The sequence below is a fragment of the Castor canadensis genome, chromosome 8 (assembly GCF_047511655.1).
Source record: "Castor canadensis chromosome 8, mCasCan1.hap1v2, whole genome shotgun sequence".
Lineage (NCBI taxonomy): Eukaryota > Metazoa > Chordata > Mammalia > Rodentia > Castoridae > Castor > Castor canadensis.
The window spans coordinates 98916064-98988152 of NC_133393.1; the positions used below are offsets into that span (position 1 = coordinate 98916064).

The 72089-nt window shown below is 41.4% G+C and overlaps 1 protein-coding gene and 1 long non-coding RNA gene across 8 annotated transcripts; one reads left to right on the top strand and one right to left on the bottom strand.

Annotated features, from left to right (window-relative positions):
* Positions 1 to 15399: 15399 nt before the first annotated feature.
* LOC141425785 (uncharacterized) lies at positions 15400 to 40329 on the bottom strand. The gene is made up of 3 exons (XR_012450879.1): positions 40207 to 40329; positions 36798 to 37373; positions 15400 to 16433 (listed from the first exon to the last, which is right to left on the bottom strand). It is a non-coding gene; the product is annotated as an uncharacterized lncRNA (long non-coding RNA).
* Atp23 (ATP23 metallopeptidase and ATP synthase assembly factor homolog) lies at positions 39600 to 53472 on the top strand. Of its 7 annotated transcripts, none has more exons than XM_074083772.1 (6): positions 40249 to 40462; positions 43154 to 43199; positions 43864 to 43945; positions 47789 to 47926; positions 49965 to 50048; positions 53013 to 53472. In XM_074083772.1, exons 1-6 carry the CDS (start codon positions 40249 to 40251, stop codon positions 53214 to 53216), a joined length of 768 nt encoding a protein of 255 aa, XP_073939873.1. In that variant the 3' UTR covers positions 53217 to 53472. The 7 variants fall into 7 exon arrangements, 6 of the variants coding, with proteins under 6 accessions (XP_073939873.1, XP_020018768.1, XP_020018762.1 ...); XM_020163179.2 differs by having other exon boundaries at positions 40249 to 40426; XM_020163173.2 differs by having other exon boundaries at positions 40397 to 40535.
* The last annotated feature ends 18617 nt before the right edge of the window (positions 53473 to 72089 follow it).

Here is a 72089-nt window from a genome sequence, read left to right on the forward strand (position 1 = left end):
CCAGGGTTGTCTTTCAACCCCAATCCTCCTAATTTCTGCCTTCTTAGTAGATAGGATTTCAGGAGTGAGCAACAGTGCCTGGCTTGTTGAAGTCATTTTAAGAAGGGGAGTAGGGGAAGAGGGAGAGTAATGAGGAATAAATCAAACTGGGGGACAATATATGTATATATGGAAATGTCACAATGAACCCCCCTGTGAAACTATCATATACTAATAAAAACGTTTAAAAGAAAGCAGAGAAGTGAATAGGAAAACAATAGCAACAAAAACAAAATATGAAAAAACGAAAACCTCCAGAACATCAGAGATCTGTAGGAAAACTTCATATGACCCAATGTTTATATAACTGGAGTCTCAGAAAAAATACATGAATACATAATTGCCAAATATATTCCAAATGTGATGAAAACTATAAGCCCACAAATCCAAGCAGCTCAATGAACCACAAGCACAAGAAACTTAAGAACCATACCAAGACACATAGTAATTGTATTTATGATTGCTCATATTGCTCATTCTAAATAGAATATCCTAAAAGTAGATGCAGGAAAAAAGGACACAATATGTATAAAAGTTAAAAATGACAACAGAGTTGCTCATGGTGGCATGCACCTGTAATCCTAGCACTTGAAAGGATGAGGCAAGAATTTTCAGTTTGAGACCAGCCTGGTATACACAGAGACCCTGTCCCAAAACAAAAAACAAAACAAACAAACAAATAGACAGCAGACTTCTTTTTTAAAACAATGAAAGCCAGAAGGAAATGGAGCAACATCTTTTAAAGTTCTGAAAGAAAACAATTGTCATCCTATAGTTGTACACCTAACAAAAATAGTTTTTAAAATAAAGGTAAGGACTGGTGAAGTGGACCAAGTGGTAGAGTGCTTGCCTAGCAAGTATGAGACCCTGAGTTCAAATCCCAGTACTGGAAAAAAAAAGTGAAATAAAAGCTTTCTTAGACGTGCAAAATGTGAAGGAACTCATCACCAGAAAACTTGCATTTTAAGCAATGTTGACAGAAGTATTTCAAGCCGAAGGAAAATTATGCTAAAAACAAGTCTGGATCCATACAAAGCACTGGAAATGGGGTATTCCATCCAATAAAGGAAGAGGGAATGACTGAATAGCATATCACAGTTTTGAAACCCCTCATAATGGATCTAGGCAATGGTCAATAATGACAGCAAACAAAAAGAGACAACTAGATATTATATACCCTGATAGATGCACATTGCATCACTTATGTGAAGTAATATTATATATAAAAAAGTAACAGCCAGGCATCCTGGCCCACACCTGTAATTCCAGCACTCAGGAGACGAAGGCAGGAAGATCAAGAGGTCAAGGTCAGCTGCTATATAATGAGACTGTTCAAAACAAAACAAAACAAAAAAAAACAACAACAAAAGACATAGTAATCAAACTTGAATATGGTCTGTGAGTGTAACTATCAGTTTATAGTCTACACAAGGGTTAGAGAAGCTGGTTCAATGACCGTATTTAATTTTCTTTTTTCTTTTTTTTCCATCATTGGGGCTTGAACTCTGGGTCTCACACTTGTTAGGCAGGCACTCTACCACTTGTGTCACTCCATCAGCCCTGTTTTGTGTTGGTTATTTTTTAGATAGAGTCTCTCAAACTATTTGCCTGGGCTGAGGTGTGAACCATGGGTTCCTGGCCTGTATTTTTTTTTTTTAATCCAGATTTGGGAAATTCTGTAGGATAAACAACTTTTTTTTTTTCATTAAAAAAGTGCAAGGAGAGAGAGAGAGAGAGAGAGAGAGAAAGAGAGAAGAGAAGAGAAAGATACTGAGATTTACTTGGGAGGGGAAATTATTATACATTACAGATGACTCCAGAGATTTACCCATCAATCACAATGTATAGATTTCTTTCTCTCTGCTCTTTTTTTTTTTTGCAGTACTGGGGCTTGAATTCAGGGCCTACACCTTGAGCCACTCCACCAGCCCTTTTTATGTTAGATATTTTTGAGATAGGGCCTTGTGAACTTATTTCTCCAGGCTGGCTTCAAACCGTGATCCTCCTGATCTCTGCTCCCTCAGTAGCTAGGATTATAGGCATCAGCCACCTACACCTGGCTATAGATTTCTTTAGATTATTTTTTTTCTTCTTTTGTGTTTAGATGCTTAATTTAAACAAATATTCTTTTTTTTAAAGGGGAAAATATAAGACATTCAGGGAAATGTGAATACAGACAGGTATTTTGTAATACTAAAGAATATTGGTGAAAATAAAGTCACCCTGACCAAGAGAGGAGGAGGATCGCTGCAGGGCTTAGGACAACCCTGGCCAGGACAGGTGTAATGAAGATGACAGCTTGACAGTGGCAGGGAAAGGCTCTTTTACATAGACATTCCTGGCTTCCCCTCTGGGCCAGGGCTGCTGTGCAGCTCCGGGTCCTGACATGGAGGCTGTTTGGATTCATCAATTCTGGCATCCCTGAGAGGAGGGCCACCTAGGGTGTGGGGAGGAGTCTTGCTGGGGGTTAGGGGGAGAGGACCTAACTAGGAAAGGAGGCAGAGGCTCCCAGCTCTGCACTGGGATCAGAAGGCAAGGAAGCAGGAGAGGCTTAGCATGAAGAAGAGGAAAGAGGGAAGCAGAATCAGAGGGAAAGAGTGGGAGAAGAGTGGGAGAAGAGGGAGAGAGAAAAGGAGACCGAAGTTGGATCTCAGGTGTGGCCGCTTGCTGTCAAGTTCCTGGTGACTTAGGCTCCTAGACAGCAGGTAGGAGGCTGCCCTCTTCCCTCCCCCTGCTTGCTGTCAGCTTAGAGGCCAAATGGGAGGGTAAGAAGAGACAAAGGACACAGATCAAGGCCTTTGCTCAGGGCCAACAGGCCAAGCCAGGGGACCTGGTCCCTAGCTTATCCATGACCACCCAAGGTTGACCACATATGCCTAGTCCCTTTCTCCTGCGGTGTCCTGTGGTACCAAGATGCCCAATGAGAAATGACAGTAATCTTATTATTGAGTACTTACTGTACCAGGCCCTATTCTAAATGCTTTGCATATTAATTTACTTCATCTTCTCAACAGCCCTATTGTTATTAAGCCCATCTAGTAGGCAACTGAGCTCAGAGAGGTTAAATAACTATTTTGCTTTTCAAGGTACTAGGGATTGAACTCAGGGCCTGGTGCTTACTAGGCAAGTGCTCTACAGCCCTAAATAAATTTCTTAGGGTTGCACAGATATTAAGCAGCCTAGCTGTAATTGAACATAATCCTCACAACTATGCAGAATGGTGGTAGTGACCTGGACCAAATTTGGTGACCTCAGCCCCTCTCCCAGACAGAATCTTATAAAACTCTCTGCTTCCCACAGCATTAGGGGCCCAGGGCTGGAATAGAGCTTTCCCAGAGCTGGAAGAGACCCCCTGAGCCTACTAGAAAAAAAAAAAAACCACCCTGTGCATGAAAGGCTTGGGGCCCCAAGGCTGAAGAAGAGTTTGCCAAAAACAACTGTGTGCCTGTCCTAAACTGTTCTTGGGCTGCACAGCCTGGACGCCAGGCAGGTCTGTCCATGATTCTTATCAGCTGTTCAAAGAATGGACTCTGCAGAGCCAGCACTCAAACCTCAGGATGAGCTGAAGGAAGCAGGGAAGGTGGCGTCCAATGTGGGTAGGCCTGTATGTGAGTCCCAGCCTGGCTCTTGGTGGGCAGCTGGATCCCCTCCCCAGGTTCTGGCAGAACTCCCTTGAACAATTTAGCCTGAAATAGCATAAGAACTTCTTTCCTATTTTTTTCCAGGCTTTTGGATGAAATTATATTCTACAAATGACTCATTATTATATTTATAGCTTCTTTCCAAATGATTCAAATTGTGGTTTGTCGCCTCCCTGTCTCTCGGCTCCCCCCAGCTCGACAGGAAGAAGGGCTGTTTACTGTATGGCCAGGTGTGGCTGCTGAGAGTGGCTTTGCCTCTCCCTATAATTACGTTTGCTTAAGCCCTGACAAGCGCCCCGGCACATTTAGTCATGCACAGCCTTTGTTCCAGCTTGTTGTTGGGAGATGGGATCCGACATTAGCTCGCTCGGAATCTGTTCCTGTAGGAAGCACATGGGGGGGGGGGCGGGGGTGGAGGAGCGTGGGGAGCCTGGGAGGAGGCCTGTTCTCCAGGAGGCTGTGACAGAGGGGCCTTTGTGAGGGCAGAGGAGGGAGCTGTGGTTCTTCAAAGCCCCCTGTGAGGAGGCTGGGGTGGGCTGTCACCAGCTAGGACTTCTGAGGGGACAATTCTTCACTGGGAAGCTGAAAGGGCAGCTGGCAAAAGAGGTGGTGGCCCCTACATTCCAGGGTGCACTAGCATCTTGCTGTGGACCCTTTGCTATTCCTTGTGAGGAACTACGCAGGCCCGGTCAGGAAAGGGAAACTCTTGAACTCCCTCCCCCTTCCAGGGTGTTCCTAGCCAGAGGACTGTTCAGCTCCCCTACCCTGCCCTCCCACCACAGCTCCTCCCTGTCTCTCCAGGTGTGGAAAGGTTGTGTGAGAGGAACTTGCTTTCAAACAAGCCACCTTTGAAGGAAGGGTGGAGAGGAGGCCCTGGTGAGGCCCATTCACAGGAACAGTTAATTCCACCAGGTGCCCAAAAGATCAAAGTCCTCTTGGTCCACCCTGTCTGGGTGCTAAGAAAACGGAAAATCCCACAAAATGGGAAAGAAGAACATTCTGGAACTCATTGTGAGAGTCTCAGAGCCCCAAAACAACTCTCTTCCTCTTGGGGTCTTCAAACCTGGGATGTGGCAATCTGCAGATACTCCCATTTGGCTGTGGTTGGAGGACTGTGGAGCCACAGCAAGTGTCCTAGGGCCGTGAAAGAGACGGGAAACAGGCCATATAGCTGGGTGGATGGTGTCACAGGAAACCTCTCCATAGCCCTTTCTTGGCTTTAAGTGAAAAACTGTCTCCTTTATGTTACAGATTTTGCAGCTGGGGTGAGGCAGCAGCTTGGGGAGGCTGTGCTGGACCAGGTGGGAACCTAAAGTTGTCTGTGGTCCAATCCTTGGGCCCTGGTTGTGTCTCCAGATCCCCTGCCAGGTTCCTTCAGGTCTGCTTCCATTTTCACTTCTTGGCACAGGCTGCATGAGTGGGAAGGGGACTCGGAAGGAGGTGATGTGGGAATGGGTGTGGACAAGCATAACGTAATTATTGGTGAAGTCAGTATGAACCCTTAACCAGATGACTTCCATCTGGGCTGAGTTGAGGCCCCAGTGAGGGTGGCAGACAGTCCTGAGTGTGGCAGGGGCCAGAGACCTCTCCCTGGGGGTTCCCTGGAGGTGGAGAGGGGCCATTGACCAGTCTCCTCCCAAGGAGATGGGAAGGCTGAGAAAAGGACCACAGTGGGTCGTGGTGAGACAGGGGTGGCCAGAAGGAGGAAAGGTATGGACTTACCTGGTCCATGGTCCTCTGAACTTGTTTCTTAGGCCAGAGGGATAGAGGGCCTCTTATTGGAGAGAAATGCTGCCTCCTACATCCTTTGGAACTAGAGCCAGGGCAGCAAATCCAGCTGGTGGTCAGACTGAGGAGCAGCCAACACCGCCAACATGGAGCCACCTCTGGACTACCTTTCTGTGAGGTTTGTGTTCTTGTAGCCTCCCAGCAGTCTGCTGGCACCTTTTCGTTAGTCTTGACAGTGACACGTCAGAGTGCTTTGATGCTTTGAACGTTATTAGAAGGTGCCTTTTTTTGTGTGGGTATACTGTTAAGAGGTTTGAACTTAGGGCCTTGAGTTTGTTAGACAGGCACTCTACCACTTGAGACACACCCCCAGCCCTTTTTTGCTTTAGATATTTTTTGGGTAGGGTCTCACATTCCGCTCCCCCAGCCCCCCGCCAGCCAACCTCAGATCTCCATCCTCCTACCTTCACCTCCTGTGTAGCTGGAATCACAGGTACATACCACCATACCTGGCTTGTTTGTTGAGAGGAGGTCTCTCTAACTCTTTGTCCAGGCTGGCCTCAAACAATGATCTTATTGCTGCCTGAGTAGCTGGGATTACAGGCATGAGCCACTGCACCTGGCCCTAGAAGGTGCCATTTTTGAATATGAGCTCATGGGACATGATTCTTCTGTCTGCCTGCTCCCATACTCCATGCCCAACTCTGCTCCTGCTGGGAACCCCACTCCATGCCTCATGAGGGCAATACCGTGGGCAAAGCTGGCTAGTAGCTCTGAATAAAAACTAATCATGGAGAAACTAAGTGTCTCGACAAATTGGGGGTTTCCTGGTACAGATCAGACTGAGAAGGGCCTTGCTTCATTCTGCTTTTGATGAGGATATGATTTAGGATGTTGGCCCAAAATCAGAGGATTATTATTAGCTTATATTTACTAAGCGATTTGCTGACTGTCTCTTTATTTTCAGGTAGCAGCTTCCTTTTTATGTTTGAGATGTTTCTTATTTGGCAAAGTGAAATAAGAGATGACAAAACCAACTTGTACACTCTTCTCAAAGTGTGTTCACATATACCATCTCCCTGGGGACTGGCTATTATCTTCCTTATTTTCTTTATAAGGATTTTGAGATAGAGAGATAAATAGGACTTACCCAATGTCACACAGCTAGCTAATGATGGATCTAGGTTTAGAACCAAATTTGAAGTCTCCTTTCCCAGTGGCAACTGCTCTGTGGTTCTTGAGTTTTCCATCAGTTTGGAAAAGGAGCACATGCCTGTAGCATATGACCATGGGCAGGGTCAGTGGACAGGTGACTGATCATCAAGTCTGAGAGCAGGGTGATCTCTTGAACTTGGTATCTCTGCACAGATATTCATGGGTGTGCCGTGAAACAATATGGCTGAAGGAAAAGTCCCCCTTTGTTGAATTAACTGCAAAATCCTCTTAGAGTCAGAGTGAATCCTGCTGGCTTACTATTTTTTATTTTGGTGAAGTATACTTAATATAAAACTTACCATGTTAACCATTGTAAGTGCATATAGTTCAGCAATATTAAGTATATTCGTATTGTCGTGTATCTGTCACCACCATATTCCTTTTTCATCATCCCAAACTGCAATTCCATTCCCATTAGATAATAACTTCTCCATCTCCTCTCATCCTAGCCTCTGGCAATTACCACTCAACTTTCTCTGTGAATTTGACTCCTCTAAGAACCTCATATAAAGGCAATCATTTATTATTTGTCCTTTAGTGTCTATATTATGTTGTTTTATTTTTAATTGGGCTTTTTTTTTTTCTTTGGTGTTACTGGGGGTTAAATTTAGGGCCTTACGCTTGCTAGGTAGGCATTCTACCACTTGAGCTAGGCCTCCAGCCTGGACCTCCATTTTCAACCATAACAGGGATGCTGATGAGCAGTGTTCCATGCCCTTAAAGTTGCTGGAAAAAAAAGGAAGAAATGAGCAATTTGGGGTGGATTTCTTGACTGCCAGGGGTACCAGATGTAAGGGGTGGTGGTGGTGGAGGGCTGATAGGAAGAAAGTGTTACATAGAAAACAAAATGCTGTGCTTGATCATTCCAGGGGAGGGGCAAGCATCTATCCTGGAGGTAGATGCCTTTTTTTTGGGGATTATGCTGTGTGAAACCTAGTGAGGAAGGCTCTGGTGAGAACAATGAAACCCTCTGGGCATGCTGAAGGCGAGACAAATTGTTCTGCAGGAGAAATCCACAGAACTGAGGGCACAGAAGGGTCTGGAAGAGCAGAGAGAGGAGACAATGACATAAGTTGGAACTTAGGGAACAGTGAGAAGTCTTTCAAGTGGGGAATTATTTATTTATTTATTTTGGTGAGTCTGGGGTTTGAACTCAAGGCTTCATGCTTACAAAGCAGGAGCTCTACAGCCTGAGCCATGCCTTCAGTTCCTTTTGCTCTTGGTATTTTGGAGATGGGGACTCATGAACTACTTGCCCAGGAATGGCCTCAAACCGTGATCCTCCTGATCTCAGCCTCCCAAGGAGCTAGGATTATAGTGTGAGCCTGATGGATTTTTTAGGAGCATAACGTCTACTAGCAGATTCTCATTTGCCTGGTGTGATGCCCCTCTATGACCCCAAATATGGAGTAAAAGCCCACTGCTGCGTGAATGGCGGGGTAGTTCGGAGAATGCTGGAAGGAAGCGGAGCCCTGGTAGATGAGGTGCTGGGAGGGGACAGGAGGGGACAGCAGCTCTGAAGGTGAGGTGTGGTGAAGGCTGGGGAGGTGAGAAGCAGGAAATCCTAGTCAGAGATCGCCAATGGGAGCATAAACCCTCTGACAGTCTTGGGCATTGTGCCCACTGGGGGGATGGTGGTGATGCAAGATTTGGGAGGGACTGTGAAGTTGGGGGGACAAATGGATGGGGTTCCTACAGCAAGGACTCCATGTGCTGGAGTATTATGTAGCACACAGAACAGGTACTGAGGAAGGAATGGATGGGTCTTCTCTTCCTGTAGACCTTCTGGTAAAATCTGGACAAGGCACAGCCTGGGTAATTTAGGAGGCCCTTCAGCTGAGCTCACTTTCTCCAGGATTTCCACACACACAGTGAAGAGCACTGGATTTTGGGACAGAGATGGAACTAGAACCAAAGCCAAGCCCAAAACATGTCTTGAGCTCTCAAAACAACATTTCTTTAAAATCATCTGTTGGCAGAGCTATAAAGACATATGCTCTTTTGGATTTCTTACGTACAGCAGGAACCCACTGAAAGGGTCCACCCTGGCTGTTCCCACCCTGTGACCCCAGAGGAGCCTGGCACGGAAAGTGAGCTGGGATTTGTGTTGCTGGGAATGCTTGGTGATTCCAGGGCCAGGTCCTGGGCTGAGTGTGGGCTCGGGATAGAGTCCTGCCTGGAATCACTGGTTGTCCCGATTCACCTGTGTGGTGGTGGAGACTGCTGTGAGGCCGGCTGAGGACACTTCCTTCTGGTCCTCTCCAGCCTTGGCCTAGAAAACCAAGGCTCTGGGCTTGTCTGGCTGGATCCCATTTTTGTCCCAGCTCTGCATCCCTTCTTTAGTTCGTTCCTGGGGAAAACGGCCTGACTTGGCTCATACCCTTGGAGATTGCCAAAAGTGTTAGTTGCCACTAAAAGCTTGTAAATTGGGTTGCAGGATGCTGGGGTCTGGGCTGTCCAGAGGATGTGCTGTTTAGAAGTTCCAGAAGTTCCCTGCCGGCTGGGAGGGAGGAATGTCCCTGCAGTCAGAGGCGAGCCTGAACTGGGGCCTGGGCCAGCTTTCCCTCTTGTGGGCCCCTCTGCTCTGGGGGAGCTGCATGTTCCCTTCCACTCAGGCAGCTCGGAAAAGACCAGAGGCCCTTTCAGGGAAAGGAGAAAGTGGGGGAAGCCGGTTGAATCACTCTTGAAAGCTCAAAGCCGAGCTTCAGCTGCAGCCCCAGGCATGGAGCAAGAATGCATTTTCTACTCAGTTTTGAGCACATGGAGCTTTCTAAAAGGTTGTTTAGGGGAAATGTACAGCCTCAGTGCTTTGCTGCTAAGGAGACATTAAGGACCAGTTAGTACTGCCCCTCATTTTACTGGAAGACTAATTTGAAACAGAGTGGGATTTGGCAGGGGCTGAGATGAATACTTTTTCTTCTGAGGCCCCATTTCCTGAAAGAGACAGTGTCCCCTGTCAGCTGATTTCACCAATTCACCATTGCTCTTTATGGTGCATTAAAAAAAACCAAAAAATACAAAAACAAAAAAACAAACAAAAGCCCCCAAATCCTCAGAGGTCCAGATCTGGGTTCTTTTAAAGGTAAGAGTTCATGGCTTCCAGGGTGTTTTCAGTTTGGGGCCATAATTTCTGTTCATTTAAAATCTTTGCCCATAGCCAGGAACTGGTGGCTCATACCTGTAATCCTAGCTACTTGGGAGGCTGAGATCTGGAGGGCCAGGCCCCGGCCCAGGCAAATAGTTCTTTAGACCCCATCCTCAAAATAATCAGAGCAAAATGAACTGGAGGTGTGGCTCAAGTGGTAGAGTGACTGCTTTGCAAGTGGGAAACCCTGAGTTCAAACCCCAGCCCCACCAAATAATAATAATAATGACATTTTTAAAAAAATAAAATCTTTGCTTACCACATTCTTATGATCAGACCCTCCTTTGCACACTAGCAGGCTGAGGAGGCTAGAAATAGGAGAAATCTGGAAAAATACCAGGACTCACATTCAGAACAGGCAGGTGCTGGTATAGTCTAAGATGGTTGGTAGGTGGAGGTCGACAGGCTTGTGGATGTTTGTATATATTCAATGAGGAGGAGACCAAGAGACCTCGGGTTGGCACCTATACAGGGCTGAGGAGCTCATGACTCCAGGGAGGGCTCTGAGATGAGCAGGACCCTTGCACAGGAGGCTGAGGTAAGAGGAGCCCTGCATGGTACAGCCAGGCGAATCAGAAAGATAATAATAATAATAATAATAATAATAATAATAATAATAATAAAGAAAACAGGTGTCACAGAGTGAAGCGGAGCTTGAACTAAATTATAATTCTTGTTGGCTGTATCCTTTCTGGGAGAGGTCCAGGAGGCTTCCAACTTTGATCTCATTTTCTGGGCAGACTTTTAGGTTACTTCTTATATCCATCCCCTAATCTCCAGAGAGTTAGTGCTTGGCTGGAGGTAGGGGCAACACTTGCAAGGGATGGGCTGGGGAGAGGACAAACGGGCTGGTGGAGAAGGAAGTCTTTCAGAGCTTCCTATCCTGGGAGGCAGTGGTGGGGCAGTGTCAGAGCTCAGGGAAGGGTCACATCTGTCTTATTCACATTGAACTCCAGTACCCAACTCAGCACCTAAATAATTGAGTCACTAAATAACTGAATAAATGACGTCGGTATCTGAATGCATAGTATGATCCTCTTGAATCCCTGTTAATTTACTGCATTTTTCAAGGATTTAAAGAATAACCAAGTTGGATGCCAGTGACTCACACCTGTAATCCTAGCTACTTGGGAGGCTGGGATTTGGCTTGCAGCTCCAGGTCAGCCTGGGCAAATAATTCCAGAGACCCCATCTCCAAAATAACCAGAGCAAAATGGACTGGAGGTGTGGCTCAAATGGTAGAGCACTTGCTTTGCAAACAGGAAGCCCTGAGTTCAAAGCCCAGTCCCCCCCCCCCCAAAAAAAAAAAAGAACTGAGAATATTTGCCAACTTAAGCTTTCTCCTCCAGGAAGGTGTGACAGGGCACTGAAGCATTGCTTCTGAAATGAGCTCAGCATGAAGACCCTAGGTTGGGTGAGGGAAGGGCCAGGAGGAGGGGCCAACTGACTGTGCCGGTTGCAGAGCTGGGACCCAGGCTGATGGCAAAGGTCATGGTGAGAGGATACATTAGCAACTTGGTCAGTTGCATCCTATCTTTCCTCCATGTGACAGCACGGCGCTTATGCCTCATCATCAGATGGCCAAGGGAGGAAAATCAAGTGGAGTTGAGATGTTATCTGGACCAGCTTTAACGCCCCCCCCCCCCGGAACTGGTTTCTCTGAGAATCCATGCTTCCTTTGTGGGACACTTTCAGAGCCTATCCTTGTAGCCATAGCTTTACGGAAAGGGCGAGACGCCGAGAGAGACTTTGTCTCTCCTTCCATCCCTTGAGAAGACCCCAACTTCTCCGGGGCTGGGTTTTGGAAGAGCTTGTCATTCCTCTCCCCCTGTAAGTACATTCCTCTTGCGACAGGGGGATGGCTGAGATGACCCTTTCAGGGCTTGCCACTGAAAGGGTTTCCTGGGAAACCACCCGTTTCCCAGGAGGATGGTAGCACTTCCCCTTCCTTCCCTCGGGAGCTGTCACCCCGAGCGTGTGGGCGCTGGCTGAGCGGAGCTACCCCAGCCTCCCTCTAATATTCACAAGATCTGGGCTGGATCTCCAGGCTCCCAACACTCATTTCCTCCTTGGCTCTGTCTGAAAAGGCCACATCAGTGTTTTTCCCGAAAACTGGGTCCTCTAAGCTAAACACGATCACCTTCGAGCTAGGAAAATGGCCCTGCCCTCCTGCTGGGTGTTGGGGACCTAGAAGCCAGGGCGCGGGGCCCCGCGTTCCTCTCCCTAAGAAGTTGGGAGAAACCCCCCCGCCCCCCGGCTTTGTGCGGCCTCGCGGCCCGCTGGCAGGGAAGCGCTGGGGACCTCGGGGCTCGGGGCAGCGCCACCGCTGGGCTGTCGGGCTGTTTCCAGTCCCAGGCTGGGAGGAGCGCGGGGGACCCGAGCGCGGCTCAGTGCCCGGCGCCCCGCCCGCCCGCAGCCGAGTCCGCGCCCGGCCCCTCGGGGAAGGGCTTGGAGGCGACGGCGGGCGGGGCCGGAGGAGGGAGCGTTCCTGCAAATCACATGATTTTCCCGCTTATATAAATCACAGCTTGTTTTTCTCAACTGGCTGCAGACTTAAAGGTGCAGTGTCTTCTTTCTATCCCAAGGGCAGGGATACCCTGGGTGTTTTTGATGCCCCGGAGCTGGGCTGGAGTGGTTTCACCAGGGAACATGTCAGGGTTCTGGGTTGAAGCACACCACCCCCTCCCGATACCCGGGATGTTTCCTTGGGCTGGAGACCAGGGAAAGGCACAGAAAGACTGTCACCAAACCAGCAACCACAGCCCACTGGGGGCGGCCTCTCAGGATGTCTATATTGGATCCTGAACTGGGTCCATGGACAAATTGGCTCGTGGAAGATTTGTGGTAACCAGGTCAGGATGGTGCTTGCTATTTTGACCAGTCCTGGTTTATTTGAGTCTAGCTTATGTGGGAAGAGAAACAAAATCAACACAAATATCCAGCACCCACGATCTACCTACTAGGCAAGACCCATTAGACAGCCTTCACCTTCAAGTGGTTTAAACTGTTTGGGGTGGTGAGATATATAGAAAGAGATAGAGACAGAGATACACAGATTAAATAGCAGTAGTCAGTTTCAGTGCCTGCTACAGGCTAAACAGAAGAGAGTTACAAGGCAGTGCATAATTACTGGGCGATGAACACTGCAGATAATGAGTCCTGCAGGCTTTGGGAGGAAGGCTCTGGAGGCCCTGACTGCAGGTGGGCAAGATGCAGAAGCGGCCTGCTGGGAGAACAGGATGCCACAGTGGGTGGGGGGGGAAGGGCATGGTGCTGGTGATTTTCTTGCCACACATGAATTGGGAAATGGTGGCTGAGACTGGAAAGCCATGGGGAGACCATACACAGAGGCCTTGAGTTCAGGTTGAGCATGAACTTGATCCCATGAAGGCTGTGAGCCACCCATCCAGCAGAGTGGGAGGGCAGGTCCTTCCTGGGATGAAGGTGTTGCTAAGGACAACCCATCTGACAGCAGTGTGCAGGATGCCTGGGAGGCACTGAGGGAGACCAGTGGAGGCTTCTGCAGACATCAGGTCACAGTGCCAGAGTGTTCAGAGAAAAAATAGGAACCAACAACGATGGGTAAGAGATTTTTTTTAACTCAGGGTTTTCCACTTGCAAAGTAGGCACTCTTACCGCTTAAGCCACACCACCAGTCCATTTTGCTTGGGTTATTTTGGAGATGGGGTCTCAAACTATTTGCTGGATTGGCCTTGAACCAGTCCAGATCTCAGCCTTCCAAGTAGTTAGGATTATAGGCGTGAGACACTGCACCTGGTATAAGAGATGTATTGAAGAAAGACTTGACAGAATTCAGTGGTCATGTATATGGGAAGGGGAGAAATCACCAAAAGTGATGCTAATGATTGTTATATGTGGGAGGCAGGGAAAAGGGGATAGTCCCCAAGAAGGAGGGATGGGAGGATGAGAGGGGAGGTGCTCCTTTTAAAGATGGTGTTGGTAAGGACAGTGAGCTCTCAACAGGGACAGTCTAGGGGGCTGGAATCCAGGGAAGAGGATTAGTACAGAGAAAGGTGGCCAAGGGATGAATGGGAGATACTGCATCTTTTTTTTTTTTTTGTGGTACTGGGGCTTGAACTCAGGGCCTACACTTTGAGCCACTTCCTAGCTTTTTTTTGTGATGGGTTTTTTTCAAGATAGGGTCTCATGAACTATTTGCCTGGGCTGGCTTTCAACCATGATCCTTCTGATCTCTGTCTCCTGAGTAGCTAGGATCTCAAGTTCTAAGCCAGCCTGGGCTACATAGTGAAACCTTGTCACAAATAAGTAAGTAAACTGAAAAATGAAAATAAGTTAAGAGCCAAATCCTTCCCTAATTAAGACTAACCAGGGACTGGGGAGCGAGTAGTACCAAAGTTGAGTTCCAGCTTGGCCACTTATAATCATGTGACCTGGAACAAGTCTATTTTATTTTGTTTTGTTTTGTTTGTGGGACTGGAGTTCGAGCTGAGGGCTTGCCACTTGCAAAACAGACACTCTACCACTTGAGCCACATCTCTAGTCCATTTTGCTCTGGTTTATTTTGGAGATGGGATTTTGGGAAGTATTTGCTCAGACTGGCTTCAAACTTCGATCCTCCTGATCTCTGCCTCAGCAGTAGCTAGCATTATGGTGTGAGCCACCAGCCCTTGGCTTCAAGTCAGCTTTCTTGAGCCTCTATTTTCCAGCCTAATAATGACTCCCCTCAGGCCTGTGTGTCTGGCACATACAGGACATTTGGAATGGTTCAATTCCCCTCCTATCACAACAAGCCAAGGGTAAGCAAGCTACCCAGGACATCTCAGACTTACCCACCCAGGTAACATTTTTAAGAAATGAGAAGGCAGACCACGTCCCCATTGGCCCAACCCCAACTTTTTCTCCAGTCTCACGTGTGTATAGTCTTCGATGAAGATGGTCGCCCACGGTGTGCACACACTACTGACACAGAACTGCCCTGCTGATACCCACAGAGTCTTCAGTTAGAGCTTTTACTTCGTTGTTCAATGTGGCCAAGGGCTCAAGAGCCAAGGAGGGTAGAAGTGTATGGAAGCTAAGGTTTTCCTAATCCCAGCACTAGTGGGCTGCAGGTAAACATTCACATACATCACAGCCACACATAGAAGCTTTTATAAATCAGTTAAGGAAGCCAGGCTCCAGTGATTCACACCTGTAATCCTAGCTACTCAGGAGGCAAGATCAGAAGGATCCTGGTTTAAAGCCAGCCTGGACAAATAGTTTCTGAGACTCTATTTCAAAAAAACCCATCACAAAAAAGGGCTGGTGGAGTGGTTTAAGGTGTAGGCCCTGAGTTCAAACTCCAGTACTGCAAAAAAAAAAAAAAGGGAAACCAGCTGGGTGCTGTAATCCTAGCTACTCAGGAGGCAGAGATCAGGGAGATGGCGGTTCAAAACCAGCTCAAGCAAATAGTTCTCAAAACCCTATCTCAAGAATACTCAGCACAAAACAGGACTGGCAGAGTGGCTCAAGTGGTAGAGCACCTGCCCAGCAAGTGTGAGGCCCTGAGTTCAAACTTCAATTCCACCCCCCCAAAAAAATCCTTGCATGAGAAAGATAAGTGCCAAATTCAGGATCCAGGGGTCCTGGGAGTGGCCAGAAGGGATAGCTGTCAGGGTTGTCAGAGGACCATGTGGTTGTGTTGACCATGTGGTTTTTCAAGCTGTTTTTATTCTTTAGTCTTTTCATACATCTTAATTAGTTGAAAATAGCTTTTTTTTTTTTAATGTACATGTAAGTTTGGCACAGTGGTACTCAACTGTTGTCCCAGCTACTGAAGAGGCTGAGTTCGGAGGATTATGTTAGCTTAGGAGTTCAGGGCCAGCGTGGACAGCAGAGTGAGACAGTAATTCATTAATACATAAACAAACAAACAAACAAATATATATATCTTGGGGATGGGGGGTAGAGCTCTGTGATAGAGTGCATGCTTAGCATGCATAAGGCCCTGAGTTTAATCCTGTGCATGAAAGGAAAAAAGAAAGAAGGAAGGGAGGAAAGAAGAAAGGAAGGAGAGAGAGAGAGAGAGAGAGAGAGAGATGTACATATACATTTACCTAATTCTACCTGCTAAGAATTTATCTTACGTATGATATAGTACATAGTTGATATAGTACAGAGTTGATAACTCAACTCTGTGGAGCATTTTACCAACACTGGCTTCATTCCAAATCATTGTTCAAGAAGCTATAACTTTTCCTTTTTTTTTCCTCAGTGCTGGGAATCAAACCTAGGGTCTCAAGCATGCTAAGCAAGCTCTCTGTCATTGAGCTACATCTTCAGCCCAGACAAACTTTTTCACCTAAAAAGTTTATTTTTAGGAAACTCATTCAAATGGGAAATTAGGACCCAAAGCCCATCCACAGAGTGGGCTAACATGGGCCAGCCAGGATGGTTACTGGGTCCTGGTGACATTAGGCCTGCTGTTCATTCTGCCTGACCAGAGACAGCATGCTTGGCTTTCTGCCTGGCACTGCCAGCCCTGCTCAGCTGGTTTGCTCCCCTCAGGGCTGAAATCTGGGAAAGCTGAGCTACTGGCACCGTGGCCCAGAGCCAACACTTGGCTCCTGCAGTGGGCACGCCCAGGGGTTGGTGAAGCCTTCTTGGGCTGGGGCCCAATCTTCACAGCAGGGTCAAGAAGTTTGTGGCTGAAAAAAAAGGAAGAAAACAAAGCTGAGTGTAGAGACAGAGGTGCTGGGTGTGAGTAAAGCCAAAAGCAAAGCCCATTTCTCTATCTGGTCAGGATGGGAGCAGAGCCATGCAGTTTCAACCAAGAAGCTTCTCACTCCACTGATTACAGAACTGTATCTGTTGTATTTGACTACTGAGCAAAATTTATTTTCAAAAATAAAGGGGTACAAACAGAAGTTTGGAAACCTTTGAGCTGGAGAGGACTGATAGATGTGGGGTTCTCAAACAGATTGATAAAACTTTCTGCAACCATTCTTCCTTTTTTTCAGCTGTGGAAAAAAAGGCCTGATGATACCTGCCCTCAGAACCTTACAGGGCTGGATCAAATGAGGTAATAGCCATCTTCAGTTAAATGGCCCTTGGGAAACAAATTTATTATTTCCTTCCTTTATAACGGAGGGCATTTCCAGTTCAAATAATTAGTCATGCAAACAAGACTGTGTGCTTCTCCTAGAGGGAGAAGGAGGAGGAGATGAAAAGGAGGAGGGGTTAAGAAGAAAAGCAACAATAGCGCAGACACAATTTAAGAAGATATGAACTGTGTTCCAGTGCCCGCCACTAAGGGAACATAGGGTAAGGATGGAAGGGGTGTGGAGGGAGAGGACACCTGTATCAAGCTCTACCTCCATGTACCTACCAAGCACTATGGCAGCATGTGAGATGCAGGTGTTACTCCCATTCTACAGATGAGAACAATAAGGCTCTAAGAGAAGAAACAATGTGGCCAAGGTTAAGCAGAGGCCCTACTGGCCCAGATGGCCTGTTCCAGGGTGCACATAGGCCTTCCATGGCCTTGCCATCATGGGTTCCCTGGCCTCTCTCCCTTTCTGTTAGCTTCCTTTAAGATGCAGTATCACTGAGTGCTGGTGGCTTAGCTCAGGGAATAACATGGGAATTGATTTTAGAGGGGGCAGTCAAGGAAGGTCATATATGTTTTGTGGATGATTTACTACTAACATTTACTTTTTGGTTAAAAATACTTCCTATGATCAGCCTCCATATAAACAGCTTTTAGTGCAGGAGAAGCACTATCAGTATGTGAAGAAAAGCAGCACATGGAGGGTTTTTTGTTTTTTTTTTTTTGAGATAGGTTTGCTGTGTATCTCAGGCTGGCCTGGAATTCACTATAATTATGTAACCCAGGCTGGTCTTGAACTCAGGATCCTCTGCCTCAGCCTCCCGAGTGCTGGGATGACAACTGTGCACCATCATATCCTCTTCGAATTATTTCTTCTGAGGGTTACACAAAATAACCATGAGGCTCTGAAACTGCTTTCTTTAGTTATGCATGAAAACACCGGGTACCCCTAGTGCAGTCTTTTCATACACTCTGAGTGTGAGTCATTGTTTTGGATGGAAATTTCTTTCTTGAGTAATTGATCATCAACCACCTGTAATGGGAGGAACTAAAGCATCTAAGCAGAATAAAATCTCAGAGGTTGGTCCAGAACCAGCACAAAAAAATCTCCGTTCTGAGTTTGTAGCCCTTCTAAGCACAGCAACTCCCTTTGAACAGGTGTGGAGACTGCTTTCTACATCTGGCCCCGCCTCCTTCCACCTGCCAGCCCTGAAGGCCTGGTAACAGCACAGGCCTAAACTTTCTCAGCCAGCAAAACTGTCTCTTAGAGAAGTTTCTTCAGCTCACAAATGCGTCTCATTTTGCTTGATTGAGACATGGAAGCCAGGCTTTTGGGAACACAGTTTCATGATCGTGGCTGGGATTCACTATGACCCCATGGGCTGTCTAGAGGGTTCTTATTTGGATATGTATGCTTTTTATTTTTCAAGCCAAAACACTGTTAACAGATCTTAAAAGTTAACAACAATTCCAGAGTGTCATATAAATTCTTAGGTTCAAATTTTTGGTTTTTATACTTGGGCTTTAAAAGGACCTCTTTCTCTAACCAATTAAAAAAAGTTTTTAGTGTTGCTTTCCCCTTTTTCTTCCCGATTTTCCTCTTCCTAAGCAACGTAACACCACTGTAGACGACTGACAGGTATTCGATAGGGAATAAAGTAACACTGATGCTGAAGATCTAGTAGATCTAATGGAATCCTTGCGTTCATTAAATTGGTATTTGGGTCCATCTGGTGGCTGGAAGGGCTTTAACACAAACCAGGCTTCCTTGTTTCCCTCTCGTGGCAAGAGATGGTATGACACTCTGGGAATCCTTTTCCCTGTCTTTAGGATTACAGAAATAAAGACAGATCAGGAAGGAAGAGAATTAGCAGTATTTACTTAACTCCCATAAAGCAGATGGGGCTCAGAGGTAAGCTAGAACAATGCCAAAGCAGGCATGATATCTGCAAGTGCCACCTGCTGGTCACAGGATATTTAAGAAAACCCCAAATATGAAAATTCAAATTTGGAATTTTGGGTAGAGTGGGACAGGTTATATGAATATTTCCAATTAAAAAATTTATCAGGGATGGGGTATAGCTCAAGTGTTAAGAGTGCCTGAGGCCCTGGGTTAAATCCCCAGAAATAAAAAAGAAAAAAAAAACCAACATGGCCTGGTACGGTGGCTCATAGCTATGATCCCAGCTACTTGGGAGTTGGAGGTAGGAGGATCATGGTCCGAATAAAAAGCAGAGGGGAGAAAAGCCTGGGAAAAAGCAGAGACCCTATATGAAAAATAACTAAAGCAAAAAGGGTTGGGGACGTGACTCAAGTGGTAGAGCACTAGGGTAAGGCCCTGAGTTAAAACCCCCAGTCCTGCCAAAATTTTGTGTTGGTCCTGAATCACAGAATTTTGGAGATGGAAAACATCTTAGAAATTAGTCAAGAAAATTTTATTGACTTTTTACAGTATATTACATGTTGTTAGGGACCTGAGGATGAATTAGATATGTATGAACAGGGGTCCTCAAGCAATTAAAGTATAAGGGAGACCTGAAGCAATGACTCACTCCTGTATCCCCAGCTATTCAGGAGGTGAAGATTGGGAGGATCTTGGTTCCAGACCAGCCCAGGCAAAAGTAATAGAGACACTATCTCCCAGCAACAAAAAGCTGGGTGTGGTGGTACATACTGTAATACCAGCTAAGGAGGGGGTGTAAGTAGGAGGACTGTGAACCAGGCTGGCCCAGGCAAAAATAACTAAATAACTAAAGCAAAAAAAAAAAAAAAAAAAAAGGGAAAAGACAGACAAGCAAATGCTGTGTAGGTGCAGTGACAATGAAAATGAGGACAGAAATGCAGACTGGTCACCATCAAGGGGTCAAGATAGCAACTGTTCCATCTCAAAGAATAGGGAGTTTTCCAGGGAGGAGGGTAAGAGGGCAAATAAGAGAGGGAGGCCCATGCAGCTGGAAAGCACATACAGGCTACCTTGCATCCATGGCAGAGGCATACGGTGTGAGGTGCAGAGCAGATGCTCTGTGAGTGATGAACAGTGATGGTTTGAGAGGCGGCTGGAGAGGTTATGTGGAGCCAGATGAGAATACTAAGGAACTTGACTATTGTGCTGGAAGAGGTGGGGTACATGGAGGTGCAGGGCCATTGATAAGGAGAAGCAGCAGTTACAGGATCAGGTTTATATTTTTAAAATAATGTTAGTACCAGTAAGGAGGAGGCAGAGAACTAATTATATTATAGCAGGCTACTGTTTTTTTATTTAAAGATACTTGAACGGTGATAGAGTCCTGAAGCAGTGAAATGGGAACACTGAGGAAAGAAGGAGCTGAGAACTATTGAGAATTCAGAACTGGTAGAGGCAAGGAGAGAGTGAGGAAGCTGGGCTGGCTGCCACCCAGGGTTCTGGCGTGGGGAGAGAGGACAATAGGAGCATGGTGGAGCCTGTGGGTACTCTGGTGCATGTCAGGCAGGCATCTGAATATGTGGGTCTGGGCTTAGGATCCTAAGATTGAGTGAAAAGACCCCAGTGTATGGGGTAGAGGGCTGAGAACAAACTGTGGGGAGCAAAGGCTTGGGTGGGGGGAGTCGGGAACAGAAAAGAAGCTAGGATAGAAATGTTTTAAAAATGACTCCTGTGTTTTCTGCACAATGCATTTGCTTATTTATCCAGTTGCTTGTCTCCATATTTAGAAAAAGGTTTTTCTTCCCAGAGCACCACTTCCAAGGCTGCAGCTGAAGTGGGCTCCCCAACTCCAGCCTCTCCCTTCCAGTCCCCCTTACCTCTGCTTCCCCCTCACAATTAATTGTTTCTTCTCTGTTTCTTCACTTCCTTTTCCCGGGGCTCCCCACTGCCTATGTAATAACTCTTTATACTGGAATTCAGAACCCCTAAAATCAACTTGTCTTTCCAGCTTTATGTCTCAGAACTTCTCTACTCCTTTCCACCAAGTTAGACCCTCTACACCCTGGAGCATATTTCCCTTCCTCTAGATTATAGACACTGAAATCCTTTTCATCCTGTGAAGTCATGATCTAATAGTCCTTCATTCAACCTTCCGTTTCTTACAACCCAACTTTTTTTTTACTTTTCTGAACTTTTTTCTTCACTTACCATATAATCTAATCTTGTGCAGTAATTTTTGAATTCATTTTATTTTCCTTAAGCCTGTGAAGATATAAAGATCTTGTCTTACTTCTTGTTTTCTCTCAAGTGCCTAACCACATGTGTAAGAACACGTGGTGCCAGGGAATATTAGAAAATAATTGCTTACAGAGAAATACTTAGGAATTAGCTTAAATGGTGAAAGTTTTCCAGGCTAGAGAGGTCAAAGCAGAAGCAATGTTAGGAAGTAGGGAGCATGAAGCAGTCTTTTGAGGCAGAGTGTGGGTGCCCACAGAAAGGGACAAGATCCATCTGCAGACTACCATAGGGGAAGACCCCAGGGTGGGCCTGAAGATAGTCCCCGTGAGTGAATTATTTTGTACATCCCTCCTAGACAGTGACAGAGAAAGTGTACTGTTATTTTAAAAGACGAGGTGTGGTAGAGAGAGAGGGGTCAGCCTGGCCTGAGGAGCAGGAGTGTTTTCATCGCTGTAATAGAGTACCTGCGAGAAACAACTGAAAGGGAGGAAGGACTTACTTTGGCTCACAGTGTCAAAGGGTTCAGTCTATCATGGCCAGGAGGATGTGGCAGAGCAGGTCATCTCGAGCTGGCCAGGAGGGAGAGAGAGGGAGAAAAGAGGGAGAAAAAGGAAAAGAGAGGGAAAGAAGAGAAAGAGGGAGGAGAGAGGGAGAGGAGAGAGGAAGAGGAGAGGGAGAGAGAGTGTTTGTTAGTGGGCTTTCTCCTTTTCCCACTTTTATTCCATCAGAGGCTGCCCACAGTCAGGGTGGGCCTCTCCCCTTAGTTAATCCTCTCTGGCAATGCCCTCACAGACACACTCAGAAGTGTGCTTTACTAATCTGCTAGGCTCTTCTCAATCCACTCAAGTTGACAATCAAGATTAACATTAACTGGCATAGAGGGTGCTACTGGAGTACTTCAGTGATTAGCAACCAAAAGAAGAGAAAGCTGTTGAGGACAAACATTGCCTTACCCTGCAAGGAGGCTACCTATTATCCTCACTTTCTCTGGCCTTGGAATGGAGTGAAAGGCACAAACATGGGTAGGGGGGTGTGGCAGGCAGAATAGCTTCCATACCCTAACCCCTGGGATCTGCAAATATGCTCACTTGCACTGTAGAGAAGATTTTGCAGAGGGAATTAAGATTATGAACTTTCAAAACAGGGAGATTACCCTGGATTATCCAGATGGCCTAATGTAATCATATGGGCCTTTAAAAGCAGGGAGCAAAGACAGAGAAAAAGTCAAGGAGGTGAGACTGAGACAGAGGCAGGAGGGACTCGAAGCATGAGATGGACTTGAAGCCTGGTTTTGAAGATGGAGAAAGGCAGACCTGAGCTCAGAAACATGATAACCTCTAGAAGCTAGGAAGAGTTGATAAGAGAGAGCCAGCAAGGAAATGGGGACCTCAGTCCTATAAGAAAGAAGTAAGTTCTTCCAACAACCTGAAAGAGCAAGCAACCAGATTCTCTAGGGCCTCCAGAGAGGAATGCAGCCCTGTGGCTGACACCCTGATTTTAGCCTGATGAGACCTACAGAACTGTGAGATAACTAATTTGTTTAAGTTGCTGAATTTGTGGTACTTTGTTACTGCAGCAATAAGAAAACTGATACTTAATTCCACTACTACTTAATACAAAAGGCTGACACTAATTCCTTATACTCTAGTCCTTCAATGAGAACCTGATGAAAGCTGTGGGTCTTCCATCTAGAATTCACAACTTTGAATACAAATTTAAGTTTTATAAGCCTACCAGAGCACATCTCATGAACCTCTGTAGGTGGTAAAAGGCAGAAAGTAGTATTCAGAGGAGACAAGTGGGTAAGAGGAGCCCTCTTAGTTATCCCCCACTAAGGGCTGTCACAGCACCCAGAACACTTAGCTAGGTTACATTGAACTCATTCAATTTTAATGAAATGAATTTCCTGGACACTGGAACTGAAAGGCTCAGCACCATAATACTGAGAGGCTCCTTGGAATGATGCCATATTGTTGATGTGACAGTCTTTATCAGATAGCCACTGATATCTCGTGATTTGAGAATTACTATGGAAAACTAAAACCACTAAAAGGGGTATTGATTTTTATTTCCCAGAGACTATGCATAGAAAAAACAAAATATCATAGCTGTTTTTCCTTAGTAAATTAACTTTAATAAATTTTTTTGGTAGGAACTGTTTTGTCAGTGACCCCCCCCCCCATAATCTACTACTTAGGAGGCTGAGATTGGGAGGATTTCAGTTTGAGGCCAGCCCAGGCAAAAATTTAGTGAGACCCCATTTCAATGGAAAAAAGCTGGGCATCGTGGTACCAGCCTGTCATCTCAGCTGAGATGTTGGAAGCCTAAAATAGAAAGGTGCAGTCCAGGCCAAACTATGCAAAAAATAATGAGACCCTATCTCTAAAATAACCAGAGTAAAAGTGCTGTTGGTGAGGCTCAAGTGGTAGAGCATCTGCCTAGGAAGCAAGAACCCCTGAGTACCACCAATTAAAAAAACCCCAGTACCACCAATTAAAAACCCCAGTACCACCAATTAAAAAAAAACAAACAAAACTTTTTTGGATATTACCTAATATTATACAGACTTTTTTTCCTTTTCTTTCTTTTCTTTTCTTTTTTTTTTGGCAGAACTGAGGGTTTGAACTCAGGGTCTCGTGCTTGTTAGCAAACTTTTAAAAATTTTTTTGCAGTGCTAGGGATGTACATTTTTTTGTTTGCATATTTCTGAAAAAAAATAGTATTTTTTAAAAAAGTAAAAAGAAGTTAAATTCATTTTAGTAATATGTTTCATTTAGTCTGATCTATCTAAAATAGTGTCATTTAAACATGTAATTAATATAAAATATCAGAGATATGGTTAATTCTTTTTAAAAATTTAGCAATTCCTTTATTTTTTATTTATTTTTAATTTTTAAGTTTTTTTCATTTGTTCACATGTGCATACATTGTTTGGGTCATTTCTCCACCCTGTCCCTCCTCCTCCACCTTTCCCCCTGCACCTAGCAGTTCCTTTATTTTTAAACATCTAAACTTTCAATTTTCTCTACTAACCAAAGCTCATAGTGATCTTTTTTAAAATTATTTTTTATTAATGTATATTAATTATACTACATAATGGGTTTCATTATGGCACTTTCACAAAGTGCACATATGTACTTTGATCATATTCAAAGGGTAGTGGGAATCGCCCTCTCTTCTCCCCCTCCCACTGGTCCCTTTTCTCTTCCCTTTCTACTTAAATGTTTGTTTCTTTTTAAAGCTAAATTCCACATAGGAGAGAAAACATGCAATATTTGTCTCACTGAGTCTGGCTTATTTTTCTTAGTGTGTTGATCTCCAGTTCCATCCATTTCCTTGCAAATGACATAATTTCATTCTTTATGGCTGAATAATACTCCATTGTGTGTATATACCACATTTCATCATCAGTTGATGGGCACTTAAGCTGATTCCATAACTTAGCTGTTGTGCATTGTGCTGCAGTAAACATGAGTATGCAGGTGTCTCTATTATATGCTGACTTTGATTTTTCTTTGTGTTATACTAGGGTTTGAACTCCATACCCCAGTGCCTTGAGCTTGCTAGGCAAGAACTCTACCACTTAAGTCATACCTCTAGCCCCTGATTTTGATTCTTTGGGGTACATACCAAGGACTGGTATAGTTGGGTCATATGGTAATTCTATTTTTTAGTTTTTTAAGGATCCTCCATAATGATTTCCATAGTGGCTGCACTAATTTATATTCCTACCAATAGTGGTTAAGGGTTCCTTTCACTATCTGTATTTGCAGATGGTATGATCTTATACTTAAAAGATCCTACAGACTCCTCCGGATAACTCCACCAGATATGATAAACACTTTAAGCAAAGTAGCAGGGTACAAAATTAACATACAACAAAAAAGTAGCTTTTTTATATACCAATAACAAACATACTGAGAAGAAAATGGAAAACAATCCCATTCACAGTAGCCTCAAAACTAAACAAAAAAGCCCTAGGAATAAATCTAACCAAGGAGGTGAAAGACCTCTACAATAAAAACTATAAAGCACTGAAGAAAGAAACTGAAGACATCAGAAGATGGAAAAACCTTCATGTTTATGTATGGAAAGAATTAATATTATGAAAATGGCTACATTACAGAAAGCAATTTATAGATTCAATGCAATCCCCAACAAAATTCTTTTTTTTTTTTTTCCAGTACTGGGGCTTGAACTCGGGGCCTTCACCTTAAGCCACTCCACCAGTCCTGTTTTTTGTAAAGGGTTTTTTCGAGATAGGGTCTCGTGGAACTATTTGCCAGGGCTGGCTTGGAACCGAGATCCTTCGGATCTCTACCTCCTGCGTAGCTAGGTTTACAGGCATGAGCCACTTGTGCCCGCACAAAGACATTCTTCACAGAGCTACAATCACTTTGTTTTTCAAGCGAAGTTTTTGGTAATTGGTGTATAGTTTATGCGCACAGCATACCTCAGTTCTGACCAGCCATACTTCAAGTGTTTAGAAGCCATACATAGCTAATGGTGACTGTTTTAAACCGTGTAGGTTTAAAAAGCAATGGAGTATTCAAAAGAAATTTTGGAGAGATAAAAGTTATTTAATAGTCTGGGTGCTGGTGACTCATGCCTGTAACCCTAGCTACTCAAGAGGCAGAGATTAGGAGAATCATGGTTTGAAGCCAGCCTCGGCAAATAGTTCCTGAGACCCTATCTTGAAAAAGAGCTGGTGGAGTGGCTCAGGTGGTAGTGTAGCAGGGAGGAGGAAAACATCATAGCATGGAGATGAAAGTTGAGAATGTGAACGTGAGGAAGGTCACATAGCATTGAGGATGAAGCAGCCAATAGAGATGCATACAACTATATACAGGTTAAACCATGCTTCTTGCTTCTTTAGCCTGCTTGCGTACATAAGGGGAAGACCGTTTATTCTCGGGGCTCAGCCTGGGAGCAAACCCAGGGCCTGGTGTAAGCTAGGCAACTACTCTACCACTGAGCTATACGCCCAGCCCTTACATGGGTATTTAGAGAAGGAAGCTGAAGTTCTTTCCTCCTTCCATCACCACCACCACTACCAGTTATATTATGGAGCTACTAATGTGTCAGAAACTAAAATCATCATTATTAATCCTACAGCAACTCTGAGAGCAAGAGCTTGTCCTCATTTAACAGGTGGAAACACTGACACCTAGAGGACTGTATAACAACCCCATGTCTCACCCTCATTATGCAGAGCCAAAAGTCAAACTTACCCTTTTTATACAAACCCTGTGTAGTTTCCCCTATGCCATGTGGCCTCCATCAGGTAAGGGAAAGAGAGGACCCAGATGGGCTTGTTGAAGCATTGCAGGGTGATTGGGGAAGCGTCCATCCAAGACAGAAGAGATGAAGTTGAAGTGAAAGAGCAAGGGAAAGAAGGTAGAGGAGGGGAATAAGCAGGGAAAGCTTGCCAGATGCAGGTTTAGATATAATGAGTTGGTTTCCTTCACCTTCCTTAGGACGGTGGCTCAGAGATCCTGTCTTGATAGCAAACCAGGGGTGGATATTGAGAGGTGAGGGAAGCTGGGCATGGTGGTGAATACCTGTAATCCCAGCACTCAGTAGGTGGAAGCAGGAGGATTGTGAGTTTGAGGCTAGCCTGGGCTACATGGTGAGTTCAAGTCAAACCTGAGCTATGTGTATAAGGCCCTGAGTTCAATCCCCAGAACTTAAAAAAAAGAGGGGGGAAAAGAAGACATGCATGAGCTGCTTGACTCCCTTGGGGGGAGGGCGTGACTCCAGGGCAAATTCTACAGTCTTGTTCCTTGACAGAAAGGCCTTTTCCCACCTGAGGTTCTGAGGGTGACAAAACCAGAGAACCAGAGTGAAGGTGAAAGTCATATGCACACCCTGTTCACTTAGTAGCCTGTTGTATTTCTTGGGATTTGCAGTGTGCATTAAGCCAGACCTGAGTGCTGTCTTCGTGCATTTCTCTGTTGATTACATTTAGTTCTACACTCAAAGGTTTACCTTCTCCTTGTTTCTCTGTGCTGGAGTTTCCAAAGTGAAGAATTATTTTCTTACATGATGAAAATATATGAATAAAACAAAAACACATTTTGCAGGAAGATAAACACAATACCTAATCACTGAGAAAATGACAATGACGGGTGTGTGTGTGAGTATACACTGGAGTGGTTGTCCTTAAGGCATAATATTTCCACTACAGCCTAGTGCAGGGGTGGCAGCCAGATTGACCAGTGATGGGGGCTTGGTGCTTGCCTTCTTCCAGTTTCTCAGCCATGTTGTTCCAAAGCATAGTGTAAAAAAAAGAAAAAATCCACATGGTCCCAAATCCAATAATGTAAACTCATGGATGCAAGGTGCTTATATTTCCACGGAACTTCCACCTAAAAATTTTTGAGTAAAGCATCAATTTTAGATATATAGACATATATAATGATTGTGGACGTATCTGTTTTTTAAAAAATGAGTATTAAAAGTGGTTTAAAAATACTTTGAACTACATTGACTAGGCTATGGAAAAATAGGTATTTTGATTTATTGCTGGTATGAATGCAAAATGATATAATCTCCCCATACAGAGGAAATTTAGCAGTGTCTAAGAAAAATACATATTATTTATTCTTTGACCCAATAATCTCACTCCTAGGAGTTTATCCTGAAGAAACATCTCCAGGGGACTGGGAGTGTAGCTCAGTGGTAGAGCACATGCTTAAGTTAATATGCATGAGGCCTGGATTCTTTCCCAAGTACCAAAGGGGCAAGATGGGGGGAGAAGAAACATTTCCAACAATACAGAGCACATGCATAGGGTAATATACTGCAGTATTAGCTGTATATATAGGTTACAGAGTGAATAAATTATATTACATATATAACAGAGTATTAGGTAGCTTTTTATAGAGTGATTTTTTCAGGCTTTTCTGCAAAATGAAAAAAGCAAAGAGTCAAAAAGAATATACAGTATGCCATCTTTTGAATTAAAAATAAGGAGAAATAGTACATGTATATTTGCTTACTTTTTATGAAAAGACACATTGGAAGAACAAACCAGAAGTTACTAGAGGGAAGTTGGAAGGGACATAGAAAGAGTTACACGTCTCTGGGTATGCATTTGTGGAGTTTTGACTTTTGGAGTCATGTTTAAATATTTATAAAATAAGGGTAAATCAAAGAAGTCTTGAAACTGAGTATAAATAAAGACAAATTGGACTGCACATAAAGCAGAGAACCACAAAGAAGAAAAAAGTTATTTGGGCTGGGGACATAGCTCAAGTGGTGGAGTGCCTGCCTAGCAAGCTCAAGGCCCTGAGTTCAAACCCCAGTACAACTGAAAAAAATTGCCTCACACCTGTAATCCTAGCTACTCAGGAGGCAGAGATCAAGAGGATCATGGTTCACAGCCAGCCTGGGCAAATAGTTCATGAGACCCTATCTCAAAAAAAAAAAAATCACAAAAAAGGGCTGGTGGAGTGGCTCAAGGCGCAGGTCCTGAATTCAAACCCCAGTACCACAAAAAAAAAAAAAAATTCAAGTAGCATCTGGACATAATAGCTTGAATATAAATATAAAACCTCCTCAGTCTAAAGATAAAAAGAACTGTAAAGAAATCTTGAACTCTACTTAGCAGGTTTACTGTTGGTAGTGGTACAGGGTATAGCAATTCTGAAACAATTTTATGTGTACTAAAGTATTGAGCAAATAACTTTGTTGATATTGTTGGGAACCCAGAGTTCTCACTGTTAGAGAAGAGATGTAAATCTGAAATAGGTAAGCCAGGCACTGGTGGTTCACACCTGTAATCCTAACTACTTGGGAGGCTGAGATTGGGAGGATCATGTTTTGAAGCCAGCCTGGGCAAATAGTTTGCAAGACCCCATCTCCAAAATAATAAGAGCAAAATGAACTAGAGGTGTGCCTCAAGCCATAGAGTGCCTGCTTTGTAGGCACAAAGCCATGAGTCTAACCCTAGTCCCAACAAAATAAACAAACCCAAAATGAAATGGGTAAGATGAGAAAGAGCCCTATCGTGCTAGACTAATGTAAATTCATGGTTTTATTTTTCTTTTCTCTTTATAGCAAAACATTTTCCTAGCTATGTTTACCAAAAGGACAAGCAACAGTAAGAGAGATCTGATTTCCAATGTTTTTGTGGTACTGGGGTTTGAACTCAGGGCTACACCTTAAGCCACTCTACCAGCCTTTTTTTGTGGTAGGTTTTTTCGAGACAGGGTCTCTTGAACTATTTGTCTGGGCTGGCTTCGAACTACGATACTACTGATCTCTTCCTCCTGAGTAACTAGCATCACAGGTGTGATCCACTGGCACCTGGCCAAATTTTGTTTTTTTAAAAACCATCCTCCACTAAAAGGAACCAAGGCTTCCTGAAAAGTTGACAATTTCCATAGCTAGGGCAGGGAAATACATCATGGGCCTGGAATACCTGCTCTGTTAGAAAGTAAAGAAGTGCTAAAGGGAGAATGGGAACATGTCACAGAATACAGGAGCCAGCAGATGGGCTTCCTCTGGCCAAACCTAGGCTAATTTGAGCATCAAAATGAGTAGCAACATTAATAGGTAATGGCTTAGTGGAATTACTCCACTGAATAGGAAAGAATCCATAAATTCATTCTGACACTAAAATACAAACAGAAGCAAATGCAGAGAGGGAGGAGGAGAAGGAAGGCTCTTTGCAGTGTAATGCGCACTAGTAAGTGTAGGAAGATTAAGAATTAGAAAATCACCACTTATGAAATTACTGTACTGATATTTAAGCAAGAATCATTAGTTGATGCTTGAAGTTTCTTGTAGAAAATGTATGGGGAACAGAATATTTACTCAGCTTCAAAGATTGTTCATTAAATGCGAAGAGAAAAAGACAGAAAATCTAGCAGAAACACCTTTAATCAAATGATCAAGACAGCTGGCAGGTTGGCTCAAGGGTAGAGTGCCTGCCTAGCAAGTGTGAGGCCCTAAGTTCAAATCCTAGTACTGCCAAAAAGAAAAACAAAATGATCAAGTCAACAGCCTCATTCAAAATAGTACAAACTGACTTTAGGTGTGCCTTATGTGATGGACATAATGTTGCTTATAAAGTGTTTCTGCCAAATGTGCAAAATCTTAATCGACATATGAATAAACAATGGGAACAAAACAATGAGCCTGTATGCTTCAAAAATGTCATTGTCATGAAAGACAAAGGCAGGCTAAGGAAATTTCCCAGATTAAAAGAGAATGAAGCCAGGCGTCTGCAATCCTAGCAATTTAGGAGGTGAAGATTGGGAGAAATGAGGTTGGAGGCCAGTCTAGGCAAGTCCAAGAGACCCCCATTTCAACCAATAAGTTGGTGTCTGCCTGTGGCTCCAGCTATGCAGGACCATAAATAGGAAGTCCAGGACAATCTGAGCAGAACCACAAAATTCTATTAAAAATAACTAAAATAAAAGGGCTCAGGGCATGGCTCAAGTGGTAGAACACAAACCCCAGTACCACCCCCCAAAAAAACTCACAGAAAAGATATAACACCTACATAAAATATGTGATTCTAGATTAGGAAAAAATGTTTCTATAAAGGATAATAGGAAATTTAATGAAATTTGAATATGGGCTGTGTATTTTATTTGGCAGTACTGGAGATTGAACTCATTGCCTTGGGCTTGCCAGGCAGATGCTATACCACTTGAGCCCTTTTTGCTTTCATTATTTAATTATTGGTGGGACTGGGGTTTGAACTCAGGACTTCACACTTGTAAAGGAGGCACTCTATAGCTTCAGCCATGCCTCCAGTCCATTTTGCCCAGGTTGGCCTCAAACTGCAATCCTGATTTCAGCCTCCTGAGTAGCTAGGATTACAGGTGTGAGCCACATGTGCCAGGCGCTTTCATTATTTTTTGAATAGTGTCTCACATTTTTGCTTAGGCTGGCCTGGACCATGACCCCTGATTTTTGCCTCCCACATAGCTGGGATGACAGGTATATGCCACCATGCCAAGCTTTTTATTGGTAGACATGGGGGTCTCTCAAACTGTTTACCTGGGTTGGCCTCGAAATGCCATCCTCCTGAGCTGCTAGGATTATAGGTGTGAGCCACCATGCCTAGTCATGGACTATATATTTAAATAATAGCATAGTCTAAGTGCTAACTTTCCCAATTTTTATGATTTCTTTGTGGGTAGGTAAGATAAGGCCTCTTGTTCTTAGAAGATGCATATTGAAGGTAAGAAGGATGGGAATCTCTGAAAAAAAAAAAGATTCAAATGGTTCAGCAAAACCAAAAATCTGTAAATTTCCACATCACTATGTATTTTCCTGAAAGGCATGTAAAGTGTGTTTCAAAAGTGTATACAGTACAGGATAGAAAATATACTGTAGGTATTTCTATCAAAGAAGCCCCTTTATACAATTAATAAAAGGAATTTAAAAAAAGAAGATTCTATGGAGTTTTTAGTCCAGATTCTACATTTTCTCCATCAAACCAATTTTCTTTAGTTTCTTTGGTTTATTATATGGGTAGCTAGAAGTATAAAATGAGGTATACTGCAAATATTACCCTTTTAGGCTAAAAGCAACAAGGGCCTTATCTGTTTTTTGGAGGAAGTGGGATAGTTTCCAAGGTTCTAACTTTTCTAAGTTGTTCTAATCAGGCTCACTTACTTACATAAAAACAGAGTGTCGGGGAGAGGTGACCCAAATGCATATGTGGTAGATGTAAAAATACATAAAAAAAAGCAAAACAAAACAAAAAAGCCCAAAGTAACTAAAGCCAGCTGAAGTTGGGCACCAGTGGCTCATGCCTGTAATCCTAGCTACTTAGGAGGCAGAGATCAGGAGGACTAGAGTTCAAAGCCAGACCAGGCAAATAGTTTGAGAGACCCTATCTTGAAAACACCTATCACAAAAAGGGCTGGCGGAGTGGCTCAAGGTGAAGGCCCTGAGTTCAAACCCCAGTACCCCCTCCAAAAAAGCCAGTTGAAACTAAAGGTGATAATTATAACCAGGAGAGGAGGCAATTTTTCTTGGCATCCTATGAATAGGAGACATCCTGGGGCTAGTCCTCCCAGAGACTAGTTCTGGAGCGTGGATGTGGCTTTAATCAGATTTATTGGGCTTCAGTTCCATGCTTTGGCATAAATGTGATTGAGTAGCACCTTGTACTTTTCTCTGCCCTACTGGTCAGCCTAGGGATCAGCTACTCTGGAGTCATGTGTTTAGTTTTATCAGTTGTGATGCTCTTGGCTGAAAGTAACAGAAAACCCAATTAAAGTTGCTTAAACATTTATTATACGTAACAAAAGTCTGGAGATCGGGCATGTGTTCAGTTTTTCTGTCTTTCTGCTTGCCATCCTCAGCATGTGGGACCTTTCTCTAAGGCGGGCTTCTTTCATGATCCAAGTATCAAGAATTATAGCTTCAAGAATCATAGGTTCCTATCATGTGCTCTTTTCTAGAGAGCAAGCAGAAACTTCCAGAAGGCCTCTAACAGATTTCCCTTTCTATCTCACTGGTAGAGTAGGCAAGGAAAGTGGCAATGATTATGGTTGCCTTGGAATAATCTAGATTTGCCCTCTTGGGCTGAGGAGGTATTCAGCCTGTCATAAAGCTTTTGGCCAAGATAACTAAACAAAGAATTTTTTTCTATTCGCATGGAAGAAAGGAGAAGGGGGAATGGTATTTGATGCAGTGCCACACTTCCTTGCCAATCATTGCTGGTAGTGATAAATGGTTATATGGTCCAGTAAATTGTACTTTAGGGAAAGAAAATCTGTGCAAAGCAAGTTGCCCAGAGGATGGAGTGTCTACCAAGGTAAATAAATCCCCTTCCCTAACAACAACAACAACAAAACCAAAACCAAAAACCTCCAAAACCAATCAACCAAACAAACAAAAAAAATAAACTCCCTTTAAAAAATATGTGGGTTGACAGTTGTTCATAAAAAAAGAGAACAGATACTTGGTACATTCATATAAAGGAACCACACAGTGGGCTGGCAGAGTGGCTCCTGTGGTAGAGTGCCTGCTGAGCAAGCATTCAAACCCTGAGTTCAAACCCCAGTACTGCCAAAAAAAAAAAAAAGGAACTACATAGCACTAAAAAGGACAAACAACATAGATAAATTTCAAAAGTATTTTGTTAGTTAAGGCAACTAGACACCAAAGAGTACATGATGTATGATTCCATTTACATGAAGTATAATAACAGGCAAAACTGTCTGCTATGGTTAGGATTGTTTGTGTCCCTCCAAAATTCAAGTTGAAACTCAATCCCCATTGTGGTAGTGATTAAATCATAAGGACTCCACCCCTGTGAATGAGATTAAAGCCTTTAGGAAAGAGACCTCAGAGGGGCTGGCTGGCCCTTTTATCTCTTCTGTCATGTGAGAACCCAGTTTTTGCCCCTTCTGCCATGTGAGTATGCAAGAGCAAGATGCCACACTTGGAAAAAGAGGTAAGTCCTTGCCAGATCCTGGCACCTTAATACTGGACTTTCTGGTCTTTAAAATCTCAGAAATAAACGTCTGTTATTTATAAATTACCACTGGGTGTGGTAGTACACACCTGTAATCCAGCTACTTGGGAAGCCAAGGCAGGGGGATGTATAGTTCAGGCCAGCTTGGGCAAAGTTAGTGAGACCCTGTCCCAAAACACAAACAAAAGAACTAGGAGCATGGTTCAAGGGTAGAGCACGAGGCAGTCCCTGGGCTCAATATCCAGCCCCCTCCCCCCAAAAAAATTTATCCAGTCTAAGGTATTTTGTTCTAGCAGTGTGAAAAGACTAAAACACTATCTGTGGTGATGGAAGTGAGAAAATGGTTGGTTCTGGGGACGGAGGGAACTGACTATGAAAGAACTTCTAGAGTGATGGTAATATTCTATATATTGTTTTGGGAGGAAGTTACATGGGCAAACACAATTGTTAAGACTGATTTAACAGTTATGATATTTGCATTTTATCTTAATTTTAACTGAACAAAAAATATGCCTTCTAATGGGTGCACCCAACACTCACCTTTAAAATGTTGACAAAAATGTTGAACCTGAATCTGATCAAGTTTGTAGATCTAAGTATCAATTTATAAGAAATGGAACAAAAAACTTATTTAATGACCATGTGGGGTTGTGATCAGCAAAATAGACTGTGAGGAACGTTATTTTTGTACTTAAACCCTGGTAAAGAGCCACTGCTCTGGCTACCCTCTGGCTGTGCCCCTCCAGAGGGGAGGAGTTTATGGGACATGCTCAGGTGGGACTCATGCCTTCTCTTCCACAGCATGTTCTGGACATCTGGAACGTGAGCTTTCCAGCCAATACAACCCTGTTTCCAGGACCTGCAGGGGCCATTCCTAAATTCATCCTTCCAAGGGCAGACAGGGTTGGCTGTTTACAGCGGCTATAGGTTGAACTTGGATGTGTGGGCTGGGGTGTCCTTGAAATCTGGATGGAACCAGGGCTGGGAAGAGGATGAGGTCATCCTGTGGCCATGTGCCAGCTCTTCTGCAAGGCCACAATCTAGTGAGGAACTCCAACTGTACTGAGAGTTCTAAATTGAAGCCCAGCCTTCCAAGGGTGTTAAGAGGGTATATTTTCAAGGTAGGAGTATAGAGCATATTTAACTGTTAGCTTGTAATACATAGTATTTAATTAACTTTTACACAGATACACAGTGTTTGGGCTTCCATTTGTATTATTGTCACAGGTGTGTAAATGTTAGGGTTAGACCTACTCTTAAATTCTGAATGTTAAGAACAACCCATTTTCTTTCCCAAATAAATTAAAATGAACAAAAGAGGGAAGAACCTAGAGAATAAAAAAATTTGAATAAATTTTAATGTTATGAACCTCAATTAACTATAAGACAATTCAAAAGATAATCAGGAAAATGTGAATGAACACTGACCAGATATAATTGATATTATTAAGGAATTGTTAAGATTTTTTTTGGTGGGACTGGGGTTTGAATTCAGGCACTCTACCACTTGAGCCACACCTCCAGTACATTTTACTCTGGCTATTTTGGAGATGGAGTCTCTGGGACTATTTGCCTGGGCTGGCCTCGAACCTCAGTCCTTCTATCTCTGCCTCCCAAGTAGCAAGGATTACAGGTGTGAGTTACCAGTGCCTGGCAAGATTATTTTCAGGTATGATAATAACATTACGCTTAAAAAAATCCTTATTTTTTAGAAGTACATCTTAAACTATGCATAGGTAACATATCTTAGATTTGCTTAAAAAATTAGTCAGGGAGGGAGTAGGAGGAAATATAGATGAAGTAAGACTGTGCATGAATTGAAGCTGAGTGGGAGTACATGGGAGTGCATACTGTTCTTTTTTTTTTTTTTTTGCCGTACTGGGGTTTGAACTCAGGGCCTACACCTTGTGCCACTTCACCAGCCCTTTTTCGTGATGATTATTTTCGAGATAAGGGCTCATGAATTATTTTGCCTGGGCTGGCTTTGAACCATGATCCTCCTGATCTCTGCCTCCTGAGTAGCTAGGATTACAGGCTTGACCCACTGGTGCCTGGCTCATGATTAACATTTTGATAAAAACTACTTCTGTATATACTTACATATAATTTATATAAATAAGATCACTTCATTAGTCCATTTTGTATTACTGTAACAAAATACCTGAGGCTGGGTAACTTATAGAGTTCTGTTTTGGCTCATGGTTCTGTTCCAAGATTGAGGTCCTGCATTTGGCAATTGTCTTTGTGCTGGCACAGTCCAAGGGTGGTACTAGGCATTACATGACAATAGTTAGGGAACATGCATATGTGTGTCCCTTCCTCTTTTTTTACATAGCCCCCGATATTTAATCGTGGGGACTCCTCCTTGTTGACCTTTTCTAATCACTTCTCAAAGGCTCCATCTCTGAACACCACTGTCAGATTAATACCTCACAATGGGGATTAAATTTTTTTTGGCAGTACTGGGATTTGAACTCAGGGCCTCATTCTTGCTAGGTAGGCACTTTACCACTTGAGCCACTCTGCCAGCCCTGTTTTTTTGTGTTGGGGTTTTTTGAGATAGAGTTTTGAAAACTGTATGGGGCTGGCTTTGAACTGTGATCCTCCTGATTTCTGTCTCCCTAATAGCTAGGATTACAGGTGTGAGCCACTGGCGCCTGGCTTGAAAATATTTCCTTGTACTGTAAAACTCCATCTCACTTTTATGTTTCAAATCTTACTACCTATTTTTATTATTTTATTTATTTTTGGTGGTCCTGGAATTTGAACACAGGGCTGCTGCTGCTTCTCTCTCTTTTTTTTTTTTGAAAGCACAGGAGTTTGAACTCAGGGTCTCCTACTTGCAAGGAAAGTTCTCTACCACTTGAACCACACCCCAGTCCCTTGGCTGTATCTTTCATCTTTTCCTGACTACCAGGATTTTTTTTTTCTTTTGTACTAATAAGCTCATTAAGTCTCTCCTCTAAAAAAAATTTTTTTTTCTTCTATTTGCCTCTGTCCTCTAGCTACTGACCTTGCTTTTTCTTTACTGCAAAAATCACTGCTAACCGATTTACATTAAGCCCTCAATGCCTCAAGGCCTTCCTATTGCTAAGGTTTCAGTATCAGAATTATATCACACACACTATATATATAAATATATAAATATAAATATATAAAAAATATAGTTGATAGGTAATCAACTATAGTTGATAGGTAATCAACATGAAGACCCTGAATGGCTGTTTTATTTTTTTCTTCTAAAAAACTTCCACAATTTAAAAACGAATTCACTTCTACATTAGAACACATTCCGATGTAACTGAGAAATTCTCCATTTACATTCTCTAAAAGGAGTCACAAAACTACAGAAGCGACAGCGAGAAGCCACAGACCAGCACTTCCGGGTCCCAGGTGCGACATTCGGTCAGCAAGGCACATCCGGGTAACCTCATCTCCGCCGACCGCAGAGGCGCCAACGCTACCTTCCCTAGAGAATCAGCTACGCGCCCCCGGTTGCCCTGGTAACAGCCCCATCACGCCTCCTGGCTCCTCCCAGAATGCCCCGCGCAGTCTCACATTCACTTCCGGAGCCGGAGGCCCGGCTCTTTCCGGAACTGACGCTGGGCTGCTCTGCTGTCATTCCTGGCGGGGTTGGATTAACGTGTGGCATATACCTGGCGAGCGCCAAGCGGACTGTTTTATTCTTTCCCCGCATTCAAAGTGGTTAGAAAGCTAAGGAAAAATTTAGTTCCATGGATTTCTTTTTTTGTTGCGGGTACTGGGGTTTGAACTCAGGGCCTACACCTTCAGCCACTCCACCAGCTCTTTTTTTGTGAAGGTGTTTTTCGAGATAGGGTCTCACGAACTATTTGCCGGGGCTGGCCTCGAACAGCGATCCTCCTGATCTCTGCCTCCTGAGTACATAGGATTACAGGGGTGAGGCACCGGCGTCAGACTCCCACGGATTTCTGTTGACAATAAACGGATTAGACTTTATTAAAAAAAATAAAAAAGGAAGGGTCATACGTATTTTAATTAGCTTGACTTAGTGTTCTGCCGTGTATACATATCTCAAACGTCATGTTGTACACGGTAAATAGTGAATTAAAAATAAAAACAGCATGCAATGTTAGAATGATGGCTGGGCATGGAAACCACAGTTATGGGAAGCGAAAGCAGAAGGAGGATGATTTGGGTAGTTTGTAAAACTCTTATCTCAAAAGCATAATAATAATAATAATAAAATGAAAGGGCTGGGGTCTCAGCGCAAGTGGTAAGAACGCTTGAGTAACAAGCACGAGGCCCTCGGTTTAGTCCCCAGTACTGCAAATAAAACAATGTTAAAAAGCTGGAAGATGTAAACGCTTTGACACTGTATGTAACCTCATTTGCTACAGAGATAGATTTAAATAACTTTATTTCCTATAAGAAACCAATTATTTTTCCTTTAGAAAGTGAATGCAGAGCTGGGGGCGTGGCTAAGTAGAAGAGCTCCTGCTAGCAAGCTGAGTTCAAACCCCAGTACCGCTGAGAAAAAAAAAAGAATGAATGCATAGCAGGGGTGGTGGTGCACATCTGTAATCCTGTAACTGAGGCTAAGGGAGGACAGTCATGAGTTGGAGGGCAGCCCGAGCTACTTATCGAGACAAAAAAACAAAAACTAGAAACAAAACCATGATTACATGGATTCTCTTATACCTCTTGTTGGCCATTTAAACAGTCTCTGTCCTTTTTGCTCTTAATTGGTGCTGCAATGGCAAAATGAAAAGCTTTAGAGATCTGCCCACACTTTCATGTCCTTGTAGCAGTTTTAAAGTCATTTTTACTATGTTTGGATGAAGTTATATGTATGGTATCAAGATCCTACTGTAGTTTTTAAAGTTTATTTTTCTGTTTATAAAGGTAATACATGCTTATTGTAGAACATTGGGAAAACACAGAAGACTATAAATAAAAAATTTAATATCTAGATTGACCAGTGATTCTTTCTTTGTGGTACTGGGGCTTGAACTTAGGGCCTTCCTCACCTTGAGCCACTTTACCAGCCCAACTTTTTGTGATAGGGTTTTTCGAGATAGGGCCTCGTGAAATATTTGCCTGGGCTGGCTTCGAACTGCGATACTCCTGATCTCTGCCTCCTGAGTAGCTAGGATTACAGGTATGAGCCACTGGCGCCCAGCAACCACTGATATTTTGGTATAATGTTTTTTCCCATAGCAGTGAGTATTAAAGTGTTTGCTAGAGAAGTACTGGTAGGGGAAAATTGCAGTTTTTAATGTGTACTTTTTTGCTTATTCATATAGCTGAATATTTCAAATAGTTTTTCAAATGTTTATAGTCTGTGGTCCATTTCAGCCCAACCTCTCTGACTTTCCTTCAGTATTTCAAACAAATCATGTTGAATTGTAATAGTTTTAATTTTTAATATGTGCATGTTTTAATTCTCTAGATTGAAAAATGGTTGTGGTCCTGGATAAGTCTATTCAATTTTGCTGAACCTACTTGCCTTATCTTCAAATTAGGAATAATATTTATTTGGTAGGTTGGTAGTGGATTAGCAATAATGTATCCAAGGTGAGCTCAATAAAAAGTATCCACTTTTTTTTTTGACTAATAGCTTCAACAGTCTGTGTACATAGGTGTTCATATTCTTTTAATATTTTCAAATGAATGAGTAGTCTTTGCATGCCTCTCAATTTAGGTATTTAGTGAGCACCCAATAAGGCACTCTTCCTAATTAAGGCCTGGTGAGCCTATGTTATTTAGATATGTTTCCTATATAAATCATAATGCTGCTTTTCAACTTTAGTAATTCTCTTATTCATCTTTGTCTCCTGGGACTCTACCACTCTCCCTTGCCCTTCATAGTAGGTACTGAATGAATATGTGAGCTGAACTGAATAACTTAGTGGGAAAAGAAAGCACATACCATAGCTGGAAGGCCGTGATGAAAGCCAGTAACAAGTACAAAGTACTTTGTACTTTGGGGGATCAAGAGACATTAATTTTGATTAAGGCATCTGGTAATGTCCAGTGAAGTAGTGGACTACACCTAGGCTTCAGTTATAGAGACTAAGGAAAAAGGCTTAAAGACAGAAGTCACCATATGAGTTAAGAATTGGAGGTAGCAGAAAAAAAAACAAAACAAAACAAGGCGTGTTATTACAGAGTTATTTGGGTTAGCAAGACAGAAGGGTGGGGAAGTGGGTCTTGGTGAGTCAGAAAAAATAGCTGGGTTCTACATTTTGAGGATTTTGATGTGACTAGTCTTTTTTATTATGCTTCTGAAAAACATTGCTTTCAATATGAGCTGAAACATCTTGGTAGAGTGTCAGGAGTCAGGAAAGAGGTGGGCCAAGGATGGCAACCCGCCTGTCCGTGGGGAGGCGGGGAGTGGGGAAGATGGCAGAGACCTTCAGCGGCAGATGGGGACCAAGTGGCCAGTATCGGCTAGGTGAGAAAGGAGTGTCCACGAGGAGGCAGGAGACCTTTAACAGGCAGGAGCCTGTTGCGGAACGACCCCTCCGGGGACTGGCCACCCATGCCAAGGGGCAGCAGCTAGGACCACAGCGGCCTCTTAAGCCCGCGGCAAGAGCAGTTGTCAGCTCCAGCCCCGCCCCCGAGCGGGGCCCAGCGCCCCGCCCACCACCCCCTCGCGGGGCTCAGAGCCTGCGGCCTTGCTCGGCTCTGCTCCTAACCGGATCCGGAGACCCTCCCCGCCCCAAATTCCCCGCCCAGCCCCGCGGCAGGTCGGCCCTGCGGAGGAAGGGCCTGGGCGTGGGGTTGGCGGGGAAAAGTTACCTTTTCCTGTCTCACCCAGGCTGCGCGAGGTCTGCTGGTTGCATGGCGGGAGCTCCCGACGAGCGCGAGCCGGGCCCCGCGACCCGGGAGCAGCTACACGTTTCATGCCAGGTCTTCTCCGAGGGGCCGGCCCAGGGGAAGCCCCAGGAAGGGCTCCTCTCCAGCTTCCCCATCCATAACCAGAAGTGCCAGCTCATGCTCCTGAAGTCGCTGAAGACAAGTAGGAGCCGTGACCTGGAGGCTGGGGGTCCGCGAGGTGGTGTTTGAGCTCCGGTGGGCGAGGAAGGGCCCGGGCCCCACCCACCAGGAGGGCTCCGGTTCAGCACCAGGTGCTGGTTGGGCTGGATTCTGGCACGTAACCTTCATGAGGGTGAAGGTGGGGGGCCTGGGCCTCAGTTTCCCCTTCAGAGGAGGTGCTAAGACTGTTTCTGCATTACTGTTGCTTGCGGAATGAACAAGGAGTCTGGCTAGGACTTTGACCATTTGCTCACACTTAACTGATTTCTTATGTAAGTTATTTAGCAACGCGGAGACGTTAAGGTAAGGGTGAGGAGAATTGTAAAGAACCCCGTTAATTAAGGCATATTTATTGCTAGCAGTGCAGAAACAGTTTTGCAAACCTGCCCTTCATTGGAAGGGATCCTTAACCTTCATGCTTGAGGCGGGGAGCCTACTGAGTGAAGAAGCCCCTGAAAAATCGTGTGTGCATTCACCTAAGTGTATTTTTCTGGGAAGAAAGTTTATAGCTTCGTTATATTTTCGAAGAGGCACACTACCGCAAAGAGGTTCACTACCGCAAAAAGGTTAAGAGCCACTGCTATGGGTTAAATAGGCACACAGCTACCCACTGATCTCTTTCCAGTCCCAGGGACGTTGCAGTAGATTTCTTAACTCTTTTGCATTGGCCCAGACTTCCTAAGTATTTAGGAGATTAAAGTTTTAAATATTCTTGTCCCAAAGCAAGTTTACTATTTCATAGCTGACTAGTCGTAGTTTAAGGATTTTCCAACCATCTTGGGATTTCCAAAATGTAGGGAATTGAGAGGTGGGAAGGGGAAGGAGAAGAAACGGTAACATTGCATTTACAAATGCTTATTGAATATTATTGAATATTTACAAATATTCAATAATATAATATAATAAAAATTATAAAAATTCAATAATAATATAATATTGAATATTATTATATTATTTACAAATGCTTATTATTCCTGGATTGTAGTTGGGGGAGATACAAAGATGCGTAAGAACCCTGCTTTTAAGTTGTTTCAAAAAATGGAGTACAGCCTGGCACTGGTGTCTCACTTCTGTAATCCTAATTACTCGAGAACAGAGATCAAGAGAATCCTGGGGTGGTTGTGGTGGTGGTGGTTGTGGGGAATAGTTTGTGAGACCGTATTTTGCAAAAACCCATCATAAAGCAGGACTGGCAGAGTGGCTCATGTGATAGAGTGCCTGCCTAGAAAGTGCAAGGCACTGAGTTCAAGCCCCAGTGCTGCTACATTGGAAAGAGCACGGGCAGTAGTTAGATATGGGTCCTTCTCTTTAGTAGTTATGGAAAAGCAATAACATCTCTGATCTCTGTTAGCCTTATTTGTTAAAAAAAAAAAAAAGGGGAGGGGCAGGGATAAGAATAACTTTTTAGGGCTATGAGGAGTAGGTCTGGAAGATTAAGTGCCAGCATATCAGGAGCTGAATAAAGGGTAGCAGTTCTTACAGTGGAAGAGCCAACTGGGGGAGGACAAGTTGAGACAGGATGTGAGGAGAGTGGGGTGCTGAACATGACTGGGAATCAGTAGGCCTCAGCCTTCCAAGGGGAAGTTACTTGAATAATAATGCACTAATATGATTCCCCACACCTAGTATATACTCGATTAATAATACTTAGTAGTGATTTACTCTGTTAACACTCTTAAGAGGAAGCACCTTAGTAAAGCAGTAACCTATACTTAACTATTCTTTCACTCACCTGTTTTTGCTTTCAACAATTTTTAGACCTTTCTCTGTTTTTTGTGGAGAGTTATGTTCTCAGTATTTTTATTTTTTAACAAGACAGTTAGGTGGAAAGTTGATATTAGAAGCATTTGGGTTCATTGTATTTTTCTGTAATAGAGGCTCATAGTGGGTGGGTTTTCAGGAATCATCTAGGCCTCCCCACCCCATATAGGAAATCCTTGTGCATTTGGTGACCAGATATTGCAGACATTACTTGGAACAGGTTGCCTGTTCTTGAAGGCTCTCTGAGTCTACATTGTTGTTTTGACAGCTTTAATTGTTGGAAAAATACATTCTCCTGAGTTGACATCTGCTACATGTAACTTCCATTCTTTGGTCCTTGTTCGCTCTTTGAAGCTATATTAACTGAAACTATACCCACATGGCACCCTTTCAATATGTGATGCTCCTAGGTCCTAGTTTTCTTTCTCCTTTCTAAAGCCCGAAGTCTTTCCTTGCTTCTTTCTGAACTTAGCCACTACAAAATTCTAGTTGCTATCTCCCATGGAAGAGTTTCAGTTGACAGGTCACATTTGGAGTGTGGTACTTAGAATGGGACATAGTGTTACTAATGTGGTCTGATCAGCAAAGAAAACAGTGTAGCTACAGCCTTCCTCAAATCAGGATACTGTGCTGTTGTTTGTTCCCAAGATTCCCCTAGTCTTTTGGTATATACTGTAATACAAAGCATTTGATTATTTCACTAGCAATGACCTAAAAATGATACTAAGACACTGGATGGTGCCATTTGGTATTTGTCTTATTGTTTTGTTTCATTAAAGACTTGCTTTGTTGTTAATTTAAGCTTTTCTTTTTATGCCCATTTTTAAAAACTAGTTGTAAGATAGTATTGTGAATGTAAGTTACTTTTTGATAATATACTCTATTTGGATGATTTATTCACTGCTACTTTTTCTAATTAGGATACTTAATTGAATCAATATCTTTTTAGATCCATATGTCAAACTTTTACTTGATGCTATGAAGCACTCAGGTTGGTAAGTAAATCTTTATAAAGTGCCACTATATATTTTGACTGCCCTAAACAAAAAACTGAAAAACCAGAGCTACTTATTTCTCACTTCAGGCCATGACACCTTTTCCATAGATAGGAATTATGTTTTCTCCAGGCAGGCCTTATTTTTTTCTATCTTTTGTCCTAACTCAGGCCCTGGCTGTACCATTTACCTTGAGTATTCGGTAAAGACAGTGTTCAAATTCTTTCTTCAAAGTAGTTACCAAATCTGGCCTTTCCACATCAGCTTAGTTCTTTATGGAAAAGAAATCTCATCTTGGTACATGGTAGGAGTCTTCCAGAGGTAACCTAGAGGTGATTCGAGGGAGTGATGTCTGAGATCTACTTCCTTCTTAACATTCTGGCCCAAGGGCAGGAGTCCAGCATAGTTCCAGTATGGTCTTAATCATTTGACCAAGTGCTTTATGAAATCATAGAGAACTTGAACTGGGTTAGATTTTGCAGAGACCATCTCCTTATTTTACAGATGAGAAAACAGAGTCCTGAAGGTGTTAAATTGTTTTCCCAAAGTTTCATATATGTTAGTGGTGGAGGGGATTTAGTATATGGTAAAGGGTCTTCTGACTCCTGGCCCAGGGCTATTTCCCACATACATACTCCTCTTTTAATCTGTTCTTGCCTTTTAGTGCTGTTAACAAAGACAGGCACTTTTCTTGTGAAGACTGTGACGGGAATGTCAGTGGAGGTTTTGCTGCTTCAACATCTCAGGTAGGTAGGTTTCTTTGTCAGATTATTTTCTTCCCTTTAAGCTTTTCTATTGATATTTGCTGAGCACCTTCCACATGCTTGCATTCTGTGTGGTCTTAAAAAATATGAATTAGTCATGGTCCTTACTCTTAAGGAATATATATTCTCCCAGAGGAGATAAGACGTGACTCAAACAATTATGAAATTTGAGACATGTTAAACTGTTTAGGTGGGCTTAATGTATTAGCTTTCCATTGCTATAACAAATATTGGAGATAATCAACTTTCAAGGAGGCAATGTTTACCTTGGCTCATGGTTTCAATCTGAGATCACATGGGCCCATTACCTTTGGAGTGTGTGGCAGCGCAGTACATCATGGTGGGAGTGTATGGCAGAGGAAGCTAAGACTTACCACATGGCAGCCAGGAAGTGACAAAGAGACAGGAAGGGCCACAGTTTATAGTGGTACACAGTACTGTTTTCATTAACTCTGGAACAACTTCATTATAGGGAAACAAGACCCTATTTCTTCTATCAATTCTGCCTGCTAAGTAGAAACGATTTCCAGTAGGAGTGAAATCTTACATGTCTAAAACAGGAAATTTTTGTCTCTTTTAACAGATTAGCCTCAAATCTGAAAGAGGTGACTGACATAGGTACTGCCCAAGATTCATGTGTTCTTTATTACTTACTGTGGGGAGGGGGAAAAAGTTCTAAAAGTAGCAGAAATTAAAGTTTCACCCACAATTCCACCATTCCAACAATCAATTTTCATTGAGAGAGAGAGAGAGAGAGAGCACAAACAAGGGGGTTCAGGGCCCCAACATTCCCTTCAAGAGCACTTACCCAGTGACCTAACTTTTTTCCCCACTTCCTCATAGTGCACACACTGAGAAGAAGCCTTCAACTCTTCAACTCCTGGGCCTTTGGGGGATATTCAAAGTCCAAACTCTAGCACGTGGTTACCACATGAGACAGTGATATGATTGGTTGAAAGACAGCAATAAATTCAGCTAGAGGATATAAAGTTTCTTCAGAGGCAAAGAAGACAAACACTGTTGTGTGAAGCAGAAACGGCATAAACAGAAGCGGTGTGTAGGGAAACCACAAAGTATGCTAAGAATGGCGTGTTGGTTGTCTAGTTTCGTTGGAGGACAGGAACTCATCGAGAGTAAAGAGAAGTGAGATTGGAAGGAAGGGCTAGCCTCATGGTAAGAGGCTGTGGATGCTAAGTGACAGGATCACATCTCTACATGGTAAGAAGTGACACCATTTAGGAAAATTTTTGAATAGAGGGAGTGAGTTTGTCCTGTGTAAAATACAGGTAACGACTGTGACTGTCTTATAGAGTGATTATGAGAATTTAGTGAGTTGTCTCATAAAGTCGCTTACCATGGTACTTGGCCCGTAACGAGCACTCAGTACACTTTTATTATTAGTTGTAAGCCATTGGATGGTTTTTACAGAGTCTTGGAGGTGAGAAATAGATTATGTCATGTGATGATGGTAGAGGGAAGGTGTTATAAGTAACTATTTCCGTTTTCACATTTAACTACACTTAGCTGTTAACTGAAGAATTTCATATGTAGTTTGGTTGTTCATATCTGTTTTACAGTAATCATGGGAAAAAGCACTATATCTCAGTGACAAGTCTGGGTTTTGGATGTGAGTTCAAATCCTGGTTCTTCTGCTTATTAGCTATGGGGCGTGGCCAAGTTTTTTTTCTCAGTCTCAGCTTTTTCATTTGTAAATTAGTAGTCACAATACCTTATAGCTCTCAAAACAGCTCTTGTAAGTTTACTTGCTGCCTCACCCCCAAGGGTTACATGGGTGGACATTTTGAACTCTCATCAGTGTCGAACACGGTTGTATACTTTGCTTCGTGTTTTAAATTAAAATTTTTATTATGAAATTGTTCATTCATATGGAAGAATAAAAAACCTATATGTAAACTTCCAGTAATGAAGGAAACAGATTGTGTAACTGACACCTGATGTGAGGAGTAGAACATTACCAGGACTTCAGACGCTCATGTGCTCCTCTTCAGTCATGTCCCTCTTGTCCTTAGCCTGACTTACTTTTGTGGAAATCATTTCCTGCTTTGCTGAGTGGTTTCACCATCTACGTACATAATCCAATTTTGTGTTATTTGAATGCCTGCTTGGTGTCTGATCCCTCTTTTTCCTACCCTGTCCTCTGATAAAGGGATCTCATTAATTTTTCTAGTTCAGAACTCCTTTTAATTCTACATCCATATGTCCAAGTGCCCACTTAACACCTTTCCTTGGATGTTATAAAGACACCTTTCACTTGATATGTTCAAGTTCAAATTTGTGATCTTCACCCAATCTGGTCTTTTAGTTGTACCTGTTTTAGTGGATGCTTTTATCATCCATTCCATTACTTAAGCAGAAATTATGGATATTTCTGATTCCTTTCCTGTCTTCTATCCATCACTGAATTTTGTCTACTTGATTTCCTAAATTGCTCTTTAAGCTCCTAGGTATTTCACCTTCTGTTTCTTGCTTAAAGGACTTTAGTAAACTAGTTTCTCTGCATCAAATTTTGGTCATCTCCTGCTTATTCTTCAATTGTAGTTGAAAGGATAGAAACAACATAAAACAATGCACTGCCCTGTTTCAGCACTCACTTTCAGTGGCTTCCCATTGCTTTCAGGATTAAGACAAGGTCTGCAGGATTTGGCCCCTGATGACCTCACTAGCCTATCTCATGCCTACCTCCCCCAACTCTGTACTTCACCTCTCAAAATTTGTATTCCTTCAGCCCTCTCCTTCTGCTTTGCATATGCTGTTCTCTCTGTCTAAAACACTCTCTTCCCTTCCTCTCCTTAAATTAAACTATTCCTCTGTTAGATTTCAGCCTTTCCTAGCCTCCTGACCAGGTTTGGCATTCTCATTGTATATGCTTTTACAAACATGTTTTTTTTTTTCCTTCATGACACTGTCATTGGATGTATTTAAACATTTTGGTCTATATTTGATTAATTTCTGTCTCCATTAGATTATCAACCTAGTATTAGTATTTATTTTAATACATATTAGTTGAATAAGTGAATATTGAATAATCCCAGTGTCTGGCACCTAGTAAGTACAGTAAGTGGCAGCTGTCATTAGTAGAACCTTCATATCTTACTCGTTTATTCTCATTGTTTTTGGCAAAACTAGGAGAACTCAGGGCCTTGCGCTTGCTAGCCATGTACTCTACACTTGAGGCACTCCTATAGCCTATGTCTTATACTTCTGGTGTGTCACTGGCTTTTGCACTTCTTCCTAAAGGTCTTTCTGAGAATTTTCCCTGGTGTTTTTTCTCATTATAGTAGAATGAGCACATTCATTGTTCATTCAGAAACTTGCTAAGAAATTTTATGTATATACTCATTTAATTTTCACAATCCTAAGACATAGATACTCTTATTTCCTTTTTATAGCTGAGGAAAATGAGGCATAGAGAGGTTAAGAAGTTTGCCCAAGGTTACCAAGTTGGCAAAGGCCAGAGTTATAGTTTGAATTTGTCTGCTTCATTCCAAGGCCCAGTGTCATGATCATAATGCTGTAGAGTCCAGGACAAACTGGTTTGGTCAACTCTGTGAGGACAGTATGTGAATAAATGTCCTCAATCTAAGTGCCATCGTGACCTAGAGAGAGAAGGGAGGAGTTAGTCATTGGAGAAGGCTAACAGAGTGTGTGTAGTTAGGACTGGGACTTCACCAATGGGTAGATGGGGTTGATGGAGAAAAGTGAGTAGAGGCATTCCAAGCAGGTGAGCTTGTGATCACGTGGAATCTGAGAAATGAAGGCAAATTTTAGAAATAACTGAACTTCTCTTGTTTTGATGTCTTCTAGATTGTTCTGTGCCAGAATAATATCCGTAATCAGGCCCATATGAACAGAGTGGTCACCCATGAGCTCATTCATGCGTTTGATCATTGTCGTGCTCATGTCCACTGGTTCACCAATGTCAGACATTTGGCCTGCTCAGAGGTAAGTTTTGTTGTAAAGACTTAATTTTCTCCAGAATAATCTGTGTTTGAACATTGTATTCAAATATAATTCATTTAAACTTACTCTTTTTTTTGCTGTCATAGTTCCACCTTAGTATATTTTTAGAATTGCCTTTACCTTTAAGGCCTTATAATAGTGATGACTGACTTTAATTGTAATAGCAAACTATTTTCCTATGAAATAAATTTTATAATATTAAAAAAAATAAAAATTAGCATTTACTGAGGGCTAACACTGTTCTGTTTGTAGAGATTTTTTTCTTTTCTTTTTTTTTTTTATATGTATGTGATGCTGGAGATTGAACCCTGGGCCTTGATATTGTAGGCAAGTATTGTACCACTGAGCTACATCCCCAGCCTTGTATGGATTCTTGTTTAATCTCCACAACACTCCATTGAGGAAGATACTGTTATTATCCTTGTTTTATTTTTTTTTTTTCATTTTTCTTTTATTATTCATATGTGCATACAAGGCTTGGTTCCTTTCTCCCCCCTGCCCCCACCCCCTCCCTTACCACCCACTCCGCCCCCTCCCGCTCCCCCCCTCAATACCCAGCAGAAACTATTTTGCCCTTATCTCTAATTTTGTTGTAGAGAGAGTATAAGCAATAATAGGAAGGAACAAGGGTTTTTGCTGGTTGAGATAAGGATAGCTATACAGGGCATTGACTCACATTGATTTCCTGTGCATGGGTGTTACCTTCTAGGTTAATTCTTTTTGATCTAACCTTTTCTCTAGTTCCTGTTCCCCATTATCCTTGTTTTATGTACGTAGAGAGGGAAACAGTTTCCATAGTTTGTAAATGGCAGAGTCAGGGTCACAACCAGTTTGCTGTGTTGCTTTTCATATGAAAGACTTGCCCTGGAGAAAAACTTTGCATTGCTCTCAGAAGCATATATATATACTTATATATATACGTGTATATATATACTTCTGGAGAAATGCACATGTGTCGTGCTTACATTTTATTAGTTGGAGAGTGCACTGCCATGAGAAATTAAAAAATGAATATAAATCTCAAGTTTATATCTTATAACTTAGGTTATTTTCTCATTCCCTTGAAATTAATAAGTGACTTCACTGCATCGAATTATAATTCATATTATTTGGAGATAGACTAAAATCTGAGTTCTTAAATATGTCTCTGTCTTTAGTGTTATGAGAATTAATGCCTATTAGCTAGTTGAAGTGTGTTAAGTAGCTTGAACTCTTCAGAGGAATGAGGGCATGCTATTGTAAAGTGTCAAAAAGTGGGACATTCTCTTTGCAATGAAATAGCAAGATATGGTCAGAGGGTGTAGAGTCTCTGTGGGTAGTTCCAAGAGTTAAAAAAAAAAACTACTAAAATATAGTAAATTAGAAAGTATGTCCTAACTTGAGTCTGTCATGCAGTAAGTATGACTACTTTAAAATGTTCTTGATTCTTTGTGCTTTGTACCATGAGGTTTTTCATAGAAAAGTCAAGGCCTTGGAGGAGAGTCTTGACATGGGTTTGAGAAAAAGTCCAAGAGAGTTTCAGAGATTTGGGCTGGGCTCGACTGGGCTGGGGGTGACGGTCATATGGTCAGAGTGTTTTAGATGCTGATATGTTCAACTTCGAGCTCACATTGAAACCCAGTTTGTAGGTCATCAGAAGAATGCTTCCTTGGATTCCTTTTGGTAATTTCTAAAACAGTTTGCATTTGTATAGTATGGACTTTGACTCTGAGGTTCAACTCTCTGATTCTTGGTTTCCAAAGAAATTAGCTTTGTCCAGAAGGCTACAGGGTGAAGTTTAGAAAATTCTTTTTGGTAGGTGATTGAAAGCCTTGCCACCCGCCAACACCCCCTTCCCTGCCAGTGTATTTGGCAGTATCTATCATAGCTCTTGAATGTCTGTGCTTGTTAATAGAGTTTAAAATTTTTTAAAAATAAATCTTTAAATATACCCTGTTCTTAGAAAAACATGCTAATTTCATATTGTTTTCTAGTTTTAAAAATTTGGTTAATCTTTTCTTTTCATTTGTCTTTGTGATAGATTCGAGCAGCTAACCTCAGTGGAGACTGTTCACTTGTAAGTGAAATATTCAGGTTACATTTTGGATTAAAACGACACCATCAGGTAAAAACTAACATGAAATCATGTACCTTTAAGAGTGTTATAAGTGGAAATACTGAATAAAGAACTGCCTGTATGAAAAGAATACAAAATGTGTACCATTAAAGCCAAGTTGATGGAATTTAGTTCTACTTTATAATTGTGAGCATGCTATGTGACTGAGAGATTTTTGAGCTATGATCTTGCCTCTGGGATACTTTTGGATGGGGGTAGATGAGGAATGGAAGTGAGACCACAACCTGTCTTTTTATTTTAATAGTCTTGAACTTAGATTTTAACACTTACCATAGTATTCTGGTCTATGTCAGAACAGAGACTGCACTGCAGCAGAGGTCATGCTTATACCTCAAAGCCTGTGTGACATGATAGGAATGAAAGCTTTGGATGGGCACAGACTTAGTTATGAGGAGCTGACCTTAGAATTATCACTGATGCATATTAATGATTTGTGTGTTATGTTTTGGTCATGTCTGTTCTCTCAGCTGTTCTCTTTTACCCTTCCTTCTCTCCTGCTTCCCCTTGGCCCCCTTGCCCTCCCTAGAAGTCCCTCTACTACTTAAAGGTCATTTTTTTTTTTTTTAGGTTATAGTTTCCACATATGAAATGACAACAAAAACAGCATTGTTGTACTTGTCTTCCTGCGTCTGCCTTATTTCACTATAGTTCCATCCAGTTTTCTGCAAATGACATGATTTCATTCTTCTTTATGACTGAATAATACTCCATATTTTCTTTACCCATTCATTGGTTGATCTAGGCTGATTCCACCATAGCTTGGCTACTGTGAATCATGCTATAGTAATCATGGACATGTAGGAACTGGAAGGATTTTGTAAACAAAACAAAAATGCAGAAGAAAACTTGAAGACAAGATTATCTTGCTAGAAAGCCTTTAAGATTCTTGATAGATGGACCCAGGAGAGGAAGTGTAGAGTCCATGGGCTGATAATGAATGTCAATAGTTCTGCCCACAGCACCCTGGGCTCTGTGTCCACACTTGGGAGAAAGGCTTTTCAGACATTTTCTGTGGGCAGAACTTGCTGGGTCACTTTGTGAAGTATATTAGCATCACGATAGCAGTATCAAGTAGATGTAAAAAAGATGGGCTGGGAATAACAGGAAGGCAGTTGGTTCTCCTGAGGAGAGAGGAACTCAACACTGGGGTGGAGGGTGAAGAGTCACAGTGAGCTGTTGAGAGAAATTGTGGACTTAGTGAATGGGAGCTGCCTGGAAAGGGCGATCACTCTGGCTAGAATCTTAGGTTTCCAGCCTGTGCCCACTCAACCTAGTGATAACACCACTGTCTTGTCTTATACCATGTGTTTTCTGTGCCCTCGAAACCTGGCTTCTCTGGTAAATTCTGTGTGTCTCAGTGGAGTGTGTGGAAGCAGGGCACACATCAGTACACCCCTGGAATTAATAAGTGGGTAATGTGGTTAAAACATGGGGTCCAGGAACCTCTGTCTTAGAAAGAGCAGCCTCTCCTGTTTTTAGCATTGGGTTGCAGCAGCACAAAATAAGCAGAACTAGCAAGAGGGTGGGAAATATGTGGAGGTGGTAGCCTCTGGCATGGCTTGTGGTTGAGGGAGAAGAACCTTTGAGAATGGAGTCCCTGCTTCTGTACAGCATGGGCCCAAGAAGTGTAGGTAGCAGGTACAGTACCCGACTGCATTGCACATTATACTTTTATTTTAACAGAAACATATTACATCTTGGAGGAAATAAATCTGAATTGTGGTGTACACTTGTATCTTCTGACCCTTTGGCTCCAGGATACAGTTTTTGGCCCCTTTTGTTTTGCCCTAGAGGGGAGAAATTGCCCGTTTTTGGCAATTACTGTTGTGGCTCCATATAGTTCTTCCTCCTCTTCTTCTTCTTTTATGTCTGGGGTTTATTTTTAAAATCAGTGTTTGGAGTAACTGAGGTTGAGAAGTGCTGGTTTAGAGTCCAGTGCTAATGAGTATCTCCAGCTTGAGCATGTGGCCAGGCTGAAGTAAAACTGGAAAAACAGAGGAAAATGGGCGATTGTCAGGATACACAGCCATTCAAAACCAGTGCTTTGTTATTTGTTTGTTTATTTATTTGTCTTTCTTGAGGTGAGATCTTACTATGTTGCCAAGGCTGGTCTTGAAGACCAGGGTCAAATCACCCTCCTGCCTTAGCCTCCCCAGTGCTGGGGCTACAGCAATGTGCTACCATGCTCCGCTTTCACACCTGACTTTGATTATTTTTTAGGAGAACATCAAATGCTATTTAGTTTTGAGCTGGTGAGAAATAAATGGATTAAAGGCTTTCCAAGAATTTGAATGGCAGAGTGTTACTTTTCTTAAAATATTTAAGTTTAGAGTATTGAGAAATTCTAGCCTAATAGGTTAGTTATTTTGTTAGGAATATAACTATAATACCTATGAAAAGAACACTTGGGGAAAACTTGTGAAAATTTTTTTCCTGTCTTAAAACTAAAGCACTTTCCCAGCTGGGTGGTTATGTATGTGCTTTCCCATTGCCTCCATGGAAGAGAGTACCCTTAGTGAAGAAAAGTTATCTCGCATTGGTCAGCTGAAAAATTAAGGAGCAGAGTTGCAGAAGTGAAATATTTTAAATTTAATTAAATTTTATTAGCAAGGTCAATCAGGATCTTGTTTATATATATTTTTTGTGATTTTGCAAATTGAGAGTTTGGCAGACATTACCTAGAACTTCAGAGAATGACATGTGCTTATATTATTGTAAAAAAGGAGAAAATGGAGGTCTCACACCTAAATCATCTTAAATTGAGCTAAACATGTTCCATAATTTGAGAGTTACATTTCTTTGCTAATTTTGTTTTCTTCTTTGGAATGACAGAAATTAAAATAATATAAGAGGAACTTCATTTTGACTGTGGTTCAGACATTATATAAAATGCTTATTTCATATCTATGTTTTTACATAAAATTCAAGCCACATACTCTTCTGTTTCCTCAGACTTGTGTGCGAGACAGAGCCATTCTTTCTATTTTGGCTGTGAGGAGTATCAGCAAAGAAGTAGCTCAGAAGGCTGTTGATGAAGTTTTTGAATCTTGTTTTAATGATCATGAACCTTTTGGAAGGATCCCACATAACAACATGTATGCAAGATATGCACACAGAGACTTTCAAAACCGTGATCGATACTACTCAAATATATGAAGACAATGGCATTTTATATTATAGAGCCTTGGTCATCACGAAGAGGAAAATATGGTTCTTAAGCAAACAGATGTATACAGTGTAAATGATTAATTAAATACAGATAAAACAGAAAGGATGCTGATTTTAGCCTATGATTGGAAATAGTAACTGTGGCAAAAATGAAACTACCTTAAGCTCCCAGGCAAAAATTATATCTTTATAGCTGATCATTTGCTAAATAAGATAAATAAAGTTTTATATTTTCTACCATGTACTTGTGTTTTTAGATTTTTTTATTACTGTGCTTTGTTTTTATTACATGAGATTATTTAAAAGTTTGATTAGGAAACCTATGAAGCATACTATTGTCTGATGTTATACGTGATCAAAGTTGGTGTTTACGTTAAATGTAAAGAAAAATGAACTGATCTAATTGTAGGATATTTATTGATGTTGTCATGATCAAAGCAGCTAAAGAATGCAGGCTAAAACAATTCATTCAGTGGTCAATGCTGTTTTCTCCCTGCTCTATCTATCTATCTGTCTTATCTATCTATCTATCTATCAATCTATCTTCACGCATATGCTATATGAATTAATTTTTTGGGGATAGTCCTGATTATATATATATATATATAATTTAAAAAAGTAAAGGTAGTGAATTAAATTTATAATACAATCTAGTTTAATTTATTACTGGGGTTTGATCTCAGAGCCTTGTGCTTGATAGACAGACACTTTACCACTTGGGCTACACCTCCCGCCCCCAATTTTTTTTGGTAGTACTGGAGGTTGAACTCAGGGCTTTGTGCTTGCTAGCTAGGCAGGTACTCTACCACTTGAGCCATGCCTCAGGCCTCTAACTTAATTTTTATATATTTATAAGAATATTCATATCCTCATTTTCAAATCTTTTGTCAGGTCCTGTGCCTGAATTTTGGATTCAGGAAACATTGTCATTTTATCTACAAAGGCATCACCTGTATCTTTTACCTAGTTCTGGTAAGCAACACTTGAATTATGTCCAGGTTGAACGATGGTGATGCCTATGTATACATGTGGCTGTTAGAGGTTTGAAGACAGTGAAATTAGGAGTATTCTTTCAAAGAATTTCAAATTTAATTAAATACAAATTATAAAGTGATACCTCAAGTCTAATAATCTATTAGATATTAAAAACAAGGTTTGAAGATTATGGGAAGGTTAGAATAGGAAGCACCAAAGATTTGTTTCCCCAATTAAGCAACAATTCACTAGCAGAGTCTGTCTAATATATCTGCTTTGAAACTTGAGTCTATTTGAAGTGTTGCAACTTCCAAGGGAAAGCTTGGATGGTAAATTGTGGTTCTTTTCAGTCAGTTTTAGTTCTTATCACATCTACTGATCCCCCATTCTCTAGCATGTTCCTGGAGCAGCTTTCACATAACTTGTAGAAGGTCAGGTTGAGCAGAAAATGACCCTGTCTTCCAACTATTAGGGATCTGGGCTCTGATGCTAATTGCTGCTTCTGATCATAGAAAAGCAAGGAAGTGGACAACCATTGTTGTTTGGAAATCCTTCATTTTGCAAACCCCTCCTCTCTGGCTGAAGCAAGGTGGGGATTTTAATAGGCTGTTGCCTTTCTTCCACTTTATTGCTCCCCCCCCACCTTTTTTAGGAGTCAGAGATTGAAGATGAGGACATTCAAAAGTAATCTCATAGCAGGGAAATTATTAGAAAGTCACTGAGCATGTCCAGAGGAAGTCAGTCTTAGAAAAGACCTGAAGTTCATACCTCAGGCTGATCCTCAAGACAGGGACAACTGACAACTATAAAAACAAAAAGTGGCAAACCCTAAAAAGGAGGAAAACCTGATTTCCAGGGTTTACACATGAGACTCAAATGTCTAGTTTTCAAAAAAAGTTACAAGGCATACAAAGAAATAGGCCCATTCAAAGGAAAAAAAATCAACAGAAACTGTACCTGAGAAAGACCTGATTATGTATTTACTTTCTTTGTTGAAGAAAGTAAATTCCTTTCTTGAAGTCTCATTATGTTATCCAGCCTAATCTTCAACTTCTGGATTCAAGTGATCCTTCTGCTTCAGCCTCCCAAGCTGGGATTATAGGTATGTACCACTGTGCCTGACTCAAGATAGAAACTTACAATCACATTAAAGATGCTCAGAGAAGTAAGGTAATATTAGGGAAATAAAACCATATGCAAGCCAGGCACCTATGGCTTGCACCTGTAATTCTAGCTGCTCAGGAGGCAGAGATCAGGAGGGATTGTGGTGGGCAAATAATTTGCAAGACCCTATCTCAAAAACAAAAAACCAAAAAAAAAAAAAGGACTGGTGGAGTGGTTCAAGCCGTAAAAGAACTTGCCTAGCAAGTCTGAGGCCCTGAGTTTAAACCCTAGTACTGTCAATCCCCCCAAAAAACAACCCCCCAAAACTATGAACAAAATGGGAATATTAATAAAGAGAGCAAAAAAAGAAACAAACAGATTCTGAAGCTGAAAAGTACAGTAACTGAAATGAAAAATAGATTCAAAGGCAGACTTGAGAAGGCAGAGGAAAGAATCAGTGAACTTGGAGATAGGGCATTGAAAATTAGTTTGAGGAACAGAAAGAAAACAAGATTAGAGAAAAGTTAACAGAGCCTAATGGACCTCTACCACTTGAATCAGACCTCCAGCCCAGACAAAGAGAACTTTGAAAGCGGCAAGAGAAGAGTGATTCATCACATACAAGGAATCTTTAATAAGATTATGAGGAGCATTCTCATCAGAAATTTTTGAGGCCAGAGGAGAGTAGGCCAATAAAATGCAAAAAGAAAGAAACAATTAACTAAGGGTTCTATGTCTGGAAAAACTATCCTTCAAAATTGAGGGAGAAATTCAAATACTTCTAGATACAAAAAGCCAGGGGGTTTGTTACCAGTTGCCATGGCCTGCAAGAAATGCTAAAAGGACTCCTATGGTTGAAATAAAAGGACATGAGACAGTTAACTTGAAGCTGTAAGAAGAAACAAACATCTCAGTTAAGGTAAGTACATAGGCAATTTTATAAGCTAGAACTATTTTAACAGTGATATATACCTTCATTTTTTGCTTATTACATGACTTAAGATACATTAGAAATGTTTACTCTAAAAGCTAGTGCTATTGTAATTTAATTTGTGACTAAGAGGCTAATGCATGAAAAATATTAGCTAGTGTTTTTGGGCACTGTATAAAGATGTAATTTTGCAACATCAACAACTGAAAGGGCTGGGGATGGAGCTGTTAATGGGGTAGTGGTTTTGTATGGTTCTGAAGTTAATCTAGTATAAATTCAAATTAGTGTGTTACAACTTTAGGATGTTAACTGTAATTTCCACAATAATCACTAAGAAAATAGCTAAATTATATACAAAAAAGAGAATGTGAAAGGAATTTAAACATTTCACTTAAAAGATCAACTAAACACAAAAGAAGGAAATGAGGCATAAAACTACATACAAAACATAGAAAATAAATAGAAAAATGACAGAAGTTAGTAATGACTTTCAATGTAAATTGGTTAAACTCTCCAGTCAAAAGATATATTTGCAGAAGGGTAAAAAAAGAAAAAATCCTTTGCAGGTAAATGGATGGAGAAATTGACTGGACAACATCATCTTAAGTGAAGTTAGCCAGGTTCAGAAAACCAAAGACTGCATATTTTCTCTCAAATGTGGAATATAGGCCCAATAAAAATACAAGCAATATTATATATACATAGAAATATATACAGAACATGTATCCAAAAGTGTGATTGGTAGAGGAGACAAAGAGTGGAAGAAATAAGGGAAGAAAGATAGTGAATAATAATGAAATACATCACATCTGTGTAGGAATAAAACATAAGGAAACACACAGGATAGGGGAAAAAGGGCAAGGGAGTTCTGTGGAGGAATTACATTGTCTTAAGCACAATGTATGTACAGGCAAAAATTAATTGACCAACGAACAGACACCTCAACAATGAAGGACGAGAAAGAAAAACAGGTCATGCTAAGAGGAGGGTATAATGGGAGGAGGAGGGTAAAAGAAGGTGAATATGGGTGATGTACTTTCTGTACAACAATGAATATAGAACTTTTAAACCTGTTGAACTCACCATAAGAAAAGAACTAAGTAGAAAGGAGAAAAATGGAGGGAATGAACCAATTTGGGATACAATACATATACACATGGAAATACAATCAAATTCTCTGTATAGTTATCTTAAAGTAAAATTTCTTTTTTTTTTTCTCAAAAATGGAGGACAGGAACATAAACCAGGTCCTTTCTGGGGGTTGGTACTAGTGGGAAGGGGAGGATATAAGGAAAAGGTGTAAGAGGGTGAATATGGTGGAAATAATATTGTATGAAAATGAGTAAATGAGACCTGTTGAAATTACTCTAAGAATGGGGGGGAGGGGAGATAAAGGAGAGTGATGGAGGGAGTGAATTTAACGAGGATATGGTGTAAGCACTTTTGTAAATGTCACAATGTACCCCCCAGTACAACAATAATATAATAATAAAAACTTTAAAAAATGATCCAACTATATGCTGTCTACCAGTGACTTCTTTTAGATCCAAAGACACAAATTATTTGAAAGTTTGCTGGGTGCTGGTGGCTCACACCTGTAAACTAGCTACTTAGGAGGCAGAGATCATGAAGGTTGTGGTTCAAAGCCAGCCTGGGCAAATAGTTCTCAAGACCCTATCTTGAAGGGGACCAGGAACAAGAGAAAAGGTTAGTTCAAGAAGAATTAACTTAGAAGGTAACACACATGCACAGGAAATTAATGTGAGTCAACTCCCTGTATAGCTATCCTTACCTCAACTAGCAAAAACCCTTGGTCCTTCCTATTATTGCTTATACTCTCTCTTCAACAAAATTAGAGATAAGGGCAAAATAGTTTCTGCTGGGTAGTGAGGGGTAAGGGGGGGGTAAGGGAGTGAGCGGAGTGGGGGTAAGGGAGGGGGTGGGGGTAAGGGGGGAGAAATGACCCAAACATTGAATGCATATATGAATAAAATAAAAATTAAAAAAAAGACCCTATCTTGAAAAAAAAAACCCATCACAAAATAAGGGCTGGCAGAGTGGCTCAGTGGTAGAGCTCCTGCCTAGCAAGCATGAGGCCCTGAGTTCAAACTCCAGTGCTCCCCCCCACAAAAAGCCAAAGGATGGGGTGTGGTGGTAGGTCAGTGGTGAGTACTTGCCTAGCATGCACACACACAATTCAATCCTCAGCAACACACACATGCACACACACACACCAAAAAAAAAAAAGAGTCTATGTAAATAGTAACCAAAAGAGAACACCAATATCAGACAGAGCAGACTTTAAATAAAAAAAAGGGTATAGAAGGATATTGTATATTTATAAAAGTTTCAATATAGTGATACAGCAAGACTATATAATAATTATAAACATTTATTCCTCTAATAATAGGCTATCAAAATATGTGAATCAAAATTGGACAACATTGAGGAGAAATAGTTCTATAATGATAGTAGGAAAATTCTACCCCCAAAAAGAGCATGAATATTCTTCTCAAGTGCACGTGGGATATTTTCCAATTTAGACCGCATGTGAAGTCTCAGTAGGCTCAGTAATATGAATACACAATATGTCTTCTCTGATTATAATGGGATGAAAACTAGAAATCAATAACAAAATGAAAGCAGGAAAACTCACAAGTTTGTGGAAATTATACAACCAATGAATGAAGAAATCACAAAGAGAAAAAAATTACAGGTGAATGAAAATGAAGATACTACATACCACAACCTATAGGACACAGCAAAAGCAGTGCTCAGGGGGAAATTTATAGATGTAAAGGCTTATATTAAAAAGGAGAAAGCTCTCAAACCAATAACCTAATATTAACAGGTAAGAAACTAGAAAAAAAAGAACCAACACTGGTATAAGGAAGGAAATAAAGATTAGAGCAAATATATAGCAATTCCTTAAATAGTTAAAAATCGAGGGCTGGGCATGGTGGTATGTGTCTGTAATCCCACCTGCTTGGAAGGTATAGATTGGGAGGATGACGGTTCAAAGCCAGCCCAGGGAAAAAGTTAGTCAGACCTCATCTCAACAAACAATCTGGGTACAAAACAGAATTACTATATGATTCAGCAATTCCTCTTCTGGGTAAATATTCAAAAGAACTGAAAGGACTTGAAGAGATATTAGTGAGGCAGGCTAAATTAGGGAAAGTTTGGGACTCACAGACAGTATTACATCTTAGATTAACCATGTTCTGGTTATCCTTACCTGGCCAGGAACCACCTGTGCCCCTCCCCACACATTCATTATTGGATGGGAGTCACCTGGTTCTTCCCCTTCCACTGGTCATTGTAGGTTTTAAAAGAACCCGAAGAGCAGAAACACGCTCTCTCAGTCTGTAGACTCGACCTGTGCCCACCATGCTCCCTGATGTATTTTCCTTTCCTAACGTTTAATAACTCCCTTTTACAGCCACGTGTCCTGCCGTGGTTTCTTCCCTGTGAAAGAATTTGGAAGTCTTCTGATCACAGACTGAACCAGTGCCGTTAACATTTGTACACCCGTGTTTATAGAAACATCATTCACATTAGCTAAAACACAGAAGCAAACAAAGTGTCCATCAACTGACGAATGAAGCAAAATGTGGTATACACAGACAATGGAATATTATTCAACCTTAAAACACAGGAAATTCTGACATATGTTGCAACATGAGTGAACTTTGAAGACTATACTACGTGAACTAAGCCAGACATAACAGAACCAATATCGTAAGATTCCACTTCCGCAAGGCGTTTAGAGTAGTCAAAATGATAGACAGAAGGTAGAACAGTGGTTTCTAGGGCTGGGAGTAATTATGCAATGATACAGAGTTTGGTTTTAGAGGATGAAGAGTTTTGGAGGTGGAGAATGGTGATGGTTGCACAATATGTATGTATTTAAAACTATTGAACTATCATTGAAAGTGACTAAAATAGTAAATTTATGTTGCCACAATAAAAAAAAGAACCTCCCCCGCCAAGGTTTTTACTTACTAATGTTAAAGTTGTGATGTGTCAGGCACTAGTGTCTCATGGGTGTCATCCTAACTACTCTGGAGGCAGAGATCAGGAGAATCACGGTTTGAAGCCAGCACAGGAAAAATAACTCACAAGACTATCTTAAAATTACTCAACATGCCCCCTGCAAAAAAGGACCAGCAGAGTGGCTCAAGTTGTAGAGTGCCTGCCTAGCAAATGTGAGGCCCTAAGTTCAAACTCTGGTACCACCGAAAAAAAAAAAGATTGTGATGTGTTAAAATGAGTGTGCTTGAGTACGCGCTGTAGCTTTGGTATTTGGGAGATCCTCATTGCCACACATACCTAGTGGCAGAGGCCACTGAACAAGAATCATGACAGGAGCTGCTCTGCTCCCCCATGCCTTCCCTACTGTGAGGGTCTGAAAGCTCTTTAACCACGAGCCAAATCAGGTTGTTTGTCACAGTGATTCTAAAAGGGAATACATGAGAGGTCAGGAAATGTGTGCAGAGTCAGGATCCCTGTAGGCATCCCCAAAAGGGTGATGCCACAAAGCTGTGAGGTCAAGCTGGAGACAGAATGGAGACCCCAGGAAGTTAAGAGATGCCCAGAATATGGAATATCTACTGAGGAAAGCTCAGGCAGTGAGCAGAGCCAGCCCAAGGGAGAGGCCATGTGGGTGGTGGTCAGAAAAGCCTTTGAGGGTGGGCTGCCCCAGCTCTTTGGAGCTCATACCTTCTACCATGTGCCCTAGATGCTGGACATGGAGCTCCAGGATTTAACATTTGCCCTGCTGGTTTTTGGTCTTTATTTATTTATTTTTATTATTACAAATTTTTTATTAGGATATATTCATTTTCCGGGGGGGATTCATAGTGACAATTCTGATTAGTCTCATATTGTACATTATTTACATCGCCCCCATGGTCTCTCCCCCTCAGCCCCTCCCCCACCCTGCTTAAAGCAATTGCAAGAGGTTTTTTAGTTCTGTTTCATACAGGTATGTGAAGTCCATCAACCATACACCCTCACCTTAATCTCCTTCCTTTGCCCTCCCACCTCCCACTAGTTACCCTCCCACATTGTGCCTATTTTTCAGCCCTGATTTTTGTTACTAATATTTAAGTTGATGTTCAAAGGGGTGTCTCAATGTATGCCCTCTGTGTGCATGCTTTACTGGTCTGTTCAATTCCTTCGAATATTCTCCCTTTCCCCTTTACCTCCCAACCCCTGTTTTTGACCAGTTTTCAATACACATCCTTATATCCTCTGCCTTTACATCTTATGGTATGTGGTATTACTGATGCACTAGCATTCTCTTTTCTTTTCCCTCTTTCCCTGAGCTCCTTAGAGTAGTTCCACTGTTACACACATGATCTACATTTGAGTTTGTATATGATCATGCTTGTTTTTGTATATATGGTTTTTGGTCTTGCTTTGATCCCATCCCTCCTTCCTGTACCCCCATTTGTCCCTTTTGGGATGGGAATGTTTACTTTGGGCTATTGTATATTGGAAGGATGTAATTTTCTTTTAGATTATATAGGTACAGTGTAGAGTTTACCTTGAGTCTAGAGGAAACCAAGTTTGCACTTTTGAACAATGTTGGGAATGTTAAGACTGTGTGGACTTTTACAGAGGGACTGAATATATTTTGCATTATGAGATGGGGTTGAGTCTTTTGGGAGTTGGGGCACAATGTTATGGTTTAAGGAAATGTGTTTGGGTGTCACATTAGCAAGGGGTGGATCTGTGATGGTTGATCTTGATTGTCAATCTGATTGGATTGAGAAGTGCCTAGGAGAATAGGAAAGCTCACCTCTAGTTGTGTCCATTAGGGGATCTCCAGAGAGGATTAACTAAGTGGGGGAGACCTGCTCTGAATGGGGGGGAGGTACCACTTCCTAGGCTGGAATAAAAGGAGAAAAGATGCTAGTGCAGGCATTCTCTCTGTCTCTCTATCTCTTTTTCCTGGTCACCATGATGTGAGCTTCTCTGCTGTGCCAGCCTCTCCCCATCATGATGGACTGAAATCTCTAAGACTATGAGTCAAAATATATACTTCCTCCCTTTAAAGTGATTTGTGGGTGGGAGGGAGAGGTGGCCCAAACAATGTATACACATGTGAGTAAGTGTAAACTAAAATAATAAAAAAAGTGAGTTCTACTGGGGGGCTTTTTTTTTTTTTGGCAGTACTGAGGTTTGAACTCCGGGCTTCATGCTTGCTAGGCAAGCACTCTACCGCTTGAGCCACTCTACCAGCCCTTAAAGTGATTTCTGATATTTGTCACAGCAACAAAAGTCTGACTAAAGCAAATGGAAATCGCAGTTTTATAATAAATGGCAAACAAAACAAAACAAAACAGCATGGTAGGGGCAAACGTGAGAAATGAAACTGAAATAATGAAGATAATTGATCATATATTCAATAATTCCAGGTTAACATTGCAACTAAGTGATAATACTTAGAATGAAAATTCATTGGTTATATTGACATAACAGTTTTGGAAAAAATATGAGCAATAAGTGAATGTGCTTTTAATTAATATTTTAGGTAATACATACACATGTGTACAACTGAAAAGGCAGAAAAGTACACACAGTAAATATTAGCTCTTTACCTCTCTCATATACCTGATTTTCCTTCTCTGAAGGAAACTTCTATTTCTATTTTTTTGTGTTTGCTTCCAGGGATAGCCTGGACAATCATAAACATATATGCATATTTTCCCTCTGCTCCCTCTTTTCCTGTTGGATGTCATACTATTTTCTTTTCCCCCCCTCTTTATTCATATATTCATATGTACATACATTGTTTGGGTCATTTCTCCCTGTTGCCCCCAGCCCCCTCCCTTTCCCACCATACTATTTTCAGTTAACAATATATGATGGAGCTCTTTCCATATCAAGTGTATGTGTAGTTAAGTTTTTTTTTTTTTTTTTGGTGATAATGGGGTTTGAACTTGAGGCTTTATGTTTTCAAGGCAGGTACTCTATGGCTTGAGTCACACTTCCAGTCCAAGAGTATGTGAATTTAATTAACATCTGTTAAACTGCTTTTCTTGGATGGATTCCTTTCCTTAATTACTTTCCTCAATTAATATCTGACAGTATTGCCATGCTTTTTTTTTGTCCATGTAGATGCAATAGGTGAAAGCAGTATGTCATAGTTTACATTTCTGTCCTAATCTTATGCTCAGAGGTACCCATCTGAATTTCCTTTTTCATTTTTGGCAATTAAACCCAGGGGCTTATGCTTACTGACCTTGTGTTCTATCACTGAGCTACACCCCCAGCCCTGTATTTTCTTATCTAATCATGTCATTTGCTCATGGTTGGGTTGTATTTATATATAAATGTAAAACATTTGTTTATGGTCATAATTTTTACCATGTATAACATCAAGTCCTTTATTAAACATTGAAAATATTGTTTATGTTTTATTTAACTTAAAAATGAAGTTAAGGATTCCAAGATGGTGGCTAGAGGGAGGAAGCAGAAAGCGTGCCTCCTAAAGTAAAATCTTGAGAGACATTGCAGATACACCTTACAGGCAAAACCACCAAGAAGAGGAAAAACTTTGACCCCTCCACACCTCCAGCCTGCACAGAGCATCTCCACTTCACGTTAAACGGAGAAACCAGGGCGGCACCCTGGCTGCCGCCAGATGCCGGCATCCAGACGGCTTGGGAAGACGTGGACCACAAGGTGAGCTAAGTGGTACATGGTACTCCTGCAGACAACCCTGGGCCAGATCAGCATAGCCCCCTGGATAGACTGACCCCCACCCAGGGAAAAACAGAGAAACTGAGTAATAAGCAATGCGAACAATAAAGACACTTAACAAAGAGGGTGGGGTGCCCTGAGCGCCAAAGAGGTGGGGAGAGGAATCCCTCACAGAACTGTAAATAAACAAGCCAGGCCGGAGAAGGCAGGAGCAGCAATGCGCGCCCAGCAACTAGGAGTGGGAAAGCTTGTAAAAGTGGTGGAGGGAGGAAAACTCCACAGGAGAGGGGGGAAGACCCACCTCCCATGTGAACTGTAAATAAACACACCGGCCTGAGAAAGTGGGTGCAGTGTCACCTCCCCCAGTGTGCTTGGAAAGGGGAAAGCTTGTAGCAGTGGCATCACACACTCTGAGTAAACAAAGACTGAAGGGCCAGGTGAGTGCTAAGCTCACTCATGAGATCTACATAAATAACGCCACCAGCAACAGCAGGCTGACAGCAGTGGGCAGGCAAGCCACAGCCGCAGATAGCCATTCACAGAACTGTTTCCAGACTCTTTTTTTTCTTTTCTCCCTCCCTACCTTTGATGAGACAACAACTGAACTATGCCTGCATGCTGAAAAACTTACTGAAACTGTATTGCATTTGACTTGGGACACTTTGTGGGGTTTTTTTGTTTTGTGCGGTTATGTTTTAATTTTTTTTTCCCATTTGATGAGACAACTACAGAATAACATCTGAGGCACCATCTCCAGGACTGGAGGCTGAGGGATGAACACCAAAATTATTAAGAATGAAACTTTATTGCATTTGAAATTGGAGATTATATATATATATATATATATATATTTCATTTATTTATTATTTATTTACATTTATTTATTTATTTATTTTTATTTTCAATCCTCTCTCTGTCTCTCTAATGCCTTTTCAGCTTACGGTTGATTAGTACACTGTCTCTCCCTGTTTATATCCTTGAAACTTGTTTTGTTTGTTTCTTTGTTTTGTTTTTTCTACTTGTTTATTTGTTTTTCCCTTTTCCTTTAACTTCTTTGCTTTCCATTTCCTCTCACCCTTCCATTCTAAATATCACCAGTTACAAGCTTATTACAAGCTAGAAAATACTTAATTGCATACAGTACGGGGACAATAACAACACCAAGGGCAATGACGGGAAGACAGAAAAAACAGGGAAACCAGTTTCCCCACAGCAAAAAATTAGTACAGGAATCAGAGGGAAATGAAGAACACAGATACTCAGACCCAGACTACAACAAAACAAAGATAAACTATGCCAAAGAACCCAATGAAGCCCACAAGAATAATTTAAAAGAAGACATACTACAGGTACTCAATGAGAATTTTATAGAGATGATACTGGATATGGTCAACCAAAATGTACAGGAGACACTCAAGAAATTCCAAGACAACAAAAATAGAGAATTTGAAAAAGCAAAAGAAGAAATAAAGGAAATCATAAGAGCACTGTATAAATACCAAAGGGAAACAAAGAACACAATGAATAAACAGATAAATGAACTCAGGACAAAAATAGACAACATTAAAGAGGAAACGACCGAGGATATGGAAAACCTCAGAAAAAAGAATGAAACAGAATTGCAAAACAAAATGGACGGCCAATCCAGCATAATAGAACAAACAGAAGACAGAATCTCAGAACTTGAAGATGAAACGGTAATTAAAGGAAAAACCGAAACTATTAGTTAAACAACTCAAGACTTGTGAAAAGGAAATGCAAGAACTCACTGACTCCATCAAAAGACCAAATCTGAGAATCATGGGCCTTGAAGAAGGAGAAGAGGTGCAAGCAAAGGGAATGCGTAATATATTCAACAAAATAATAACAGAAAATTTCCCAAATCTAGAGAAAGCTATTTCCATACAGATGCAAGAGGCCTCCAGAACACCAAACAGACCAGATTAAAATAGAATTACCCCACGGCATATCATCATTAAAACAACAAGTTCAGAAACTAGAGAAAGAATATTGAAAGCTGTAAGAGAGAAAAAACAAATAACATACAAAAGTAAACCCATCAAAATCACAGCAGACTTCTCAACAGAAACATTAAAAGCAAGAAGACCTTGGGGAGAGATCTTCTGGGCACTGAATGAAAATAACTTCAACCCCAAGATATTCTACCCAGCAAAACTATCATTCAAAATAGATGGAGCAATAAAAGTCTTCCATGATAAGCAGAAACTAAAACAATATGTGACCACAAAGCCACCACAAAAGATTCTTCAAGGGATTCTGCACACAGAAAGTGAAACCCAACATAACCATGAAAGGGCAGGCAGCACCAAACTACAAGAAAAGAAAAAGCAAGAAAGTAGAGGTACACACAATCAAACCTTCAAACAACTAAGACAACTAAATGACAGGAATCACCACATATCTATCAGTACTAACGCTTAATTTTAACGGACATAATTCACCCATCAAAAGGCACCGCTTGACGAAATGGATTAAAAAGGAAGATCCAACAATTTGTTGGTTACAGGAGACCCATCTCACTGACAGAAATAAGCATAGGCTTAGGATGAAAGGCTGGAAGAAGATTTACCAAGCCAATGGCCCCTGAAAACAGGTAGGAGTAGCAATACTTATCTCTGACAAAGTATACTTCAAACCTACATTGATCAAATGAGATAAAGAAGGACATTCCATACTAATAAAATGGGAAATAGACCAAAAGCAAATAATAATTATCAACCTGTATGCACCTAATGTCAATGCACCCAATTTCATCAAACATACCCTGAAAGACCTAAAAGCATATATTAACTCCAACACAGTGGTTGTGGGAGACTTTAACACCCCATTATCATCAATAGATAGGTCATCCAAACAAAAAATCAATAAAGAAATCCAAGATCTAAAATATACAATAGATCAAATGGGCCTACTTGATGTCTACAGAACATTTCATCCAACTTCTACACAATATACATTCTTCTCAGCAGCCAATGGAACCTTCTCCAAAATAGATCATATCCTAGGGCACAAAGCAAGTCTCAGCAAATATAAGAAAATAGAAATTATATCCTGCATACTATCTGATCACAATGCAATAAAACTAGAACTCAATAACAAAAGTAAAGACAAAAAACATGCAAACAGCTGGAAACTGAATAACTCATTACTTAATGAACAATGGGTCATTGATGAAATAAAAGAGGAAATTAAAAAGTTCCTGGAAGTCAATGAAAATGAAAATACAACCTACCGGAACCTACAGGACACAGCAAAGGCAGTCTTGAGAGGAAAGTTTATAGCCATGAGTGCATATATTAAAAAGACTGAAAGATCCCAAATCAAGGACCTAATGATACATCTCAAACTCCTAGAAAAACAAGAACAAGCAAATCCCAAAACAAATAGAAGGAGAGAAATAATAAAAATAAGAGCTGAAATCAACAAAATAGAAACCAAAAAAACCATACAAAGAATTAATGAAACAAACAAGATCGACAGACCCTTGGCAAACCTGACTAAAATGAGGAGAGAAAAAACCCAAATTAGTAGAATCAGAAATGCAAAAGGGGAGATTACAGCAAACACCATGGAAGTCCAGGAAATCATCAGAGACTACTTTGAGAACCTATATTCAAATAAATTTGAAAATCTAAAAGAAATGGACAGATTTCTAGATACATATGATCATCCAAAACTGAACCAAGAGGAAATTAATCACCTGAATAGATCTATAACACAAACTGAAATTGAAGCAGCAATCAAGAGTCTCCCCAAAAGGAACAGTCCAGGACCTGATGGATTCTCTGCTGAATTCTATCAGACCTTTAAAGAAGAACTGATACCAACCCTCCTTAAACTGTTCCACGAAATAGAAAGGGAAGGAAAACTGCCAAACACATTTTATGAAGCCAGTATTACACTTATCCCAAAACCAGGCAAAGACACCTCCAAAAAGGAGAACTAGAGGCCAATCTCCTTAATGAACATTGATGTTAAGATCCTCATCAAAATAATGGCAAACCGAATTCAACAACACATCAAAAAGATTATTCACCACGACCAAGTAGGCTTCATCCCAGGGATGCAGGGGTGGTTCAACATATGAAAATCAATAAATGTAATAAACCACATTAACAGAAGCAAAGACAAAAACCACTTGATCATCTCAATAGATGCAGAAAAAGCCTTTGATAAGATCCAACACCATTTCATGAGAAAAGCTCTAAGAAAACTAGGAATAGAAGGAAAATACCTCAACATTATAAAAGCTATATATGACAAACCTACAGCCAGCATTATACTTAAAGGAGAAAAACTGAAACCATTCCCTCTAAAATCAGGAACTAGGCAAGGATGCCCACTATCTCCACTCCTATTCAACATAGTACTGGAATTCCTAGCCAGAGCAATTAGGTAAGAAGAAGGAATAAAAGGAATACAAATAGGCAAAGAAACTGTCAAAATATCCCTATTTGCAGACGACATGATCCTATACCTTAAAGACCCAAAAAACTCTACTCAGAAGCTCCTAGACACCATCAATAGCTGTAGCAAGGTAGCAGGATATAAAATCAACATAGAAAAATGATTAGCATTTTATACACTAATAATGAACAAACTGAAAAAGAATATATGAAAACAATTCCATTTACAATAGCCTCAAAAAAAAAATCAAATACCTAGGTGTAAACCTAACAAAGGATGTGAACGACCTTTACAAGGAAAACTATAAACTTCTTAAAAAAGAGATTGAGGAAGATTATAGAAAGTAGAGAGATCTCCCATGCTCATGGATTGGTAGAATCAACATAGTAAAAATGTCTATACTCCCAAAAGTAATCTACATGTTTAATGCAATTCCCATCAAAATTCCAATGACATTCATTAAAGAGATTGAAAAATCTACCGTGAAATTTATATGGAAACACAGGAAGCCACAAATAGCCAAGGCAATACTCAGTCAAAAGAACAATGCTGGAGGCATCACGATACCCGACTTGAAACTATATTACAAAGCAATAACAATAAAAACAGCATGGTACTGGCACAAAAACAGACATGAAGACCAGTGGAACAGAATAGAGGACCCAGATATGAAGCTACACAACTATGAGCAACTTATCTTTGACAAAGGAGCTAAAAATATACTATGGAGAAACAGCAGCCTCTTCAACAAAAACTGCTGGGAAAACTGGTTAGCAGTCTGCAAAAAACTGAAACTAGATCCATGTATATCACCCTATACCAAGATTAACTTAAAATGGGTCAAGGATCTTAATATAAGACCCCAAACTCTTAAGTTGATACAGGAAAGAGTAGGAAATACTCTGGAGTTAGTAGGTATAGGTAAGAACTTTCTCAACGAAACCCCAGCAGCACAGCAACTAAGAGATAGCATAGATAAATGGGACCTCATAAAACTAAAAAGCTTCTGCTCAACAAAAGAAATGGTATCTAAACTGAAGAGAACACCGACAAAGTGGGAGAAAATATTTGCCAGCTGCACATCAGACAAAGGATTGATAACCAGAATATATAGGGAACTTAAAAAACTAAATTCTCCCAAAACTAATGAACCAATAAAGAAATGGGCAACTGAACTAAACAGAACTTTCTCAAAAGAAGAAATTCAAATGGCCAGAAAACACATGAAAAAATGCTCACCATCTCTAGCAATAAAGGAAATGCAAATTAAAACCACACTAAGGTTCCACCTCACCCCTGTTAGAATAGCCATCATCAGCAACACCACCACCAACAGGTGTTGGCAAGGATGCGGGGAAAAAGGAACCCTCTTACACTGTTGGTGGGAATGTAAATAGTACAAGCACTCTGGAAAAAAATTTGGAGGTTACTTAAAAAGCTAAACATTGATCTACCATTTGATCCAGCAATACCACTCTTGGGAACATACCCAAAAGACTGTGACACAGGTTACTCCAGAGGCACCTGCATACCCATGTTTATTGTGGCACTATTCACAATAGCCAAGTTATGGAAACAGCCAAGATGCCCCACTACTGATGAATGGATCGAGAAAATGTGGTGTCTATGCACGATGGAATTTTGTGCAGCCATGAAGAAGAACGAGATGTTCTCATTTGCTGGTAAATGGATGGAATTGGAGAACATCATTCTGAGTGAGGTTAGCCTGGCCCAAAAGACCTAAATCGTATGTTCTCCCTCATATGTGGACATTAGATCAAGGGCAAACACAACAAGGTGATTGAACTTTGATCACAAGGTAATAGTGAGAGAACACAAGGGAGATATGAGGATAGGTAAGACACCTAAAAAATTAGCTAGCATTTGTTGCCCTCAATGCAGAGAAACTAAAGCGGTACCTTAAAAGCAATTGAGGCCAATAGGAGAAGGGGACCAGGAACTAGAGAAAAGGTTAGATCAAAAAGAATTAACCTAGAAGGTAACACACATGCACAGGAAATTAATGTGAGTCAACTTCCTGTATAGCTATCCTTATCTCAACCAGCAAAAACCCTTGGTCCTTCCTATTATTGCTTATACTCTCTCTTCAACAAAATTAGAGATAAGGGCAAAATAGTTTCTGCCAGATATCAAGGGGTTGGGGGAAGAGGGATGGAGTGGGGTGGGTGGTAAGGGAGGGGGTGGGGGCAGGGGGTTAAATGACCCAAGCATTGTATGCACATATGAATAAAAAAAAAACAAAAAATCCAGTTTTAAATAAAAAAATGAAGTTAAACATAATAATCTTTTTTTTTGAGGAAAAAAAAAGTCATTTTTGTTTATTTAAGGTATCTATACAGAGAGTTTCATTATGACATTTCCATGTATGTATATACTGTATCCTGAATTGTTCGGTCCATCCCCTCCATTTTTCTCCTTTCTCCTTTCATCCTCATCTTATGTGAGTTCAACAAGTTTGAAAATTCTATATTCATTCTTTTTTTTTGTTGTTGTTGTTTTATCATTCATATGTGCATACAAGGCTTGGGTCATTTCTCCGCCCTGCCCCCACTGCCTCCCTTACCACCCACTCCGCCCCCTCCCTCTTTTGTGGCTCATTCTTTTTTTTTTTTTTTTTGGGTGGGACTGAGGCTTGAACTCAGGGCTTTGCACTTACAAAGCAGGCACTCTACCACATGAGCCATACCTCCAGTCCATTTTGTTCTGGTTACTTTGGAGATAGGGTCTTGCAAATTATTTGCTTGGTCTGGCCTCAAATCAGACTCTTCCTGATCTCAGCTTCCCAAGGATCACAGGTAAAGGTCACTGACGACTTGCATGTTGATTTTTGTTAAGTTAGACTATCCCCATCCTAAGATTATAAAAAGTATGTTTCCATGCTCTGAATTTTTATGGATTTGTTTGCTATTTAATTTTTGATATCACTGGGATTTATTTTGGTATAAGAATAAGTTAAGGAAGCCCTTAACTTTTTAAATTTTTTTCAGATGTCTATCAATTTTGCCCAAACATTTACAGAACATTTCTCCTTCTTTGCTAAGTTTAACTTCTTTAAAAACACTTTTTAAATTAGCACATATTAATTATGCAAAATGTGGGTATCATTGTGGCAGATTTATACTTGTATATAATGTACTTTGCAGTGGCTCAAGTGGTAGAGTGACTGCCTAGCAAGTGTGAGGTCCTGAGTTCAAACCCCAGTGCTGCAAAAAAAAAAAAAATTGCCATAATGTACTTTGATCATATTCACTTCCTCTCTTCCTTTCTTTTTCTTGGCAGTTCTGGGGTTGAACTCAGGGACTTGGCTTGCTAGGCAAGTGCTCTACCACTTGAGCCACTCTGCCAGCCCTTTTTGTGTTGGGTATTTTCGAGACAGAGTCTTGTTATAATGCCAGGACAGGTATAGACTAAGATCGTCCTATTTGTGCTTCCCCTTATATCTGGGGAAAACAGGCAAGTGCCACCATGCCCAGTCATTGATTGAGATGGGGTCTCCTGAGCTTTTTTTTGCCTGGGCTGGCTTTGAACTGTGATTTTTTTGATCTCCACCTCCTGGTAGCTAGGATTATAGGCTTGAGCCACTGTGCCCAACTGCACTTTCTTTCTTTCTTTCTTTCTTTTTTTTTTTTTAAGATTGAAAAGTTATTATTTATTTGATAGACAACTTTTGAAGTTAATTTAAAAAAAAT

Bases quoted from the DNA above. Each gene is read 5' to 3' on its own strand.
- Atp23 (XM_074083772.1), top strand. From the start codon at position 40,249: ATGGCGGGAGCTCCCGACGAGCGCGAGCCGGGCCCCGCGACCCGGGAG. The intron at 47,927-49,964 runs GTAAGTTTTGTT...TCTTTGTGATAG, and splicing joins GACATTTGGCCTGCTCAGAG to ATTCGAGCAGCTAACCTCAG. The intron at 50,049-53,012 runs GTAAAAACTAAC...CTGTTTCCTCAG, and splicing joins GATTAAAACGACACCATCAG to ACTTGTGTGCGAGACAGAGC.